The following is a 72,089-nucleotide window of genomic DNA, read 5'->3' on the forward strand; positions in this document are numbered from 1 at the left end:
GAGAAAGCTGGGTCTCCCTCAGAGGTCAGGGGTCTTCCAGCAGGACAATGACCCAAAACACACTTCAGGTCAGCACTAGAAAATGGTGGTGAGAGAAAGCCCTGGAGACTTGTAAAGTGGCAGCAATGAGTCCAGCCCTGAATCCCATAGAACAACTGTGGGGGAGGAGAGATCTCTTGATGGCAGTTTGGAGAAGGCCCCCTTCACATCTCAGGGGGGACCTGGAGCAGTTTGCCAAAGAAGAATGGTCTAAAATTCCAGCAGAGCCTTGTAAGAAACTCATTGCTGGTTACCAGAAGCGGTTGTGCGCAGTTATTGTGTCTAAAGGTTGTGCTACCAAGTATTAGGCTGAGGGCGCCAATACTTCTGTCCGGACCATTTTTGAAGTTTTGTGTAAAATGATCAATGATTTGACTTTTTTAAAAAAAATCTCTTTTGTGTTTTTTCATTGCAAGCAAAATAAATGAAGATATTACCAAAAAGTTTGTGCTTGCAATCATTTTCTGGAAGAAACAGAGTATTATCTGACAGAATTGCAGGGGGGCCAATACTTTTGGCCAACACTCTATCTATCTCCTATCTATCTATCTATCTATCTATCTATCTATCTATCTATCTATCTATCTATCTATCTATCAGTTCCATCTACTCGCTGCGTCCAGCCCGGCCATTGCTCTGTAACCTTCTTGTCAGGGAAAATTATCTGAAAAGAAAATTCCCCTTTTGCACAATGGCCATCAGTATGTGGTAATGTAACTGTAATGGAGGTAAATTACACTACTTTACAAAGTTTTGCAATCGTTCCATTTTTGTATTTTTGACCCAACCCACTGATCCATTTGGTAATGGACGTCACACAGACGTCAATCCGCTAATATTGGATCCTTTGATCCGTTGTTTGGATCTGCCAAGGGACCTCAATATGAACAGAGACTCCACTGCAGATGAGAACCTAGCCGAAAACTGTCTAACTTAGAAGGTACAAAGTTGGACTCAACAGTCTTAAACTGCACCAGATTCTCCAAAGTGTCTGATGCTGTTTGATATATCTGGCGCACATTCCTACTGTCTAGTCTAACTTTACACCATGTATTACTTGGAATAGATATTGCACAAAAATTTGGAGCAATGGATGAAATTCCAACGTTTTGGTGCAATTTCCGTCTCACAATTTAGCATAATAAGACACATCTCTTTTTCAATACAGTGTGCAAGGGCCACTATGGGGCACAATACTATGTGCAGGGGCCACTATGGGGCATGACACTGTGTGCAGGGGCCACTATGGGGCATAATAGTGTGTTCAGGGGCCACTATGGGGCATAATACTGTGTGCAGGGGCCACTATGGGGGATAATACTGTGTGCAGGGGCCACTATGGGGCATAATACTGTGTGCAGGGGCCACTATGGGGCATAATAATGTGTGCAGGGGTCACTATGGGGCATAATAATGTGTGTGCAGGGGCTACTATGGGGCATAATACTGTGTGTGCAGGGGCTACTATGGGGCATGACACTGTGTGCAGGGGCCACTATGGGGCATAATACTGTATGCAGGGGTCACTATGGGGCATAATACTGTGTGCAGGGGCCACTATGAGGCATAATACTGTGTGCAGGGGCCACTATGGGGCATGATACTGTGTGCAGGGGCCACTATGGGGCATAATTCTGTTTGTACAGGGGACACTATGGGGCATAATACTGTGTGCAGGGGCCACTATGAGGCATAATACTGTGTGCAGGGGCCACTATGAGGCATAATACTGTGTGCAGGGGCCACTATGAGGCATAATACTGTGTGCAGGGGCCACTATGGGGCATGATACTGTGTGCAGGGGCCACTATGGGGCATAATTCTGTTTGTACAGGGGACACTATGGGGCATAATACTGTGTGCAGGGGCCACTATGAGGCATAATACTGTGTGCAGGGGCCACTATGAGGCATAATACTGTGTGCAGGGGCCACTATGGGGCATGATACTGTGTGCAGGGGCCACTATGGGGCATAATTCTGTTTGTACAGGGGACACTATGGGGCATAATACTGTGTGCAGGGGCCACTATGAGGCATAATACTGTGTGCAGGGGCCACTATGAGGCATAATACTGTGTGCAGGGGCCACTATGAGGCATAATACTGTGTGCAGGGGCCACTATGGGGCATAATACTGTGTGCAGGGGCCACTATGGGGCATAATTCTGTTTGTACAGGGGACACTATGGGGCATAATACTGTTTGTACAGGGGTCACTATGGGACATTATACTATTTGGAGGGGCTGCTATAGGACAATATAATGTGTTGAGGCCACTTTGGGACATTATAGTGTGTCCAAACGGGGTGTTATACTGTGTGGGGGGCCAGGAAAAGGGGCGCTATGCCGTGGTGGAGGGCAAGTCAAAAGTTTTCTGGGGGGCCCAGTTTTTGCTAGTTACGTCAATGGGCCTTGCAATAAAAACAACCCACAATATAAAACAACACCCGAGGACCAACCAAGGATTTCTTAACAAAGGCGTGGGCAGGTTTTGGATTTTTGGAGGAGCTGAATTATAAATATTTCTGCTCTGCCCTCTTTGGGGTCAGATATGAGAACAAGTTTATTTTGGAATGTTAAGAACTTTTTTTGATAACATTAAGTGCGATTGTCAATCATCTTGAAGGATCATATCAATCCAAAGACAGCATGAGAAGATCCAGAGGAACGTGTGAAACAACAGGCCCATCCCCGAGACAACAATGAGGAGTTTTAGGTCTTGTAGCAGGAGAGAGAATATTTGTGTGACCTCTTGTTTCACCGCCATGTGTACGGTGTATTACACCGCCATCTCTGTAGAGTTATATACCGCACAGTACATTGTATCACCGCCATCTCTGTAGAATTATATACCGCACGGTACATTGTATCACCGCCACCTGTGTAGAGCTATATACCCCACAGTACATTGTATCACCGCCACCTGTGTAGAGCTATATACCGCACAGTACATTGTATCATAAGTCTCCCATAAATTATAGTGTATGTAATATATCTGACACCGGTGAGTCAGGCGACACCTCACCTGATGTGAGACACTACTATAAGGTGTGTCCTGCCGGCTAATACAACTCCTGCCAAGTTTCTAGTCACATTGTCTTAGTAAGTGACCTGTATTGTGTGTTTTAATGTAACATTTGTCATATAAAACTTTCACCTTCATCATTTTCCGCCTTGTAAATATGTGTCTTTATAGCAATATATATGTAAAATACAAACAATATAACATATGATGTGATTTATAGGACGATATGATTGATAGGGCTCCCAGGGGGATTGAATGTCACTTTTTATTTTAGCACTATATCAATGCATTGTTTACAGTATGGTGGTATACATGACATATTACATGCCGGTACTGTATTGTAGTACTGTATTATTTATGCACTGTATAGTGGTATTATTTATATACTATATGGAGGTATTTATGACATTCTACATACTGGTAGTGTATTATAGTACTGTATTATTTATGCACTGTGGAGTGGTATTATTTAAATACTATATGCTGGTATTACATACTGTATACTGGTACTATTAATGTACTATATTGTAGTGCTATATTATTTATGCACTGTATATTGCACGGTATATAGCAGTATTAATTAGAAACTGTATGGTGCTATTAATTTAGACAGTGTTCTGAGGCTCTACGAGACTTTGTGATGTCTAAACCACCTACCATCTACAAATACCATGGCAGGGGGCTGTCCATGCCTCCGAAGGCGTTGGGTCAGGGTTAAGGGGCCAGGTCTCCTTTATAGCAGGGGGTGCTCTCCTGAATAGACTAATAGTTTCTGATCTATGATCTGAAGAGTGTAAAGCTAGTTGGAAGCTAAAACCCTCAGAACCCTCACACGTAGGAATTTGCAGCGCATTTGGGGGAAGATTCTGCCATCGTATCCATGCCAGATTCCGCCCCGAATCTGCCTCCCATTTTCAATGAAAGGAAGAGATTGCAGCAGGACATTGAAAAAAAATTGCCCAAATTTGAAGGGTACTATGGTCTATATACTAGGGGTTGTTGAAGGCACTTCAGTCCTGTATATTGTATAGTATCAGTCAAAGCCTATGAGTGTCGGTATCACCGCCCTGCTGTAAACCATCACACTGCTGAAATCTTGGAGTCCAGAAGTGCCGATTATTAAGAAAAATAAAAAAATATTATTATTAATAATAATAAATAATAATAATAATAAAAACCTGCAAAATACTGTAATTGCTAGTAAGGAAAGAGTGACTTGTTGTTTGTCACTTTTAATGAGTTTGGCAAAAGCTCAGTTAGAAAATGGATCTTTTCCAGGAGCGGGAACAGACACAACGTCTCGGAAACCCCCTGCAAACTTTCCTAATACTTTACAGCACTGACAAGACCCCCGTCCCCCTCTATTATTTCCTACTGCCAGTCTCTAAAAACATAAATGCTAGTTTATTGAAACACTTAAAAGTGATGAAAACTGCAGACAGGCTTAGATATACCGTCACTATAGAATAATTAAATAGTAGCGCCACCTGGGGGTGTAAGTGGTTGTACTGTTTGGATATGTGTTTGTATTATTTTCCTTCTGCCTCTATATATATGCTTTCTACTCTCAGTTATATGGCAGTATGTATACTTGTACTATCCCTAGTCATCAGACTAATTGTATATAGCCTTTATGGCGGAGTATAAATTTATTCTCTAAGATGAGATTTCCACTTCAAGGTCAAGTACCACTGAAGAACGTTCTCCTCAAGAGCAATCTTATGGTTATATACTTTTAGCCTCGATTATAAGAGCCTCACCAGATACTCAAGTCTTCTACTAAGTAGAACATGAGAGGTCAGTCTGTGCAGAGTAAATATAGTAATAGTGAGCCAATAGTAGGCACAGGAATGATGACTCGCTCAAGCCAAACTTGGCACCCTTTGGCCTGCAGATGGTAGAATAATCCCTAGTGGTTTTACACTATGCTATCCATGGCTTACAATAGTTTGACACCTGCTTTGGTGTCCGGTGGTTCTTGGGTACTGGTTTGGTTCCATAGTCACCTGTCCAATAGTCACTGTCCCCAATGATTTTGTGGCCCAGTTCGTAGTGGTTTACCACCCCTACTTTCTAAGGCCTACTGGTCTAGTACTCCATTTACTGGGGTCTTGTGGTCCATAAGACCCAGTTAACTTAGTGTCTCCTATAAGGTACTTTACTCCTTCTACCATACCTAGAGATGGGCGAACCTCCCAAGATTTGTTTCGTTTAAGGTTCGGGTCCTGATCGGAACCGGAAGTGAAATTATTATACACTGCCACCTCTTCAGACCCCAGAGTATTATAGGAGGCATATCTGGCACCATATAAAGATGGAAATAAACAGCAGGTCCAAATTTTAGTCTTGGCGTCAGATATAGTTTCTGTTGTCAGACACAAGCAGATGAATCTTGACCACTGGGGCACTGGGTAATAAGATCATACGCTCAATGACAGTCACGGGTGGCCAAATTGGGCAAGATTTGGCAACGCCACCTCTCTGCCTTAGCAACTGGGTCAACAGTGACAACTATTTAATTTACTAATAGTGACAAATGCTCCCGGCTATTGAGAGGTTGTCGGAGCAACGCCCTGGCTACGGCCATCATGGAATAGTAATGACCCTTAATGGGGTATATACGTATAATTTGCCTCCTTGTATTCCATCAGTCGTAACTTTTTAAAGCAAGACAGCCTTGTTTATTTGCAGGAAGGATTGTAGGTTTTTATAAGTGTTATTTTTAGGAAAATATTTGGTAGAAATTTATAGGATTTCTTTCATGGTGATGGAATGTGGGAATAATTACTAAAACAGTTACCGTACCGTATAGAGAGGCCGTAATTTTTTTTTATTACAGTATTAATTAATAGAGATGAGCGAACAGTGTTCTATCGAACACATGTTCGATCGGATATCAGGGTGTTCGCCATGTTCGAATCGAATCGAACACCGCGTGGTAAAGTGCGCCAAAATTCGATTCCCCTCCCACCTTCCCTGGCGCCTTTTTTGCACCAATAACAGCGCAGGGGAGGTGGGACAGGAACTACGACACCGGGGGCATTGAAAAAAATTGGAAAAAGTCATTGGCTGCCGAAATCAGGTGACCTCCATTTTAGACGAATAGTGGATTTCAAATCCGGGTCATATGAGAATGTGAACTTTGTGACTATGAGACAGGGATAGCTGTACAGGCAGGGATAGCTAGGGATAACCTTTATTTAGGGGGGAATGTTATTAAAAATAACTTTTTGGGGCTCTATCGGGTGTGTAATTGTGATTTTTGTGAGATAAACTTTTTCCCATAGGGATGCATTGGCCAGCGCTGATTGGCCGAATTCCGTACTCTGGCCAATCAGCGCTGGCCAATGCATTCTATTAGCTTGATGAAGCAGAGTGTGCACAAGGGTTCAAGCGCACCCTCGGCTCTGATGTAGCAGAGCTGAGGGTGCACAAGGGTTCAAGTGCACCCTCGGCTCTCCTACATCAGAGCCGAGGGTGCGCTTGAACACTAAGCACACTCATTCAGCACTGCTTCATCACGCCAATACAATGCATTAGCCAGTGCTGATTGGCCAGAGTACGGAATTCGGCCAATCAGCGCTGGCCAATGCATTCTATTAGCCCGATGAAGTAGAGCTGAATGTGTGTGCTAAGCACACACATTCAGCACTGCTTCATCACGCCAATACAATGCATTAGCCAGTGCTGATTGGCCAGAGTACGGAATTCGGCCAATCAGCGCTGGCCAATGCATTCTATTAGTCCGATGAAGTAGAGCTGAATGTGTGTGCTAAGCACACACATTCAGCACTGCTTCATCACGCCAATACAATGCATTAGCCAGTGCTGATTGGCCAGAGTACGGAATTCGGCCAATCAGCGCTGGCTCTGCTGGAGGAGGCGGAGTCTAAGGTCGGACCTGAATGGAGACTGGTGTGGAGCGATCTTAGACTCCGCCTCCTCCAGCAGAGCCAGCGCTGATTGGCCGAATTCCGTACTCTGGCCAATCAGCACTGGCTAATGCATTGTATTGGCGTGATGAAGTAGTGCTGAATGTGTGTGCTTAGCACACACATTCAGCTCTGCTTCATCGGGCTAATAGAATGCATTGGCCAGCGCTGATTGGCCGAATTCCGTACTCTGGCCAATCAGCACTGGCTAATGCATTGTATTGGCGTGATGAAGCAGTGCTGAATGTGTGTGCTTAGCACACACATTCAGCTCTACTTCATCGGGCTAATAGAATGCATTGGCCAGCGCTGATTGGCCAGAGTACGGAATTCGGCCAATCAGCGCTGGCTCTGCTGGAGGAGGCGGAGTCTAAGATCGCTCCACACCAGTCTCCATTCAGGTCCGACCTTAGACTCCGCCTCCTCCAGCAGAGCCAGCGCTGATTGGCCGAATTCCGTACTCTGGCCAATCAGCACTGGCTAATGCATTGTATTGGCGTGATGAAGCAGTGCTGAATGTGTGTGCTTAGCACACACATTCAGTTCTACTTCATCGGGCTAATAGAATGCATTGGCCAGCGCTGATTGGCCGAATTCCGTACTCTGGCCAATCAGCACTGGCTAATGCATTGTATTGGCGTGATGAAGCAGTGCTGAATGAGTGTGCTTAGCACACACATTCAGCTCTACTTCATCGGGCTAATAGAATGCATTGGCCAATCAGCGCTGGCCAATGCATTCTATTAGCGTGAACTGAGTTTGCACAGGGGTTCTAGTGCACCCTCGGCTCTGCTACATCAGATTGCTACATCTGATGTAGCAGTGCCGAGTGTGCATCAGATGTGTAGTTGAGCAAAACTGACTCAGCACTGCTAAGTCTCTGCATTCGCATAGGAATGCATTGGCCAGCCTTCGGCCAATCAGCGCTGGCTCTGCCGGAGGAGGCGGAGTCTAAGGTCGGACCTGAATGGAGACTGGTGTGGAGCTATCTTAGACTCCGCCTCCTCCAGCAGAGCCAGCGCTGATTGGTCGAGTTCCGTACTCTGGCCAATCAGCACTGGCCAATGCATTTCTATGGGGAAAAGTTAGCTTGCGAAAATCGCAAACTGACAGGGATTTCCATGAAATAAAGTGACTTTTATGCCCCCAGACATGCTTCCCCTGCTGTCCCAGTGTCATTCCAGGGTGTTGGTATCATTTCCTGGGGTGTCATAGTGGACTTGGTGACCCTCCAGACACGAATTTGGGTTTCCCCCTTAACGAGTTTATGTTCCCCATAGACTATAATGGGGTTCGAAACCCATTCGAACACTCGAACAGTGAGCGGCTGTTCGAATCGAATTTCGAACCTCGAACATTTTAGTGTTCGCTCATCTCTATTAATTAATACTACTTTTATATTACACTACAATATAATACTATATAATACTATTATATTACACTATGATATAATACTATTTTTATACCAAACTATAATACCACTCTTATATTACACTATAATATAATACTACTCATATATTACACTATTATATAATACTACTCTTATATTACACTATAATATAATACTACTCATATATTACACTTTTATATAATACTACTCTTATATTACACTATTATCTAACACTGCTCTTATATTACACTATAATATAATACTACTCTTATATAACATTATAATATAATACTACTCATATATTACACTATGATATGATACCACTCTTATATTACACTATAATATAATACTACTCATATATTACACTATGATATAATACCACTCATATTACACTATAATATAATACTACTCATATATTACACTATTATCTAACACTACTCTTATATTACACTATGACATAATACTACTCTTATACTAAACTATAATAATACTCTCATACTAAACTATAATACCACTCTTACATTACACTATAATATAATACTACTCATATATTACACTATTATCTAACACTACTCTTATATTAGACTATGATATAATACCACTCTTACATTACACTATAATACTACTTATATATTACACTGTTAAATAACACCACTGTTATATTACACTATGATATAATACTACTCATATATTACACTATGACATAATACTACTTTTATATTACACTGTGATATAATACTACTTATATATTACACTGTGATATAATACTACTCTTATATTACACTAAGATATAATGCTACTCTTATATAGGATAGCACATTATTGCCTGAGCATACTCGATAGTGGTACTTATAAGGTTAAAGGTCCGGGATGTTACTTTTCTACAATTTTCAGATTTGTCAACATAAAGTGAATTACCTCCACTTGATAATCATGCACATGCAGAGGCGAAGCTAGGGGCTCAGCACAGGAGGGGCAAACAAGTCCAACTGTCTCCAAACTCAGGTATACCGATATTATCTTTATATGGTGACCATATGGTATTAGATACCGACTCTATACAGGGCTCTGCAGACCGGGTGAACATATAGTACATATATAAAACAGTCCTCTATTTTAGTGACTTATAGGTGACAGCTCTGACTAATTGTTCACATTTCCTGTCTATTCCCTTTGGACCGCCATGACCACTTCTTCCAGCTGTGACTTGTCTTTGTAAAGTTTGCAACACAGACATCTTTGGCTTCTCACTTCTCCAGACACCTGTCCACATTGTCCTCACCTACATGAAGACTCCATCCTGCTGCTAATGTTAAGAAACCCGCTACATTAGGACTAGTATATATCAAGATGAATCCTCTGATCAATTCACTGCCAGCAAGCAGAGATTTTGAAAACGGGGCAGAATTGAAATACGAAGTAGATTAGAAAGTTGCTGAACGTTTCAGCAAGCTCATCCCGTAAGGCCCCATGCACACAACTGAGGGAACGTCAGAGGCTCCGCTCCGATAATTTTTTCAATCAGATAATTTTTATTAACAAATTTTTCTTTACATAAAATCAAACAATGGATAAAACAACAGCAACACAGCAACAATTCAAAGCAAATATGGAGACACAATCCGACATAGAAAGAGGGGGGGGGGGGGGAGTCCATTAGGACCCCCTGCTAAATCTCCCGAACCTCCTTTGATTTCAAAGCAAAGAATAGCACTCAGGGGATCAAGGAAACAGAGAAAGTTGAAGTGAGAGATCTGTTCCTAATCAGAGACTGAAAAAAAACAAAAAAACTTTTTAAGTCTTCAGTAGTCTTTATCACCTACTGAAGACTTAAAAAGTTTTTTTGTTTTTTTTTCATATTTCATAACCACTGGCTAACACGGTACCAAAACAAACATTTTCCTTTAATCAGAGACTGGGAGGGAAGGCCGGGTGTGTCCAACCATGCTCCCCAAATTTTTTAAAATTTAGTTTGGGCCTTTCTCTGTATATATACTCCCCTCTCCAGCCTAATAGTATTATTAACTCTAGATATCAATTCCACTAGAGAAGGAGGACTCGGGTCCAAGCAATGATAAGCAATCAATTTTCTTGCCTGGTACAATACCCTAGACAACCCTATAAATTCCAGGCTTTCCGTGTCCACACCCTCCCCCAAATAACCTAGGAGGCAAACTAATGGTGATCGCAGAAGTGCAATAGAATACACCCGACCAAGCAAGGACAGTACCTAACTCCAGTAATCGGCTAACTCCCGACACTCCCACATCATATGCAGGAGATGTGCGGGTTCCATACTACAGCGGGGGCATTTGGCATCAGAACGGATATGCATACGGAACAGTCTCTGTGGAGTCCTATAGACTGTATGAGGGCTAGTGTAGGGAGACGAGAACGAGTGGTTGGTAGGGGACCAGCCACCGGAACAGTCCAAGGGGTAACTTGCACACATAGATGGCCCGATCTCACTGAGCCCAGCGGAAGTCCCCATCCCTGAAGCTGCTGCAATTGCGCTGCCAAAAAGTAAATCCAGGCATTCGGAACTGCCAAGCCCCCTTCCGTCTTGTCCTGCTGTTCCCTGACAATACTATGAATTTTCCTAAAGTATTGCATTGGTATCCACACTGGAGAATTATAAAGGAGATATAATAATTGTGGCATAAGGACCATTTGAAGTAAGTTACAGCGCCCTACTATGGAAAGGGGGAGTTTACACCAGGAGTCCACTTTACGTCGCATTTTAGTTATGAAAGGTTCTAAATTTAGAGACAAAAACGACACAGGTCTGGCAGATACCCCCCCCCCCAGATATTTAAAGGAGTCTACCCTCTGCAAACGAAGTCTGTCAGTTAGTAGCGACTGCGGTAGCGGGTCAACTGGTAGCAAGACCGATTTGTCCCAATTTATTCGTAGTCCACACCAAGCCCCAAAATCCTGTATTATAGCCATTACCCGTGGGAGCGAGGAAGTCACATCTCCCAGATATAAAAGCATGTCATCAGCATACAATGATACTTTTTCTTCTAGGTCACCACATTGGAAGCCCACAAAATCCGAAGCATCCCGCAGAATGCAGGCTAGGGGTTCAATAGCTAGGGCAAATAATAAGGGAGACAGTGGGCAACCCTATCTGGTGCCCCTACCTAATTGAATACGCTGCGACAGCGTCCCATTCACCCGCAGTCTGGCCCCCAGGAGATGATATAGCAATTGAACGTAGGTTAAAAACCGAGGTCCAAACCCCATCGCCCTGAGGACAGCCCATAAATAAGTCCACTCGACACTGTCAAAAGCTTTGGCAGCTTCAAGCGACAGCACTGCCCTAGAGCCAGTAGAGGCCGAGGCCAGCTGCAGGTTAAGAAATAACCGTCTGAGGAGTTAGGCATACAACCAGACTGATCAGGAAGGATCAGCTCCCTAACAACCCCTGATAGGCGAGTCGCTAGAATTTTAGCTAGTAACTTGACATCAACCGTCAAAAGAGAAATGGGTCTGTAGGAGTCTGGACTAGATCCCTCCCCGGTTTGGGCAGAAGCATTACTACAACCAGTGGCGTAACTACCGCCATAGCAGCAGAGGCAGCTACTACAGGGCCCGGGACATTAGGGGCCCGGTGACAGCCGCTACCGCTGCTATCATTATACTCGGGGGTCTTTGCAGATCCCCGAGTATAATGATTAGCGGATCGGGAGAGGTAAGAAACATAAAAAAACACTGTTACTTACCTCTCCACGATTCTGCCAGGCCTCCTTCCTGACGTCTCTGATGTCACATGAACCCGTCCTGCGTCCTGGGTCATGTGACGTCCGACGTCATTGAAGAAGGATGGCAGGAGAGGCCGACAGTGTAGGAACCCGGGGACAGGTAAGAAACAGTAGTTTTTTATGTTTTTATTCCCCCGGGTCTCCAATTATTATACTCTGGGGTCTGAAAAGACCCCAGAGTATAATAATTGTTTATGGGTGTCCACACTGGGACATAATACTGTGTGCAGGGGCCAATATGATGCATAATACTGTGTGCAGGGGCCACTATGGGAGATAATACTGTGTGCAGGGGCCACTATGGGTCATGATACTGTGTGCAGGGGCCACTATGGGTCATGATACTGTGTGCAGGGGCCACTATGGGGGATAATACTGTGTGCAGGGGCCACTATGGGTCATGATACTGTGTGCAGGGGCCACTATGGGGTATAATACTGTGTGCAGGGGCCACTATGGGGCATAATACTGTGTGCAGGGGCCACTATGGGGGATAAAACTGTGTGCAGGGGCCACTATGGGGGATAATACTGTGTGCAGGGGCCACTATGGGGGATAATACTGTGTGTAGGGGCCACTATCGGGGATAATACTGTGTGAAGGGGCCACTATGGCTTATAATACTGTGTGCAGGGGACACTATGGGGGATAATACTGTGTGCAGGGGCCACTATGGGGATAATACTGTGTGTAGGGGCCACTATGGGGGATAATACTGTGTGCAGGGGCCACTATGGGACATAATACTGTGTGTAGGGGCCACTATCGGGGATAATACTGTGTGCAGGGGCCACTAAGGGACCGGGAGAGGTAAGAAACATAAAAAACATGTTACTTACCTCTCCACGATTCTGCCAGGCCTCCTTCCTGACGTCCTTTCTGACGTCTCTGACGTCACATGAACCCGGCCTGCATCCCGGGTCATGTGACATCCGACGTCATTGAACAAGGACAGCAGCGGAGAAGACAGCGTAGGAGCCGGGGACAGGTAAGTAACAGCAGTTTTTTATGTTTTTATTCCCCCGGGTCTCCGATTATTATATTCTGGGGTCTGAAAAACCCCCAGAGTATAATAAGAGTATAATAATTGTTTATGGGTGTCCACAGTGGGGCATAATACTGTGTGCAGGGGCCACTATGGGACATAATACTGTGTGTAGGGGCCACTATCGGGGATAATACTGTGTGCAGGGGCCACTATGGGGATAATACTGTGTGTAGGGGCCACTATGGGGCATAATACTGTGTGCAGGGGCCACTATGGGACATAATACTGTGTGTAGGGGCCACTATCGGGGATAATACTGTGTGCAGGGGCCACTAAGGGACATAATACTGTGTACAGGGGCCACTATGGGGCATTATACTGTATGGGCCACTGTGGCTTATAATACTGTGTGCAGGGGACACTATGGGGGATAATACTGTGTGCAGGGGCCACTATGAGGATAATACTGTGTGTAGGGGCCACTATGGGGCATAATACTGTGTGCAGGGGCCACTATCGGGGATAATACTGTGTGCAGGGGCCACTAAGGGACATAATACTGTGTACAGGGGCCACTATGGGGCATTATACTGTGTGCAGGGGTCACTATGGGGGATAATACTGTGTGTAGGGGCCACTAAGGGACATAATACTGTGTGCAGGGGCCACTATGGGGCATAATACTGTGTGCAGGGACCACTAAGGGACATAATAGTGTGTGCAGGGGCCACTATGGGGGATAATACTGTGTGCAGGGGCCACTGTGGGACATAATACTGTGTGCAGGGGCCACTATGGGGGATAATACTGTGTGAAGGGGACACTATGGGGATAATACTGTGTGCAGGGGCCACTATGGGGGATAATACTGTGTGCAGGGGCCACTATGGGGGATAATACTGTGTGTAAGGGCCACTATGGGGCATAATAGAACACGCAGGAGTGCGTAGGAGGGGGTCGGTCGAGGTCTTCGGTGTCGGGGGGGGAAAACATGTCAAAAGTTCGCCATGGGGGACGTCCGCACGGCCCTTTTTTCGGCTCGTAAAAAACTGCGCGAGCGCCTGGATGTTAGGACTCGGTGCCTCTTGGCTAGGGGTCGCCGTCATTTCTATGAGTATGGGAACAAGTGTAGTAGGACTCTGGCTTGCTCTCTCCGGGAGCAGCATTCCCGTAATTTTGTCCCTCTTATTGCCGGGCCCTCGGGTACGCGTATTACGGATCCAAATCGTATCGCGGAGGAATTTGCCAATTTTTATCGCTGTCTGTATAATCTATCCCCCCCTCCTGCGGCTCCGTCGGGTCCTTCGCTCCTTCCGGCAATTAAGCAATACCTTAGGGACTCGGGCTTGCCCCATCTGTTGGCGGCTGCCTTGTTCTCTTTGGAAGTCCCCATTACTGGTGAGGAAGTTGCGCAGGCTCTCGGATCTATGCAGCCTAGTAAGGCCCCTGGACCTGACGGCTTCCCCGCTTCTTATTATAAGAAATTCGCGCCCCTGCTCCTAGGCCCCCTGACGGGTGCCATTAACTCTGTCTCTGAGGGTGCGCCACTCCCTCCCGACTTGACCAGAGCCCATATTGCTGTCATACATAAAGAGGGGAAGGACCCGCCCTTTGCTCTAGTTATAGACCTATTTCTCTTCTCAATGTAGACTTGAAGATTTTTTCCAAGGTTCTGGCCTCGCGTCTGGCCCCTCTTCTTCTTGATCTTGTGGATTCCGACCAGGTTGGCTTTATCCCTTCGAGGGAAGCTAGGGACAATACCGTTAAGGTTATTAACGCTGTTCACTTTGCTCGCTCTCGAAATCTCCCGCTCTGCCTTTTCTCCACTGATGCGGAGAAGGCATTTGACTGGGTGGGATGGCCCTTCCTTTTTGAGGTCTTAGACCATATTGGCCTTGGCCCCTCTATGAAGGCTTGGATCTCTTCCCTGTACTCCAGCCCTTCGGCATCCACTAGAGTCAATAGGATTCTGTCTTCCCCTTTCCCGATAGGTAATGGCACTCGTCAGGGTTGCCCCCTCTCCCCCTTGATTTTCGTTCTCACTTTGGAGCCCCTTCTCAGAAAGCTTAGGGCCAACGCTGACTTGTTGGGCATTGAGATGGGGAGACGGCATCTGAAGATAGCGGCTTACGCGGATGTCCTTTTTACGTGACCTGTCTACCTCTCTCCCTGTCTTGATGTCCGAGTTGGAAGTGTTCTCCCACCTGGCTAACCTTAAGATTAATTACCAGAAATCTGAGGCGTTAGACGTCTCTCTCCCGGCGGGTCTTCGGTCCTCTCTCGCCCTTGCCTTTCCTTTTTGATGGTCCCGGTCGGCCATTAAGTATTTAGGCGTGTGGATTCCTAGCGCTCTTGACAATCTCTTTACTCTCAACTACCTGCCATTGCTCAAGACAGTTCGCCTCGATCTTAAGAAATGGTCTAGGGGCACTTATACCTGGTTTGGCCGTTGTGCTATCTATAAAATGAACGTAATGCCTCAATTTCTTTATCTTATTCAAACTCTCACAATCCACATTCCCCCTTTTTTAAATTACTCTACTCTGATCTGGTCAGATTTGTTTGGCAAGGTAAGCGCGCGAGATTGGCACGCTCTATCTTGACCCTTCCAAAACAGTGGGGGGGCTTGGGTCTCCCCGACCCTCGCCGCTACTATGAAGCTGCCCTCTTGCATCGAGTCTTGGATTGGTGCCGCCACTCCCCCTTCAAACAATGGATCTCTTTGGAGAACTCTTTTTCGTGCCTCCCGCTACATCTACTTCCCTGGTTGGACTCAGTCTCCTCCCCTCTCCTTAACTCCCATCCCACGATTGGGCCTACCCTTCGGGTGTTCCGGTCACTCTTCCGTAAGGATTGTCTCTCCCCTTCTCCATCCCCTCTCCTCCCGATTCTGGGGAACCCGGCCTTTCCTGCAGGGACCTCCCGGGGGCCCGTTCCGTGTGTGGTCGGAGGCTGGTTTGCAGAGGGTTCTCCACTTTCGTGCCGATGGAGCCTGGCGCTCCTTTGGAGCACTTCAATCGGACATGGCCCTCCCCCCTCTCGGCCCCTGGAGAGGTTTACAGCTTTCCCATTTCCTCTCCTCCTTCCCGGATCCCAGTATCTTTGACAGGCCCCTTACGGGCTTTGAGAAGGGCTGTGTTGGCTCTGGTCTTCTGCGCCACTCCCTTTCGGAGTTCTACACGATGTTGGTTTCCCCTTCTCCGGACCACAGACCTTCTTTCTTGTCCAAATGGGAGAGGGATCTTGACCTTTCTTTCTCGGATGCGGACTGCTCTAGGATCTTGGAGCTTGCTCATAAGAGTTCTATGGCTTGCAAATACCAAGAGGCAGGTTATAAGATCCTTACTAGATGGTACCATGTCCCTTCCCTGTTACACAAGTTTTTTCCATCCTCCTCTCCCTCTTGTTGGCGCTGTGGTTCGGAGGAGGGGACACTCCTTCACATCTTCTGGAGCTGCTCGGCTTTGCGGGATTTTTGGAACGGTGTCCACCGCCTGACGACCCAGATTTATCAAACTTCTCTTCCTAATACACCGGAATGTTTTCTCCTGCACTTGTCTGGGATACCCCGCAAGGCTTATCGTAAATCTGCGATCAGGCATCTGATAAATGCTGCTAGAGCCTGCATCCCGGCCCTGTGGAAGTCCCCCAACCCCCCGTCTCTTCGCCACTGGATCCGTAAGGTAGAGGACATTCAATCCATGGAGGACCTCACGGCATCCCTCCGTGACGCTCACGAGGCTTTCCTGAAGGCCTGGACTCCCTGGATCCTCTTCCAGGGTTCTGGGCCATACAGAGATGTGATGGGTTAGATAGGGTCCTGTGTGGCTGGTGTGTTCCCGGGGGTCCCCCCCCCCCCTCGCTGGCAGTTGCTTGTTTTTTTTCCCTCTCTTCCCTCTTGGTCTTTTTCTCTTCCTCCCCCCCCAGCCCCCCCCCCCCCCTCTGATATTAAGTTGTCGGCATCTCTCCCGGTTTGTTGGTTCTGGAGAGAGCCGGCCCATGCGTTGTATTTTTTCTTTTGGTTTTTGTCTGTAGGGCCCTTGTTGTAACCTGGCCCCTTTTGTCATGTTCTACACTTGATCATTGTTTTGATCTGCCTTTTGTTTTCCCTTCTGTTCAACTTGGTTTCCATAAATAAAGAATTAATAAAAAAAAAAAAGTTTGCCACGGGACCCCCGCCATTTCTAGTTACGCCACTGACTACAACTTCACTCGTGGAACCCGGGAGTCTCCCAGACTCCAGCGCATCCTGAAATGTTTTGAGTAAATGGGGTAACATAATTTCTCCATATTGCTTATAAATCTCTCCTGGTAGGCCATCCATCCCAGGGGCCTTGTCATTTGGAAGGGACTGGACCGCCTCCTCAAGTTCAGTAATGGACAGCACTTCCTCCAGCTGATTTCTGGCGGAGTCGGACAAACGAGGCAAAGCAATACCACGTAGGTATTCATCCACAGCCTCTGGAGTGGCTGTCAATCTAGAGCAGGGGTAGGGAACGTACAGCTCTCCAGCTGTTGCAAAACTACAACTCCCAGCATGCATACTTGCTCTGCTGTTCTTGGAACTCCCATGGAAGTGAATGGAGCATGTTGGAAGTTGTAGTTTCACAGCAGCTGGAGAGCCGAAGGTTCCCTACCCCTGATCTAGAGGCATAGACATCTGCAAAGTGGGAGTACATGGCTGTTACTATATCAGCATTCGAGGTCATCACTGTCCCATCACTACTTTCCAGTCTTGCAATATGCGAGGAACTCCCCTGAGCCCTAATGACTACTGACGGCAAATGTCCTGCACTCTCCCCTTCCGCAAAGAAACGTTGTTGAGTAAAAAAGCGTTTATTCGTGGCCATGTCCATTAAATGATCCCTATACTCAGTCGCCACAGACTCCCAAGCCTGCCTAAGTCTCTATGTGGGTGCATTAAGGTATACCTGCTCAGCTTGCTTTACCTGGGCCGTTCCTGTCAGCTGTCTGCTACTGGTCTTTTTGGATCTAATCTTACGTATATAAAGCCCCCGTATATAAGCTTTAAATGTATCCCAGACTACAGCTGACGAGGGCGACCCTGCATTAAATGCAAAAACTTCATTCAACGAAGCTCCCACCAATTGGACCCAAAAAAGGTGAACCTTCCACAGAGCTCTAGAGCCCGACATGGGTTCCCCTTCGGCCTGAACCCTCAGTTGTGTACATGAGGCCTAAGTTCTATAAATGTCATATTCTATCCAAGACCCAAAGAGTTAATTCCTACATCCAAGCCAATTCTAACACAAATCCCCGGCCCTTTGAAGTTGCCCTTATACAAGTGAGCACTCAGAAATCACAGGGAAACAATGGGGCTCTATTTGCCAAGCGGCCGGAGACTGTGAAGTTGGACAAATATTTTCATCCTTTTTTATTAAACTAATTAATCTCCTTGTAACGTCTATGATTATTCTGGCCCCCCCAAGTTGAGTCTCCAAGGGTCTGGATGCCGTTCAATAAGTGTTGTGGCCTTTGTGATATAAAGCCTGTGCAGTCTCTGTCCCGGCTACTAGGTAACCTCCTATACACAATACATCTGGACGCCGGCCAGGCTATGTCGCTGCCACATACCGAAATTACCCAATAATCTTCTCTGCAGAGATCCCATTACAGACATGACCTGATCCTGGCAATGGCTGCAAATGTACTAAAGGGAATCTGGGCCCTGAAACAGGAGTCTGTCAACTGACAAGGACGGAGGGCTTCAGCTTCAACTTTTTAGTTTTTGGATTCCCAGAAACTTAGACTTGACTACATGTATACTCTACATCAGGACACATGAGGGCCGCTGTAGCAACTTAAATCTGGTCGGCCAGGGCATTAATAATAACGTTGTGGCAGTGAAGGGGTAAATTCGTAATAACCCTAGTGACATAGAACAATAAGTATCACTCAAGTGTATTGCGTGATGCATTCATGTCTATAGAGCCTTCCAATCCATTCTGATAACATGGAGCAGGATAAGATCGGCTCCGTGTCCTCAGAACGGAACAGATCAGAAGCCTCCGTAGACATGAATGCATCACAGAATGGATGCAGTGGGGTAACTAAAGTCTTGTGGGCCCCGGTGCTATCTTTTGTCTGGGGCCCCTACCTCATCCATCCAGCAAATTCTTAATAGTGATGGTTACGGGTGCTAAGGAGTTACATCAGCCTTAGGGTAAGTTCACACGGGTTTTTTTGGATCAGAACCTGAGGCGGAGGCTGCCTCAGGTTCCGATCCAAAAACCGGGTAGCCGCGACTGAAAGCCGGTGCACTGCACCAGCATCCAGCCGCGCACTCTGCTCCGTAAGTCGAGGAAACCCTCCATAAGGGGATTACTTGGCATCTCCCCACATTGTGCTGCTGGTATGACGACAGGGAATGGTGGTTTGTGTAGATAATCTGTTTTCCCTTAGTCATAACAGCAGCACAAGGCTTCCCTCCCTATTGAACGGTATTGTTTTATTGCTTGATGCTTAAAGGGATCCTATCATTGAGAATGAATTTTTTGTCCCTAAAACGTCGGAATAGCCTTAAGAAAGGATATTCGTCTCCTATCTTTAGATGTCTTCTCCGCACCGTCGTTCCGTAGAAATACTGTTATTTGCCGGTATGCAAATGAGTTCTCTCGCAGCACTGGGGGCGTCCCCAATGCTGCCAGAGAACTCTCCAGCACCACCTCCATCTTCTTCAGGAACATCATCTTCCTCTGTCTTCTTCCAAATGGCCTTACTTACTGTGTAAGCAGCCATTTTTCTTGTGGCTGCGGGCATACGCAGTAGGCTCTGCCCGAGGGCTAGCTACAAGTTTCAAAGCCTGTGCCGGAAGAAGGCAGAAGAAGATGACGTTCCTGAAGAAGATGGAGGCGGTGCTGGAGAGTTCTCTGGCAGCATTGGGGACACCCCCAGGGCTGTTTGAGCCCTGGGGCCCGCCCCCAGTGCTGCGAGAGAACTCATTTGCATACTGGCAAAAATCGGTATTTCTATGGAACGGCGGCATGGAGAAGACTTTTGCACAGCACTGTATTAACCGCAACATTTCAGATGTCATATATCAAGTGGCCAGCGATATGTAGAACATAACTTGCGCCCACTGCAGACAACAATACGGCACCACCTAACTGATGCTGCAAATGGCGCAGCAAATGGTCAGAGGCTCTTCATAAAGCTCTCATTCCCTGCACCAGTCCAGGCCATAATAAATGTGCAGGCAAAAATAAAATGCACAAATAAAAATCAAAAAAATCTTAAATCCAAAAAAAGACACAAAAATTATTTGAATAACCTGAACAAAAAAAAAAATTCTAGCTCTTAAAAACTCATGAACTCATGAACTAAATAACCTGAAAATATTTCTAATCATGATGAATTAGGGAAAGAAGCTCGGTCATGAAACGGTTAATTTATGACAAGATCTCATTTACCAATATTGATTTTTGCGTGTTGCGATGTTTCAGCTATATCGATGCATTGACTTTGCTACATCTTGGATATTATGTAACCCTTTCCATACATGATGAGAGGATCTCCTATGAATACAGTGTGTATTGATTGTTATCAGCAATTTGCATAATATATTACTGCAATGTTCTATACACAATAATTAGTGGCCGCGTGGAATCGATCACGTGATCATGTCGGTGCAATGTAGATCTTGTTTATGTAACACCACTTTATTCATGAATACACATGCGTGTATCTGAAACGTTTAAACGTGCTGTGAGGATGGCTGTGGATGGCTCCAAATGCTTACAAAAGAACAATGTCATACCTCCCAACCGTCCTGGATTCCGCGGGACATTCGTGGATTCGGTGTCCTGTCCCGCGGTCCCGGTCGGCGGGAGGTATGTCCCGGTTTTGAACTCATCGGCGTCCGGAGGTGAATACGTAGGCAATTAAAGCAGAAGCTTTCACAGCTCAGCTCCTGCTTTAACGCTGCGCTCCGGCTTCTGCATGTGTAGGCGCGATGTGATGACGTCACATCGCGTCTACAACTATGTGAGTGAGTGAGACTGCGGAGAGAGCGGCGGGGGAGCGTTGGAAGGTGAGTATAAGTGTTTTTTTGTGTTAAACATTAAGATGGAACATAATGAAGGGGGGCCCATGAAACTGGGGGCAGGTGAATGAGGGAGAACAGCATGAAACTGGGGCAGAGATGGGGGGGGGGGATATGAAACTGGGCAGTTGAAGGGGGAGAGGTAGAACAGCATGAAACTGGGCAGAGGTGGGGGGACATGAAACTGTGGGCAGAGATGGGGGGACATGATAGTGGGGGCAGATGGAAGGGTGACATGAAACTGGGGGCAGATGAAGGGGTTATATGAAACTGGGGGAGAGATGAGGGGGACATATAATTTACGGCTGACTGTAGGAGGATTATATTGTGTGAGAGCATGTGAAAAATGAATGAGAATCGGCGGAGTGAACATAAATGGGTGGAGCTAAATTTACCACAGCGCGCCGCAGGTTTTATCCCTCTTTCTACTCTTCAAAAGTTGGGAGGTGTGTACACTACTGTATCTGGAGATAGATCATGTCCAAGTCTAGGGCACTGAAATCTGTTGGGGGCCCCAATGACTTCTTGGGGTTATAATAATAATAATAATAATAATAATAAATTTTATTTATATAGCGCCAACATATTCTGCAACGCAGTACAATTAGTAGGGTTCAATACAGACAGAAAGATACATAACAAAGAACGTCATTTCACATAATGGGACTGAGGGCCCTGCTCGCAAGAGCTTATAATCTATGAGGTAGAGGGGGTGACACAAGAGGTAGCAGGGGCGGCATTGCTTATACAGAGGTCAGACAATTTTGTAATAGAGGTGACTGTCATTACACAAACAAAACTTTATGAGCCATCACTAGTGGTGTCCTGTAACATGTGGATGGGCATAGACAGATAAAGTTAGCCTGAAAAGACATCATATCATATGGGGTAATGTGGGAGCGGGGACAGAGGAGGGTTACATTTTGGGGATTCTAATTATAGTACGGAAGGGTTTACATTAGGAATTGTGATAGGCCTGTCTGAAAAGATGTGTCTTTAATTTGCGTTTGAAGCTGTAGAAATTGGGAGTTAATCTGATTGTCCACAGCAGGGTACAGCATTCCAGAGAAGTGGTGCAGCTCAGGAGAAGTCTTGTATACGAGCGTGGGAGGTTCTGATAATAGAGGATGTAAGTGTTAGGTCATTGAGTGAACAGAGAACATGGGTTGGGCGGTAGACAGAGATGAGGGAGGAAATGTAGGGAGGTGCGGCATTAAGGAGAGACTTGTGGATGAGAGTGATAACTTTATATTTTATTCTATAATGAATAGGCAGCCAATGTAGTGACTGGCACAGACCAGAGGCATCGCTGTAGCGTCTAGCCTGATAGATGAGCCTGGCCGCTGCATTCAGAATAGATTGTAGAGGGGAGAGTTTAGTAAGGGGAAGACCGATTAGTAAGGAATTACAGTAGTCAAGGCGAGAATGAATCAGAGAGACAATAAGTGTCTTTAGTGTATCTCTGGTAAGGAAAGGGCGTATTCTGGAGATGTTTTTGAGGTGGAGGTGACATGAGCGTGCGAGTGATTCAGTATGAGGGGTGAAGGAAAGGTCTGCGTCAAACATGACCCCGAGGCAGCGGGCCTGCTGCCTAGGAGTTATAGTAAGGCCTGAGACTGCAATGGATATATCAGGGACAGATCTGTTAGATGGTGGAAACAGTAGTAGTTCAGTCTTAGAGAGATTTAGTTTCAGATAGAGCGAGGACATGATATTAGAGACAGCAGAGAGACAGTCACTGGTGTTCTGTATGAGTGCAGGGGTGATGTCACAGGAAGATTTGTATAATTGGGTGTCATCAGCATAAAGATGGTACCTGAAGCCAAATCTGGCGATGGTTTGTCCAATGGGGGCTGTGTAGAGAGAAAAGAGCAGGGGGCCGAGGACCGAGCCCTGAGGAACCCCAACAGCAAGGGAAAGAGGGGAGGAAACAGAGCCCGCGAATGATACACTGAAGGTACAGTCTGAGAGATAAGAGGAGAACCAGGAGAGCACAGTGTCCTTGAGGCCGACTGAGCGGAGCATAGTGAGGAGGAGATGATGGTCAACAGTGTCAAAAGCTGCAGAGAGGTCCAGAAGAATAAGAGAAGTCACCATTGGGTTGCCGTAAAAACCAGCAGCACTTTCAACTACATTGTGACACTAACACGGTAGAAATACATGGAAGCAGAGGACGCCATTGGCTTTATGATCTACAATCCTGTAACTTCTAGGCTTTCGGCCTACAAGGAGCCCTGACCACAGTTAAGATGTCTGATCACCACGGGTACCATGATAATGTCACTGCAGTACGCCTCCTAGACACAGAGGTCTTGTCTGTGGTCATGACTAGAGATGAGCGAGTACTATTTGAAACTCCAGTTTCGAATAGCACGCACACATAGGAATGAATGGACGTAGCCGGCGCGCAGGAGGTTAAGCGGCCGGCCGCCGGCAAAGTCTGCTTGCTGGCCGCTTCCATTCATTCCTATGGGTGCATGCTATTCGAAACGGCTGTTTCGAATAGTACTTGCTCATCTTGCTGTGGATTCCACAGCTGAATCAGCCGCGAACGTCCGCGGCGCAACAGTCCCTCCCAACTAGGACCAGTCATTTGGGCCTAATCCGGAGTGGAATGCTGTGACAGTCGCGCCAGATCTGCCTTGATTTCTAGGTACAGAGTTTGCTTGTTATCTGTCACCATGGATATGCATAAGTCTACTATTGAACTGTATACGGGAAAAATTGCAAGGTTTTAATATGAACTATTTGCAAACGTGCACAATTGTTCCCACAAAGGGGGCAGGGTATTTATTTGGGAACGGCAAAATGTTGAAGGTTATGCTTGAAATTCCAGCAGCACTAGTGAGCAGTAATGTTTGATAACACGTTATATAACATGATGGCTCCACGTGTGCCGAGACATCTGGTAACGGATAATAGTGAGGCATTCTACCCTGTAACTAGGCTCATCCTATAAACCCAGAGATAAAGAGAAATCTATTAAAACCATTCCAACATAAAAGCGGCGGCCATCATTAAAGGCAGGGATCGCCGGCGTACAGCTGGGAGACATTTGTGGAGACCTTGCCACATAAACCTGTTTCCCGTCTTGCTATCTGCCGCAGCTGCTTCTGTGTATAAGAATTTGCAAACATTGTTAAGATGATAAAAACATGAAGAAGAGCAAAGATGAAGCCGAAGCCTGAGGCAGTGATAAGAAAAGAGATCAACTCTTTAGCGCCGCACTAGTGGCGAATGATTGGACATAATCGTTTCCACTCTTGACTATTTGGATATTGGGCTGATGTACAGACCCAATTTTCCAATCCGGATTGGCCCTATGCATGGGGCCTCAGCCATGACAAGAACAGGGGTTCTGAAAGGAATGCAGTTAAAGGGGTGGTGCAGTTAGCAACATTGTGCATGCTTAAAGAGGTCTATACACAGGACAAGGGACTAGGTGTCCAATCGCTGGGTCCTCCAGTGTTCAGGGAACCAGGGAGACTGAAATTCTCCTTAAAACCTCCTTTGTGTATTAGGAAAGACTTTTAGTCCCTGGCCTCCAGATCCTGGGGAACCCAGAATTCAGTCACAATCCCTTTAAGTATGCACAATGTTCTTCCATTTTATTATACGGGACTAGTCTACCACCACAAGAGCCACATAATTGCATAGAGCAGCAGGGTACCTCGGGACCCCGTTTTCATAGTTACTGGGGGTCCCAGCTTTCAGACTGCAACTGATCTAACAGTGTATAGGAGATAACTTCTTGTTACTAGAATACCCCTTTAAGCTTTAGTTACATCACCCCTATAAAGTGCACTTCAGCGGAGCAGCATTATGTACCCCCCCTGCACAATTTGCATATATTAGGATAGATTTTTTTTACCAACTGCAATTTTTTTGGACGCATTTGATGAAGTCATAGTGCAATGGCTGAGGAGGTGGACATGGCCTTCAAAGTTTATCCAAATTCTTGGTAGGATTACGCTCCTGAATCATCTCATATGCAGCCAGTTACTCAGCAAAACCACTGGGTAATGTTAAGCAGAAGATGATGTCACTACATGATGATGTCACTAGGCAAGGAACCGCGTGTTACTCGAAAACTGTGAACATTCCATGTGGCGTGATATAAAGCGCACCGGATTGGTCCATTCCTGACCATAGTAAATTAGAGAAGTCTTATCTGCTTCCTCCTACAGACAGAAGGTACATGTCATCCCCCACGAATAAGCCGATGGTATTAACCTCTGTATTGCCTGCAGCTAAAACCTGACCTAGTCCTGCTCGCACAGCTGAAGGTCTTTTACAATGTACAATGCTACATTCATACGATGTGCTAAGAGCCCTCTCTGTTTTTCACAAAAGTGCCCACAGTCAATAATTGCCATTACCCAGCTCGCCAAGACTTCTGAATGGCAAGACTGCCAATATACCTTGGGACTGTCCGGCAAGAAAGAGGAGGAGCGTAGGTGAGAGCATTGCCAATCGTAATAAGTAATAAATATTGCCATTCTGACAAGTCACTCAGCTTTTCCTGGAGCAGATAAACAAATAAAGCTGTATAAAGGGGCAGTGTGAATAGACAATAGGAAATATTGCTGCGAGGGAAAATCAATCTGAATATGCATTCAATGTAATAGCAGGAGACGCTCAGCCAAGACAAATTCTCAAGTTTCCATGTCCTGAGCTGTGGCCTGACTCCCCGGCATCCAATCTGCTTCTTGGAGGACAAACCTCAGCCATGCCAAGAGACTCCTTCTGGAGGAGTGTGAATGTGATAACAGGATAAAGACGTCAGAGCCAGATGGGAGCGAAAACATAGCAAGTAATATGACCCTGAGAACTGATTCATTATAACATATACCGTAATAATAACATATCGGTATCTGCACCAGACAACTCTCATCTCTACTGCAGGAGAATAGGCTGTAAGTGATGGAAGAAGCAGAAGCATCACCATCATGGCCAAGAACCTGCTCCAATATCCATCTGCTAAACATCTGCACAACTACATCATTACAGCAATGTGGAAATGACTGAGAAATTTCCATCTGACTTTCTTAGAAAGACAAAAAAATATATAATTCACCTTCAGCTCACATTCTTGTACACAGGAGCAGTATTATAGTAGTTATATTCTTGTACATAGGAGGTAGTATTATAGTAGTTATATTCTTGTACACAGGAGCAGTATTATAGTAGTTATATTCTTGTACATAGGAGGTAGTATTATAGTAGTTATATTCTTGTACACAGGAGCAGTATTATAATAGTTATATTCTTGTACATAGGGGGCAGTATTATAGTAGTTATATTCTTGTACATAGGAGTAGTATTATAGTAGTTATATTCTTGTACATAGCAGCAGTATTATAGTAGTTATATTCTTGTACATAGGAGTAGTATTATAGTAGTTATATTCTTGTACACAGGAGCAGTATTATAGTAGTTATATTCTTGTACATAGGAGGTAGTATTATAGTAGTTATATTCTTGTACATAGGAGCAGTATTATAGTAGTTATATTCTTGTACATAGCAGCAGTATTATAGTAGTTATATTCTTGTACATAGGAGTAGTATTATAGTAGTTATATTCTTGTACACAGGAGCAGTATTATAGTAGTTATATTCTTGTACACAGGAGCAGTATTATAGTAGTTATATTCTTGTACATAGGAGGTAGTATTATAGTAGTTATATTCTTGTACACAGGAGCAGTATTATAGTAGTTATATTCTTGTACATAGGGGGCAGTATTATAGTAGTTATATTCTTGTACATAGGAGTAGTATTATAGTAGTTATATTCTTGTACATAGGAGCAGTATTATAGTAGTTATATTCTTGTAAATAGGAGGTAATATTATAGTAGTTATATTCTTGTACATAGGGGGCAGTATTATAGTAGTTATATTCTTGTACATAGGAGTAGTATTATAGTAGTTATATTCTTGTACATAGGAGCAGTATTATAGTAGTTATATTCTTGTACATAGGTGCAGTATTATAGTAGTTATATTCTTGTACATAGGAGGTAGTATTATAGTAGTTATATTCTTGTACATAGGAGTAGTATTATAGTAGTTATATTCTTGTACATTTGAGTAGTATTATAGTAGTTATATTCTTGTACATAGGAGTAGTATTATAGTAGTTATATTCTTGTACATAGGAGCAGTATTATAGTAGTTATATTCTTGTACATAGGAGTAGTATTATAGTAGTTATATTCTTGTACATAGGAGCAGTATTATAGTAGTTATATTCTTGTACATAGGTGCAGTATTATAGTAGTTATATTCTTGTACATAGGAGGTAGTATTATAGTAGTTATATTCTTGTACATAGGAGCAGTATTATAGTAGTTATATTCTTGTACATAGGAGGTAGTATTATAGTAGTTATATTCTTGTACATAGGAGCAGTATTATAGTAGTTATATTCTTGTACATAGGGGGCAGTATTATAGTAGTTATATTCTTGTACATAGGAGTAGTATTATAGTAGTTATATTCTTGTACATAGGAGCAGTATTATAGTAGTTATATTCTTGTACATAGGTGCAGTATTATAGTAGTTATATTCTTGTACATAGGAGGTAGTATTATAGTAGTTATATTCTTGTACATAGGAGCAGTATTATAGTAGTTATATTCTTGTAAATAGGAGGTAATATTATAGTAGTTATATTCTTGTACATAGGGGGCAGTATTATAGTAGTTATATTCTTGTACATAGGAGTAGTATTATAGTAGTTATATTCTTGTACATAGGAGCAGTATTATAGTAGTTATATTCTTGTACATAGGTGCAGTATTATAGTAGTTATATTCTTGTACATAGGAGTAGTATTATAGTAGTTATATTCTTGTACATAGGAGTAGTATTATAGTAGTTATATTCTTGTACATTTGAGTAGTATTATAGTAGTTATATTCTTGTACATAGGAGTAGTATTATAGTAGTTATATTCTTGTACATAGGAGCAGTATTATAGTAGTTATATTCTTGTACATAGGAGTAGTATTATAGTAGTTATATTCTTGTACATAGGAGCAGTATTATAGTAGTTATATTCTTGTACATAGGTGCAGTATTATAGTAGTTATATTCTTGTACATAGGAGGTAGTATTATAGTAGTTATATTCTTGTACATAGGAGCAGTATTATAGTAGTTATATTCTTGTACATAGGAGGTAGTATTATAGTAGTTATATTCTTGTACATAGGAGCAGTATTATAGTAGTTATATTCTTGTACATAGGAGCAGCATTATAGTAGTTATATTCTTGTACATAGGAGCAGTATTATAGCAGTTATATTCTTGTACATAGGAGCAGTATTATAGTAGTTATATTCTTGTACATAGGAGTAGTATTATAGCAGTTATATTCTTGTACATAGGAGGTAGTATTATAGTAGTTATATTCTTGTACATAGGAGCAGTATTATAGTAGTTATATTCTTGTACATAGGAGCAGTATTATAGTAGTTATATTCTTGTACATAGGAGCAGTATTATAGTAGTTATATTCTTGTACATTTGAGTAGTATTATAGTAGTTCTATTCTTGTACATAGAAGCAGTATTATAGTAGTTATATTCTTGTATATAGGATCAGTATTATAGTAGTCATATTCTTCTACATAGAAAACAGTATTACTGTAGTTCCATGTAGGGAGGTAGTATTATTGCAATAGGTGCTAATATGCAACATACTTAGCTTGTCAGCCACTACACCCAAAAGCAGAAAAGCGTCGGGAAGGGGGTTGTGGCGCCTGGGGAACAAAACCAAACAAAACATCCCCCCCCAAAAAATAAAATAAATAAATTTGAAAGTATAGCACCATACCACAATGTTTATACCGTCACGTACCCACCATTGACCAGATCTTTTCTATATGTGCAACACAGAGAATCTTTCCTTATTACATAAATGTTTGAACTACAAACAGTAAGATTGGGATTGAAAATTCTCAGACTAAAGGCAACAAGTTCTGGAAGATTAACTCTGTACACATCGCAACGGCAACCATTGAATGAATGGACCATGTGGAGGAAGCCGTGCGTCATTCGCTTCATGTCCGGATTAACGCTCCAGCCCTACAAGGAGCGTGCAGTGGTGCAGAAAAATGACGTGAGCAGATGGCGGTAGGGGGAGTTAAGTCCATTATACTATATGAATAATTAATAAGGACGCCACCTGGTGTATAGATTATGACGTATGAGTCGGCGGCAAATTCATATCTGATACATGCTGGGAAAAAAAAACCTCCCGATTTATTGTATTGCATCTTCAGGTTAATTCACACTTATCAGATTTGCTGCAGAAATCCATGTGCTTGCCACCTAAACGATCCCATTCAGCTGAATGGAAGTGATTTTCGGTTGCAGATAATTTGCAATAAAGATGTTTATACATTATACATTACGCGGGCCTTACCCTAAAGGGGTTATACGTCATGAGGAGAGAACAGGACGTGCAAAAACTCTGCAGGTTATCTACTGACAATTCAGCAGCGGACAATGCATGGCGATTTACAGTTGCGTAGTGAAAGAGTTAAATAAATCCCATCTAGACGCTGCATAGAAAACAGCAGTACAAAGTGACCTGCAGCATGGCAACTATTACCAATGCAAAGGTTGACACCAGGGGTGACAGCAGAGAAATGTGCAGAGGACTGCAGGCAAAAACCTCCCAATTTCGGCCTTAGGCAAGTGAACTCTTTAGCAGTGATCTGGCACAAGTCCATTGGCACATACAGTTCCAGGATGCTCATCGTATGTCGGGATTTGCAGGATTTAACCTCTCGGTCACGGCCATGATGTAGAAATACCTGAACACCAGCCAACGCTGCCACCTAGTGGGAACTTCTATTATAGACGTTACATTTTGTAATGTAAATTAAAGGGGGATTCTAGGCGACAGCTGAGGTTTCTCCTGCACTTATCACTTTAGTGTCAAGCAGCTTCTATTTTTCGGTTCTTTTTGGTCACACTCCTCATAAATACGTTATACACCATAAATGATGGTACATATTTGCCCCACCGTGAAGGAAGCATCTCACCAACGAGCACCAGAACGTACCGCCGCTCCTCACACGGTCCCTTAGCAAAGGCTTTGCCATTACTGGGCCCGATCCTTTGGAAAAAAAAATATATATATTCTACAAGAGCCTAAAACACAACCGAATGAAATGGAGAAAATTGGGCTTACTGTAGGTTTTGCTTTAAGTCTAAAGGCATCATACACGAGTCTATGCTACATAAGGACAAAGAGGAAGCCATGACACGTCTATGTTCTATACAACATGGTGGAAACTAGTCCAAAACAGCCTCCCCACTTTGCAAAAATTCTAGCACCAAGCCCTTAAAGAGATCCTATCATTGGATACCCTTTTTTTCTGACTAACACGTAGGCATAGCCTTAAGAAAGGATATTCTTTTTCTACCTTTAGATGTCTTTTCCGCGCCGCCGTTCAGTAGAGATCCCGTTTTTTTTCGGTATGCCAATGAGTTCTCTCGCAGCACTGAGGGCGTCCCCAATGCTGCGAGAGAAATCTCCAGCGCCGCCTCCATCTTCTTCTTGAACGGCTTCTCCCTGTGTCTTCTTCCGTCCTGAGTTTCAATCTTTTAGGCCTCGGGTAGAGCCAACTGCGCATGCCCGGGCCACAAGAAAATGGCCGCTTACACAGCTTCTTCCGTCCTGGGTTTCAATCTTCTAGGCATGCGCAGTTGGCTCTGCCATCGGGCCTTGGGCAGAGCTGACGGCACATGCCCACGGCCAAAAGAAAATGGCCACTTTCTTTTGGCCATGGGCATGTGCCGTCAGCTCTGCCCGAGGCCTAGAAGATTGAAACCCAGGACTAGAGATGAACGGATATTACTATTTGATTGAATACTCGTATCGGTCGAATACCACGCAGGAAAATTCCATTGAATTCAAAAACCTCCTCGTCCTGCTACTTCCTGAACTTGGAGGATCCAATGTGTCGAACTTTGGTTTACATGTAAACTGGAACAACATTCCTGTTTTTTTCCCCATAGACTATAATGGTATTCAATATTCGATCGAATACTACTCGCTCATCTCTACCCAGGACAGAAGAAGACACAAGGAGACGGCGTTCCAGAAGAAGATAGAAGCGTTGCTGGAGAGTTCTCTTGCAGCATTGGGGACGCCCAGAGTGCTGTTTGAGTGCTGAGGCCCGCCCCCAGTGCTGTGAGAGAACTCATTTGCATACCGATGAAAACCTGGATTTCCACCGAACGGCGGCGCGGAGAAGACATCTAAAGGTAGGAGAAGAATAGTCTTTAAGGCTATTCCTACGTGTTAGTCAGAAATAGGATCCCTTTAAGGATATATTCACATGTGGCAGAACATTGCACTATTGTCTTGCAGAAATCCATGCGCGTGCTGCACAAACAAGCCCATTCAGGTAAATCAGATTCCAATTTTTCAGTCACAATTTTCTGCAACAAATCTGCCATGTGTGAATACACCCTAAGCCCCACGTTGCTGAATAGCAGCTTTTTTTTTTTTTTTGTTTAAGATTTTGCAGCTTTTTTTTTTTTTTTACCCAAACATAGCTACAGGAATGGGAAATACTGTATATAGGAAATTCTTATACTTTTACCTTCTGCTCAATCCACTCCTGACTTTCGCTAAATAAAATGAAGCAAAATCCGCAACGAAAAAAAAAGCTGCGTTTCCCCAACATTCTCATTCTCATCCTCATGGTCCAATTGTAAGGGTAAGGAGACACGTTCGAGTTTTTTGATGGCAGTTCTTGAACTGTGAATGATAATGAATGAGAACCTATAAAGGACAGAACATCCTTCTCCGAATTTGGCTTCTCGTCTTCCCATAAAACCAACAAAGGCCATTGGTGGACGAGAAGACGGGAGGAGTCAACATGGCTGACAGGAAGGAACTTCTGTCAGTCCAACACGGACTCCTTGATACCCCAAGTTTGGCATTTTGGTACTAAACCCGTTATAGTATAAGTCCAAAATAAGTGAAAACACAACCAGCAATGAATTCAATCCAAGTAGAGTTCCCCTTTAAATCCTATTTTATTCTCCTTAAGAAGGCACTGTCAGCAGTGAAGCCCTTATGTACTGTGGACATCAATGAATCTATACATTCCTGATATTATATAACCATCTACAGCAACAGTTTCACCATCACTTGGTTCTCCAAAACCTCACCACCAGCTGCCAGGACATACTGGGGGTTGCAGGAGCTGGAGAGCCACAAGATGGAGTCCAAAGATCTACAAAATCTTAAGTCAACCAAGTAACAAAATCAGCCATGGTAGGAAGCAGGATGCGAACTCGGCTAGAACATATGGTCTGAGAGTCATTGTAGGAGTAGGACGGCCTTGTCATATTGTGGGGTTCACTTCCAGGATGTTGTGGGGCGTTCAGAAGATCGTTGTAGCAATGGACCCTCAAGAACTTGTGGCCATTTATTGGCACTGGATGTGATGAGACCAGCGGCGTACATCCTCTTGAAGCCATGTTGGGAGTAGTAGTTGTATCACAAGAACAGTAGATCCACAGGTCCCAAAATGAGGACAAGCCATCTTTAGAAGGATGTCAATACTTTTGCCAATGCAGAGACCATAGACTCATAGCTACACGCAGTCCCCTATAAAAACTCTGGCAGAAAAAAAGGAAATGTTGCAACTAATGTAGCCCTAAATAATGCAAACCATACGTCCAGTGACTCCATGGATGATGAGTTGCAGTATTGGCCTGCATGTCTCTTTACAAACAGCGCCACCTACAGTTACAGAATGAGAACAGACAAGGTGATACTCCCAGTGCAGTGCACCCCCGCAGGCTCCTGGAAGCATTACATTGATAAATGGACTGGATTCATGAGGAGGAGACGTCTAGGTTCTTGTATTTAGGATGGAAGGGGCTGTGTTCTTGTTCGATAGGACTTTAGCTCAGATCTACGGCTCGATCCCCAGGTCAGGCACATCAGGGTTTGCGTTACTTTAGCAGTTCTCATAGTAGTTGGCAACTTCACATTGTTCGTTGAGGTTGGTTGAGCAGATAGGAGACTACACAACATTCTCCAGGATGATGGCGATACCCTGACCTCCACCGATACAAGCCGACCCCACGGCGTATTTACCACCGCGACGTCTGATGGGATACAGGGGAAAAAATAAGTTTTTAAAGCAATAGGTTTAACATAAATGTACTTTCACAGGTTCCCTTAATGTGACGCACCTCAGTTCATGAGTCAGATGAGCGATGATTCGGGATCCGGATGCAGCCAGCGGGTGTCCCAGGGCGATGGCTCCACCATTGACATTGGTCTTCTCCCGGTCCAGGCCTAAGGCCTTCTCCACTGACAAGTACTGGGCAGCAAAAGCCTCATTGACCTAGAAATGGAATATTCAATGGATTTTAAGTTACCTGGATACCTCTGTCTATAACAGGACAGCTCCTTAGTCACCACACCTGCAGCGTTAGTGGGAACTGACTCGTGAGAAGGCCGCCATTAGTGTGCTAGACCTGTGCGGGTCTCAAATGTGGCTCTTAATTTCAGAAACGGATCACATATTGCCAGGTAAAGGGGGTAAGCACACAAGTCTGATATTAGCGGACCGTCTGAGGGACCCCATACACCTTAACCACTTCAGGACCGGGCAGATTTTCCAGAATCCAGCCTCCGAAGCTACTCTGCAGAGCCGATCTGGGTCTCTAGGATCCAGCAGCTACCACCGTTTATGCATAATGGCGGCTCCCACCGCTGTACACACAGCCCTCATTAAGCGCTGTATACACAGTAGGTACAGTAATAAACCCTCCTGCCTCCCTATGGGAGGTTTGGCTACAGGAACCTTTTTGTGCAGCGGCTTAACCCTGCAAGGACTTCTATATCCCCTTGCAGGGCTAAGCGAGGACCTCCAGGAAACAGCTGGCGGTTCCGGATTACTTAACCTTGTCACTTTGGGACCCCGCTCTTACCTCCACCAGGTCCATGTCCTTCAGGGTCAGGCCAGCTTTCTTCAGCGCTTCAGTAATGGCAGGGACAGGACCTAGAAACAGGACACGTTAGATGAAGATGATATACACGGGTTGTACACGTATACATACATCTGTCTTACAGCTTTACATTCACAGCATTGCTAACATAGCAATGTATGGCCTTTGCAGACTATCTGCACTGAAAGACCCCAATGTTCATCCCACCAGCATGCTGGGATATAATACAATATCTTGCTTGTATAGAAGACTTGTTATGTGGGTGACGGCCGACATCCCACTGCAATAGCTGGGATTATAGGATTTAAAAAAAAAAAAAAAAAAATAGTATCTGGACTCTGACCGTTTAACCTCTTACAGGTTACCGAAGCAAACCTATACAAAGCGAATGGGTCTACCCTTTGATATCCCATCACATCATTGTAGGTTACAGGATCCTACAGCAGGATACAACGGAATATCAGGCACAGCTCTACACTGTGGTTGTACTTGGTATTGCAGCTCAGCCACATCCTCTTGAATGGGACAGAGTTACAAACAGGCCATGTGACCAATGAATGCAATGCTACATAGCCTGTGAGGAGAAAGCAGCGCCATGGTCTCTGGTGCGGGTGCAGGACCCCGGCCAACCTGATAAAGATGACGATTCTACAGAAAGGTCATCAATATTAACATGTTAGACCACAACACTATGAAAAGCGGCATATTTAAGGGGTGTGGCTTAAAGTCACTATTAATCGTAATTAAGTTAATATGTCAGATTAATTACGACTTTAATTTAGGTCATAATGCAAAGTTAGCAGCATGGGGAGGAAGATCCAGGATAGCAACTGGTACAGGTAAGTTACAGACTCAGCCCTTGAAAATCACAATGAAGTTCTCAGGGGTAAATCTGCATGGTCTTCCCTTATATTTCTATAGCGATGAGATCGCAGGGTCTGACTACAGCCAGAGCGCTCTCTGGTGGCCAGGACTGAGTATTGCATTTTTGCACTATACCAGAGCAGCAGTAACAGCACCAATAGTCTTCTGGCATTTCCTTACCGATGCCCATGATTTTGGGTTCACATCCTGACACATGGTAGGCTACAATCCTGGCCAGTGGAGTCAGCTTGTGTTTGGTGGTGGCTTCCTCGCTGGCGACAATGACGGCTCCAGCTCCATCACAGATGCCCTGCAGGAAAGAGGAAAAGTCACTACTAAGCCAGACTACCACTGTCCTTATACAATACCTGGACCAAAGGCAGGCACTGCTGCTGCGGCGCACACTCCAGTGTACACGACCCCAGGGTCATTGCACCTTATATTCATCTGGGTTACTTAAAGGGATTTTCCACGTAAAAATTATTATTATTTTTATTTTTTTTTAAAAAAGGGTCTGTTAGTGCTGTTAGTGGGTTAATAAATGCACCCAAATGCCTTTAGCAATGTTTTGAGTGATTTCTGGTTATCTCTAGGTGCTCCTGGCCTTCCCTGTTTACATGGTGTAGCATCCTGCCTACATCTACCATGATGCATTGCTCTTCATTCAGATCCCCTCCCTGTCTCCCTAGCTAGCCCTTCCCAAATTCCGTAAGAGACGTCATGGCTCAGCTCAGGACCAGAAGGAAGAGAAGGGGGAAAGTATTGTGTGGCAGCTTCTCAGGCAATATTGTGCATGCATGGGGGCCTGCACACAGAAAGAAGAGAAGGCGGCCTTCCCTGGATGACAAGTCGAACCCAGATCCAGAGGGGATGGAAAGTACAATAGGGCTGGGAGGGGCAGGCCTTTACACTGACATAACAGGTCAGGATATGGATTATACCCAAGACCCATTACATCAGCGGAAAGGTAAAAAAAAATGCATGGGTCACAAATTGTTGATTTATCCCAGACAACCCCTTTAAGTAGGCCCTGACATGTCTGTTTCAGTAATTCTAGCACCCTCCATGTCTTCAGCCTGCACGGCTACATTGCGTCCTCCTCACCGATGCATTCCCTGCAGTCACCACACCATCTTTCTTAAACACGGTGGGCAGCTTCGCCATCTGTTCCAGGGTGGTCTGGGGTCTTGGGTGTTCATCCTGATCCATTTTAATAGGTCCTTTCTTTGACTTTAATTCAATAGGAGCCATCTCTGCGGCTAAGTATCCAGCGTCCTGGGCTGAAGATAGAAATGACATATAAGCATGTTAAAATCTGTCATATATATATATATATATATATATATATATATATATATATGTTATATGTGTAGATGGATAGATAGATATAGATATTTTGTATTTTATGAAGAACTATGCTCAAAATTCTCCAAAAAGTCAATAATAAATTTCTATGTAGTGAAGGTCCCCCTGGTGGTAACTGCACTCATTACATCCATGTACAGCTCCATTCTCAAAAACAGCAAAAACTCCAATAATCTGCTGCCCTAAAAACCAAAGGGCTAGAGTAATGAACATGCCAGACTATTGGAATTTAGGTCCATTAATAAATTGATCCCTGCAAAATTGGATTAACTCTTCACTCACCATGCAGGATCTTACATGACTACACACCATCTATAGGGCCTGGAAATTTTTGCATCCCAACGTAGATGTTCCAGCTCCCCATAGAGGACCTAGTTAATGTAGGCTCCAGTATGGCGACTGACTAGATACATTCATTTTGTGTATTTTAGGACCCGTCAGCTGCGTAATAATTCCATGCTGCCGGGTGTCCGTCTCGCACAGATCTATGAGGCCTACAAACCTTACTTTTTCGGCCTGCAATTTAAGCAATAGACACTCGCCAGAGCCCATTATAGTGAATATAATATTATGAACCCTTAGGTTCATGTGATAGATCGGTGGGGGTCTGACACTGATTGATGACCTATCCCAAGGAAAGACCACCAATACCAACACATGGACAACCCATTAATGGAATATTACTGTATTATTGTTAACGGTTTATGGGAACGTTGCGTAGACTGAAGCGCCATCTCACCAGCTTTCCACCTCTGCTGGGTCTGGAAGGAATATTTATCACAATCCTCTCTGGTGATGCCGTATTTTTCTGCCAGGTTCTCGGCTGTGATGGCCATGGGGGTCTTGATGAGAGAGTCGGTGAGGCCGGCCCACAGGGTATCCTCCATCTGCAACCAGGATGTAATGGAGACAATGAGTAGATTGTACAAAGAACCTTCTATATACTGAAATGTCTTATTCTTCTTATCACTCGCCACTAACTCATCTACAAGTAGGTACTTACACTCCTTGTCACAGTGTGATAAACCAGTTGTAGGAGGTGACGGCACTAATACCTGGCATCATATGGCGGTCACATAGCTACAGCATGTATGTATACCTATACCAACAGGACCATTAGGAGCTGCAACCGGTGGTCCAGGTGGTATAGGTATAAATACAAGCGCAGTACAGTGGGAGGGGGGATATTGTTAGTCAGCATTTGCGCAGTTAGTGATGATGCTGGCGGGAGCGGCGTTTCAGTGGCGAGTCCACAGGAAGATGGCGCTCCCGACAGGTCCGACCAGCAGCAGATGAAGGCGGAGAGCAAAGAGCAGCTGCACCTGAACCATCATCGGACCGAGCTCACCGGCTTGGAGCTGGACAGTGAGGGCATCCCGCTGCACTCTCCATGAAGATTTCTCCTGTGTCTGCGGCTGGTACATTAGCCCCAGGCTACAGGAGGGAACGCCGCCTTCTGAATTACACGGAACAACTGATCCGGGTCCATTAGGACATAGAAGCTCATATAGTTCCTGGATCCCTGCAGTCATGTGAATGGCGGCTCCAATACTTGTGACTGAGAAGGTAGGGACAATATAAAAACAAAACAAAAAAAAAAGGTCCTTGCCTTCTCTATGGGAGGTTCAGTAACAACGCAAGGGTTAAGAGTGGACCGCTTGGACCTATGTAATATACAGGTGGTCAGGAATAGGTTAATAAAATTAGTAGGCCTTCAGTCTTAGATTGGCAGGGATGTGACCGCCCACATCGGTTGATTTTTACAGAACCCTAGCCGATCTAAAATTGATGGCCTAACTTGGGGTCAGTGCACATAGAGGGGTCAGTTTTTTGGTGCCGATTTTGCCTCTAAATCAACCTCCAAAAAAAGGCTCCCAAAAGACTTTTGGAGGGCGATTTTGAGGCAGTTCCAGCGTCAAAAAACTCAGTGTGCACTGACCCTTAAGTGCTAAGGCTGCACTGTGCAGAAAAGCAGTGCAAAAGCGCTGCGGGAGGAAGCACAGCGTGAACACATCGCGGTTCTTCCCTCAGCGCTTTCAACAGAAAGCGCACAGAGTTTTACCTTCGCGGACTTTCTGATAGAATTCTATCTATAGGAAAGCTGCCTGCGTTTCCGTAAATATAATTGACATGCTGCGATTTTTTCCGCAAAGTGGGCATGAGATTCGCATGAATCCCATCCACTTTGCAAGTACGGTAAAACGTCGCAATTTTTGCCATGGTGTTTCCGCCGCAGCCAAATCACAGTGTTTCCGGCCAGTGGGGCCTCGGCCTAAAGGGGTTTTCCGGGATGGGCCAAAAATATCTGGTGTGTGTGTGTGTGTGTGTGTGTGTGTGTGTGTGTGTGTGTGTGTGTGTGTGTGTGTGTGTGTGTGTGTGTGTGTGTGTGTGTGTGTGTGTGTGTGTGTGTGTGTGTGTGTGTGTGTGTGTGTGTGTGTGTGTGTGTGTGTGTGTCAGCCGGCCCCACACAGATCAGCTATTTGGAGCGGCATCCCATCTCGGCCTAAAGGGGTTTTCCGGGATGGGCCAAAAATATCTGGTGTGTGTGTGTGTGTGTGTGTGTGTGTGTGTGTGTGTCAGCCGGCCCCACACAGATCAGCTATTTGGAGCGGCATCCCATCACCATGCAGCGTACAAACCTAGAAGCAGATAGACCACACATTGTATATGTTACAGCTTTACCTTTATATCAGCTCCTAACTTGGTACCAAAGCGAATGTTTCGCACGGCGTACGGGGCTTGGCTCATGCTCTCAGATCCTCCGCACAAAACTATTTCTGACTCTCTAAGGGCGATTTCCTGCAGTAAAGAAAAACACAGCAATGTAATAAAGATTTATGTCTTCAGAATTGTACTCCATTGGAGTCTAAGGTAGTCTAAAATCAGTGACTCAAGTGGTCTCTCTTCCCCATGCTTTCCACTGCGGCTCTACTCTTTCATAGAAACACATAGGCCAGTTTCTTACCTGACACCCATTGACAATGGACTGGAAACCGGAGCCGCAAAGTCTGTTGACAGTCAAAGCTGGGACAGGTATAGGGATTCCTGATTTGAGAGCGACATGGCGGGTCAGGTATATGGCATCGGTTGCCGTCTGCAAAGTGACATACAAATCAATCATATATGCTGAATGAGAAAAAAAAAAAATACAGAACAAAAGGAAAAAGAAAACTGGGTCCCATTGGTCAGCTTCGGTATTGGGCGTTTATAGCCACACACGTCATACCTGAGCAACATTACCGAATATCACGCTATCCACGGCGTCCGGGGCGACATTCCCAGCAGCGAGGGCGGCTTTTGCGGCTATTTCACCCAAATCTGTCGCAGAGTGGTCTTTCAGCACGCCGCCATATGTGCCAAACGGAGTTCTTTTGGCCGCAACGACAAAAATACCTGCAAAAGGTTAAATGAAAGGCTCCAGTGTCAAAATGTATCAAGTTAAAAAGCTCACAGCAGCACAGTGTATGTCAGGAGAGGACTCTGCTAGTTATAAGCTAGGATGGGGTCTGTTCACTTATCAGATTTTGCATATGATGGGACGGACTGGGTTGTCAGACACACATTGCAGCCATTATCCAGTGGGAAGAGTTATCTCTGCATCAGCACAGAGTATTTCAGGAGAGAGGATGCTCTTGCACAAGGCAGTGATCTCTTCACTTATGTGACGATGCAGTGTCAGGGTTGGAGATTGGTGGTATAACAGACTGGTAGATATATAGTGAAAGGACCTCAGCAGTACAGAGTATTTCAGGAGTATTACATATAGGATGACATCATGACGTGACGCAAAGTTGTTCAAGGGGCTTATACTATAAGACAGTCCTATTATGGGGCTGCTCAAAGTGTTTCTCTCATGCCCGGTGCATGGTCCAAGGGGGCGCTACATGACCCAAGGCATGTCACCCTTCATCCCCTGTGTCCTGCACTAGGTGTATACATTGTATATACTGTTATCTCATGTCTGTAATAGCTCCTGCCTGTGGCCTTACACGCTGTGTAACCTTTGGAATAGCCTGATCTGTATCTGCCCTTTGTACATATCGGCCCTCCTCCGGTGTACGTGGCGCGTACCCGTCCATGACATCCATTAACGGATTATCCCGATTGTGCCCACAGACCAAAAAAGCAGAGTTAACCAGTATAACACAATTCTATCCAATCCTATGCCAGATACGTAACTAAGGCCCTGTTCACACACTGAGGCACATTCAGCAATACAGTTAACACTTTGCATTCCGTCTGTAATCTTAGTCACATGATCTAGGCAGCGCCTAGAATCAGGGACATCTCAGATGTCGTGGTCAGATGTGACAGCAGCACCCAAGGGGTTCCAGTTACTTATAATCTGTAGGACAGAACGACTCCCGTTTGGAGTCTATGACAGCTGGAAGGTTCCCAGGCCTGCTGCAGGAATATTACTCTGGAGACCTGTGGCAGAGCTCTATCGTAATACAGGGATTTTACCACGGACTGCAATACAATTGTACTGCAGTCTATGGTATAAGTGACCTAGGGCTGCAGATTCTGCCTAAAAGCAGCTGAAAGAAGTCCTGCATGGTCTGAAATCAGGAGAAACCTGATGGACATGGGGAGAATTAAAAAAATCCAAATTGCAGCTTTTTATTATTATTATTTTTTTATGAATTTTTATTTAGATTTTTAAAGACACTACAAAAATCGAGGCTACAACTCGCTGTCGTTTTCACCTCCCTTGTGACCTCCAGCTTGGACTGTAAGGTCATCAGAAAATGTGAAGGGAATTTTTTAGATAAAGGATTTCTGCAGTAGATTGGTCATGTGACCATAACGTGGAGACCCCGCTGTAATCCAAGGGTGAACGTTCGGAGATTCCGTTCAGAGAGAATCCACATCCAAATATAATGGAGCACGCGGTATAGTCAGTCTTAAGACGCAATCTTGTGTGGAATTAAATCAATTCAGCTTTGAAGACTTTTGAATGCTGCTTTGGAAGGGACTAGAGCAGGGATAGGGAACCTTCGGCTCTCCAGCTGCTGTGAAACTACAACTCCCAGCATGCTCCATTCACTTCCATGGGAGTTCCCAGAACAGCAGATCGAGTATGCATGCTGGGAATTGCAGTTTTGCAACAGCTGGAGAGCCGTACGTTCCCTACCCCCTGGACTAGAGGATAAGACACGACGTTACTCAGTGCAACATCATAGGGGTCAATGGGGTCCGCCGGGCTCTGTGTGTATTCACTGTTTTAGCAGTCCGCCTCGCCGTTGTTTGGGTCCCCGAACAGACCTGAAGAACAGAGAGCCGGCGCTAATGTTACTCAGCATCATAGAGACATACGTGGGGGTTGGTGAGCTGGGAGCGGCCATGACACCCCTCACCCAAAAAATTAAATAAAAAAGGATTGGAGTCAATCACAGCACTAAAGAGAAAGACAAAACAATAAAGCAGTTTTCCAAAATGTATTAGTTGATTCATTGTAGATCACCAAGAGGGGAGCTTACGCTGTTTGCGATCATAGTGATTTTTCCTTTAGCGTCGCTTCTGTTTCACAGGCCATGTGTCGTCACATTCATCGGTCACTTAGCCTGACTGCAGCACAGTCCCATTCACGTGAGACAAAATATCAAGCACAGCCACTATACAATGTATGGCATTGTGCTTAGTAAGTATTGAAGAGGCTGTGTGAACATACCCTTACACCAGGACATCCAACCCTCCTGGATTCAGTGGGACAGTCCTGGATTCCGGGTGCTTTCCCAGTCGGCAGGAGGTTTGTCCCAGCTTCAACTCTGGAGGATGCAGAAGAGCTGCATACAATGGTAAAGCAGGGAACCGTCTTCTCTCTGCTTCACCATTTGGCCCGTCTCTGCTTATATTGCTCCCGGTATACATACCGTGGGGGCGGCGGGAAAGGGACAGCATACACGCCGTGGGGGCGACGGCAGAGGGACAGCATACACGCCGTGGGGGCGACGGCAGAGGGACAGCATACACGCCGTGGGGGCGACGGCAGAGGGACAGCATACACGCCGTGGGGGCGACGGCAGAGGGACAGCATACACGCCGTGGGGGCGACGGCAGAGGGACAGCATACACGCCGTGGGGGCGACGGCAGAGGGACAGCATACACGCCGTGGGGGCGACGGCAGAGGGACAGCATACACGCCGTGGGGGCGACGGCAGAGGGACAGCATACACGCCGTGGGGGCGACGGCAGAGGGACAGCATACACGCCGTGGGGGCGACGGCAGAGGGACAGCATACACGCCGTGGGGGCGACGGCAGAGGGACAGCATACACGCCGTGGGGGCGACGGCAGAGGGACAGCATACACGCCGTGGGGGCGACAGCATACACGCCGTGGGGGCGACGGGAGAAGGACAGTATACACGCCGTGGGGGCGACGGGAGAAGGACAGCATACACACCGTGGGGGCGACGGGAGAAGGACAGCATACACACCGTGGGGGCGACGGGAGAAGGACAGCATACATACCGTGGGGGCGACGGGAGAAGGACAGCATACATACCGTGGGGGCGACGGGAGAGGGACAGCATACATACCGTGGGGGCGACGGGAGAAGGACAGCATACATACCGTGGGGGCGACGGGAGAGGGACAGCATACATACCGTGGGGGCGACGGGAGAGGGACAGCATACATACCGTGGGGGCGACGGGAGAAGGACAGTATACATACCGTGGGGGCACTGGGAGCATATTCAGAGGGTACAATGTCAGGCCCTCTATAGGGGGGTTATACTGTGTATGGGGCACAAAGAAACATGGGTGGAGCCAAGCAAAAGTGGGCAGGGCCAGTGGGTCTTACTCACCCAGTCCTTTGAAGGTTCGGGGGTACGTTACACCTCCTATAACATCACCTTATTACTTATAGCAGTTACATGAGATTTTTGCCGTACAGGAGGAGTGTGACTTATGCGGCACCATTTCTACACATGAATACGTTACCATACGCCATATTTAGGGGGTGAAAGATGCAGCAAAGCCATAAATCTGTGTTCACACTGTGCATTTTTCTTGCAATTTTGCAACACACAAAAAAGTCTCTGAAAACTGCTGATGTTCTTTTGTTTGTCTGGTTTGTAACGGTGAGACATTTGAGATCACAAAAACATGGATGGAGTTTATTGGGTTTCTCAAGATGCAACAAAACCACAAGCAAGTGTGAACACAGGCTAGAAAAGAGAAGGAACAGCTGCAGCAAGTGTGCCCTGAGAGGTCATGGTGCAGCCACAGGCTCTATAATGAAATGTATGACAGGCTGAGGAGGTGTCAAAGTGGAATCCCCCTCTAAGAGAACTTCTAAGTGAAACAATGCAACGGACCGAGGCCGCTAGGGACAGCACAGGGCGCACAAGGGTGTCTGAGACAGGACAGAGCCCCCCACACCCAGCCTGGCCGCGGGCACTTACCTCTGAGCAGGGCCATGGTGCAGGCTGTGACGGGGTAAGGTCAGTGGGAGCGCGGCCTGTTCTCCTTCACAGCCCTGCACTGGTCACACCTATCACCGAGCCACGCCCCTCTCTGGTCACAAGCTCCGCCCCGACTACGCTACAACACGTTAGTCAAGCATCGAACCACGCCTCCTTGAAATAGCGCCGGGCTACAGACCACGCCCCATCCGATACAAGTTACCGCTGAACAAAGCCACGCCCAGTCCAGAACACACCCTCCAGCCCCGCCTCCTTCACGACTCCTCCTGGTTACCTTTCCCCTAGTTACACCCCTGTCCTTCTGTCACGTGTTCTGTGTATGGCGGAGCCTGACCTCACTGGTGCACCACAAGTCCCAGCATGCCCTCACAATGTGAACACCTCCCTACTTACTAGGGACTGTTAGTGATGTGCGGTTTGCAGATCCGTTTTTACTACTATTCTTGCTCTACAGACAGCTAACCCCGCCCCTAAACTGTTAGCCCTGCCCTCTTTAACCATATGGTTGCTGGTGCAGAGTACAGCAGGGTATATCAAATAGGGAGTGCTTTGGGAGCCAAAAGAGTGACCCCCCCCCCCCCCATTTTAATACCCCCTCCAGTTACCCCTACAATATAAAGCCCTGATCCTGGTGCACCCACTGTATAATATCCCCCACCAGCTGCCTCCACACTATAATGTCCATCTCCTGGTGCCCCCACATTATAATGTCCTCCTGCAGGTGTCCCCACAGTTTAATGCCCCCCTCCAACTGCCCCCTGCAGTATACAGATCTTCTCCTGGAGCACCCCCTGTATAATATCCCCTCCATAGTTTAATGCCCCCCCTCCAGCTGCCCCCTGCAGTATACAGATCTTCTCCTGGAGCACCCCCTGTATAATATCCCCTCCATAGTTTAATGCCCCCCCTCCAGCTGCCCCCTGCAGTATACAGATCTTCTCCCGGAGCATCCCCTGTATAATATCCCCTCCATATTTTAATGCCCCCCCCCTCCAGCTGCCCCCTGCAGTATACAGATCTTCTCCTGGACCACCCCCTGTGTAATATCCCCTCCATAGTTTATTGCCCCCCTCCAGCTGCACCCTGCAGTATATGGTCCTTCTGCTGGAGCACCCGTGTATAATATCCCCTCCATAGTTTAATGTCCCCCTCCAGTTGCCCCCTCCAGTATAAGGTCCTCTCCTAAAGCCCCACAATGTAGTATTTTAAGGAAATAGACAAAAAACTCTAATACGCCCCGTTCCTCCTCTGTCCTTTCCTGTCTTTGTTTCTGGAGCCTTCAGGGATCAGCAGGTGCGCTATAAGTGACATCACCACATTGCACCTATTGCTCCAAGACACCCGGAACAGAGACAACAGCCGAATGGTGAAGCAGGGAGCGGATGGCTTACTGCTTCACCATTCATATGAGTTGAAGTCATAACTTACCCCCCCACCGACCAGGACATCCGAGACTGACCTGCTGATTCTTGGTTGGAAGATATGCAGTGTGTGTCACCTGGTGATGATACAACCTGGGCTGTTTAATGCTCCGTTCACACTTATTCGTTATTTTGACATTCTTTCTATCAGCGGTGTTAACTAGAAGCTCTTGGGGCCTTCTCCATGTCACTAAGCTGTACCACAGTGGAGCATTTTTCACACAATATGGGTTAGGTCAACAACTGATAACCAGGACCCCAACAATCAGATCTGCACGGTATATGGGATCGAAAGCTCTGTACACTATGTAGTGGGCATGTTATAGTATTGTAGCTCAGCTCCTATTCACTTGGAACTGTGCAGCACTACACAGTATACAGAGCCACAGATAGGTGATCCCCACTGATCTGATATCTATGGCCTGTGCTAAAGATTGACCATTACTATTGTGAGGCGCAAGTATAGTCATGTATCTCTATATCCGCCATTTTGTTCTATAAACTTAATTTTCTTATATGTCATCCATTTTGTATCCTCACACATATATACTATGAGGTGAGGTCATTCAGAGTACAAACATAGACTTTCAGTAGGCCATTGTTCAGTTAGCTGCAAGGCCGGAGTAGTCTGGCACCAAGCATGTCATCTTATCTCTTTTGCTATGATATATACATCTAAGATGTCAGCTCACACATAAGTGTTTTGTATCTTTCTTTGTTTCCTGAGAAAGTCCATCCCAGTTGGGAAAGTTATAATGAGATGCAGATTACATTAGGCCTCAGCCAATAGTCATGTGCCAGACTTATCTTATAACTCTACAACCAATCATGTTATACTAATTAGAATAGCCAAGCCCTTGTCTGAATTGTACTTAAACGATGTTTTTCCCACAATTAAATGAGATCACTTGAATACAGCATCTGAGTGTATGTCTGTGTCTGTGTTCTCCCGAGCGCTCGTACCCAACTTCGGATACCGATGGCATCTACCCCGGGTGTTCCCCCAACACTATCTCCTCTTGGACATCACCTTTCACTGGAGGAGAATGTGGAGAAGGACCTCAGCCCTTTACTTTGTGGCTCCCTTCACAACCATTAGAGCCAGACTAATCAATAGACAACCCTGGCTCTCCTCCCAAATCCCACCTCACCTCCTGCGCACTTCAGCCAATCCAGTCACGTCTCCTTCCCAAACTCACTGAAGTCATCATCCCAGCCCTAACCCATGTCTTCAACCTATCCCTAGCCAATGGATCCTTCCCTTCCGCCTTCAAACAAGCCACCGTCACACCTATACTCAAAAAACCGTCCCTCGACCCGTCCTCTCCAGCCAACTATCGTCCCATCTCACTGCTCCCGTATGCCTCAACATGTCCACTGCGAACTCTCCTCCTATCTCTCGTCCAACCTGCTCTTTGACAGACTTCAGTCAGGCTTCAGACCCCGTCGCTCCACTGAAACTGCCCTAACAAAAGTCACCAATGACCTGCTAACCGCCAAAGCCAAGCGCCATTAGTGGCTGAATAATACAATTCATTGCTATGGCTCGCTGTGTCCTGTCCATATTTACCCTATGTACTTGCTTTGTAGATAATCAATAATTGATCGGGGTATTGGACTAACCCCCTATGAACTCTAGTGCCACCTGTTGGAAGTCAATGTTTAACCCATTAAATATAACTGTACAATACGTGATGCGGACATTCCTATAGATGGGGGTATCCATTTCAACTCATTTCATGGAAACACCGCTGTGTTCAAATCTTTGGACGATCTCCCTAAATTCCTTGGGACTTTGGAACTTCCTATAACTGCTCTTCCTAACTCGCCCACAGTCAGCGCCCTGCCCATTCCTCCACCCTGGTAACAATAGCAGGAATGCCAATGGATTTCCCAGTCCCACATGAATTTTCTATACCTCTTGGTTTAGACTCCACCTCTCCAACTACTCCGACATCCCTTTCCTCCATTGGTGCACGTTCCATGCGCAGCGACCCTACTATATATTTCATAGGGTGGCTCCAACCATGATCCATACCTTTATCTTTATGCAATTGGTAGACCTGATTGATTATGACGTCTCAAACAAAATTAAGCCAAAAACAAAAAGAATGCATAAAGGGATTGTCTCAGGTACAGTTAGGTCCAGAGATATTTGGACAGTGATACAAGTTTTCACATTTTAGCTGTTTATTAAAACAAATTCAAGATACAGTTCTATAGTCAATATGGGCTTGAAGTGCAGACTTTCAGCTTTAACCTGGGGGTCCTCACATCCTTATTGGAGGAAGGGTTTAGGAATTACAGCTCTGTAATATCTAGCTGCCTCGTTATCAAGGGATAAAAAGTAGAGATGAGCGAACAGTAAAATGTTCGATATTCGTTTTGAATAGCCGCTCAATATTCAACTGAATATCGAACCCCATTATAGTCTATGGGGAAAATGCTTCGTTTCAGGGGAACCCACCATTCAGGATGGTCACCCAGTGCACTATGACACCTCAGCAAATGATGCCAATACTAAAATCCAACTGGGACAGCAGAGGAAGCATGTCTGGGGGCATCTAACAAGCCCAAGTCACAGTTTTACCGCACTATCACAGCCTATCAACTACACACTTTCCACACTCAAAAAAAAAACACTATGAAAGTGGAAAAAATACCTGGAAACTTTCTTTCCTCCCCAATTCGATGGACAGAAACCCAAATTTAAAGCTAAAGAAACATTAACAAGCACCCCTTTAAATCACATTGCCCATGACAACCACAGATGGAATAGGCAATGGGAAATCCAAAAGCCTTCACCCTTAACTGTCCTTGTTCATGTGTGTGTGTGATGTGGTAAGACCTTCCAAAATTCACTTTTCTAGCCCTTAACGTGAGCCCTTCCAAATTAAGTTACAGGTCCTTAAGCTGAGCTACCAGCAGAGATTGAGGCCCTTCAGGTGACTTCAGCCTCTATCTGCAGAGTTTTAGGCCCTTTAACTTAGTTCAGCCTTGCACCAGCAGAGATTTGTTGGTCCTTTGGGTGAGTTGAGCCTTTAAACAGCAGAGATTTAGTTTTCGGCCCTTGGAGTCAGTAGACTCTTGCACCGGCAGTGTGTTTGGCCCTTGGAGTGAGTAGAGCCTCATAGCAGATTCCTGCTATGTTTTTTGGGGGGGATCTCAGAGAAAAGCTGGTTGTCACGTATATGGCAACAAGTAACTGTTCTGTATCCCTGTTTTCCACCGTCCGTGGAAAGCTCCGCTCCACTCCTGTCCCTGCAGTATATAGCTCTGAATAAAGCTGTTGTTGTTCTTCGGTTTTATCCCTGCCTACTAGAAGGTAAACGATGAATCCAGCAAACAAACTTTAATTTAAAACGTAGCCTTTATTTTCATCAGAATCCAGAATAAAATATATATCAATGTTGGTATTCAAAAAAAGTCCATGATGGCAAGTGGAAAAAGACGGCGTCTGGCTGACGCGTTTCGGAGCGCTATAGAGGCTCCTTACTCATAGCCTGACGAAACAAATGCAAGTGCTCATCTATATACTGTGAAATCCTGATTGAGCAGCTGCAAAGCACCGGAAATACAAAGACTAGTAATGCAACATACAAAACCAACAAAAAACATAAAAATTAAAATCAAACACATACAAAACACATATGTAATAAAAAATCAACATAATATAGGATATTTACAGAAAACGCAACCTATTTTTGGATTGTTCCATACGAGATTTTTTGTATAGCCCTTGATATGTTGGACTGGCAACTAACGATCACATACATAGATCTAAAAAGGATGTTTGCCCTTACTAAAGATGGCCAAATTAGTATTCATTGCTCATGTGCAAGTTTAGGTCCCGATCATGTGACTATTGATGTTAACATCTTTATCCATGCTGATCAATGGTTTCTTTTTCTCTTTGCGAACATATGAGTCACATGATCGAGACCTAAACTTGCACATGAGCAATGAATACTAATTCGGCCATCTTTAGTAAGGGCAAACATCCTTTTTAGATCTATGTATGTGATCGTTAGTTGCCAGTCCAACATATCAAGGGCTATACAAAAAATCTTGTATGGAACAATCCAAAAATAGGTTGCGTTTTCTGTAAATATCCTATATTATGTTGATTTTTTATTACATATGTGTTTTGTATGTGTTTGATTTTAATTTTTATGTTTTTTGTTGGTTTGGTATGTTGCATTACTAGTCTTTGTATTTCCGGTGCTTTGTAGCTGCTCAATCAGGATTTCACAGTATATAGATGAGCACTTGCATTTGTTTCGTCAGGCTATGAGTAAGGAGCCTCTATAGCGCTCCGAAACGCGTCAGCCAGACGCCGTCTTTTTCCACTTGCCATCATGGACTTTTTTTGAATACCAACATTGATATATATTTTATTCTGGATTCTGATGAAAATAAAGGCTACGTTTTAAATTAACGTTTGTTTGCTGGATTCATCGTTTGGCTATTCAAGTTTACCTCGAGCTGGGAGGCTGGTTTCCGTGCATGCACACCTATTGAGGAGGACTACAACACGGCATGATCAGAGTGGATTTCATAATCAGTCATTGATTGAAGACACGTGAGTGAGCTGACACGTCTTTGTTCTAGTTTGTTTCTTACTAGAAGGTAATGCCTATCTAGCCCTCAGCAGCTATGTCTCTTTCCCTATCTCTGACCGCAAAAATGGCGAATACAGCGGCGGCCGTTCTTATAAATGGGAGGTCACCTGATTTTGGCAACCAATGGGTTTTTACATTTTTTTTTACCTACCTCCGTTGTCGTAGTTCCTGTCCCACCTCCCCTGCGCAGTTATTGGTGCAAAAAAAACGTGGCAGGGAAGGTGGGAGGGGATACGAATTTTTACTGCGTTTGCCTCGTGGTATTCGATCGGAATCGAATACCTCGAACAGCCTGATATTCGATCGAATATGTATTATGTATTTGATTGAATGGTGTTCGCTCATCTCTATACCTCACCTATTATAGCAGACTCAATAGTAAATTGCAACAACCAGGAGCACTCCAACAATGTGACCTTCCTGCTGGCTCTCCAGCCAAGCTCTGTCCCAAGTCTTGCTGCTGGAGCTGACCTTTTAAACCTCACTGATGAGGACAATTCTCAGCAGCTGACACGCTGCAGAAACATCCACAATGTGTGGACTGGAGGGGGGTGGAGTGACAGGTCCTACTGCCTACCTACCTGTCATTCCTAAAAATCTAGCACAATACTGAGCATTTACCAAAATTGTCTGCTGAGAACAAACATCATTCCTGGACTTTTCTCATCTCGCCCACCTAAGTAGCCTGGACGAGATGTACACCCCCTCCATTATTTTGCCGGTCATCGGCTTACAATGGCTTGATGGTGCTATCTGGACATGTTAAATTGAATGAGCAAATGTTACTGTGGGCACTAGTAAAACTATGTTAGAATAGTAAAATGCTATTTGACCTTGCTCTACAATTGGCCAATGTGCATTGATTGACTCTGCATTGTATGACTTTAAATGGACATAGTGGGTCACCCTGGACAATGCTTGGCTCTGTGTAGGAACTAATGCAAAATATGAGCAAAGTATGGCACGGTGTAGCTGCTGTTTGGCATCATGTAAACGCCATATGATTAAATCTGGGCAATGTAGTATGTACTGCGTGTTTGGAAATACGGACGACATATAGCATTAGGAATACAAATATTGCTGTCTGTCTGTATGGCATGTTGTGCGGTTTGCTGTATAAAACTGTGTGGAAATTTCCTGGAACTCTTCAGACATATTATACTGGTAAATATATTCTTTAACTTGTAGGAAGACAAAAAATGGCCGTATGACGCAAGTCGGCCATTGGAAAGGATTTATGATACTTGTAAATAGGACGTAGGATGGTCGGCTTACCTTCAGTTGCAGGCCGCAGGTCGGCTTACCTGTACAGTTGCAGGTCGGCTTACCTTCACTTTTTGGTCCCAGTTGACAGCTCTCATGGTCAGGGATTTCTGGTTTGGGAATTTGCCCCTCTTTGGTGTCGCCTTCTGTTTTGTCCTAAAAGTTATAAGACATATAATGAATTTATTTCACACACACTAAATCCCTATATTGAAGGTAGGAAGGACTAAACCTGGATTTACATGATTTATTTCATTATAGGGTGGAATTACTTTACACTGCAGCTCCTCTCTAGCACATCCACATTAATATATAAGTAACTTATAATCACAACACTTCTATAATAACATCTATTATCAGAACTGCAGCATTTACAAGAAGGACAAATCTGATAACTAAGCTAATAAATAATAACTCACCACCATTGTCCTGTGCAGGGCCGCCGATAGGGCAGTACTACTGGTACTGGCGTCAGGGGCCCGGCCAAATTGAAAAATGGGGGGGCCCGGTTTTGGCCCGCTACCGTGTGCCGGCCCCCTGGCGCCCGTAGCAGTCATTGTGTATGTCCTATTTCAACTCAGATCTGCATCCAGAGGACGCAGATCTGAGTTGAAGACATACACGGCTGAAGCAAGGAGCTGACACAGGTCAGCTCCTCGCTTCGCCGCTGCGTGCCTCTCTCGCTGACACATATGCGGCTGAAGCGAGGAGCTGACATGTGTCAGCTCCTCGCTTCGCCGCCTCCGCTACTGGCTTGTAGACGGGATGTGATCACATCGCTTCTACAGTAGCCGGCGGCAGCAGCGAAGCAAGGAGCTGACACATGTCAGCTCCTCGCTTCAGCCATCGCGTGTACAAGCCAGTAGCCGGCGGCGAAGCGAGGAGCTGACACAGGTCAGCTCCTTGCTTCGCCACTGTGCGCCTCTCTCGCTGTCACATATGCGGCTGAAGCGAGGAGCTGACCTGCGTCAGCTCCTCGCTTCGCCGCCTCCGCTACTGGCTTGTAGACGCGATGTGATGACGTCACATCGCGTCTATAACTGTGCGCCAGTGAGAGAGGCGCGCAGAGAGCTGCGAGGGAACGAAGGAGAAGGTAAGTCAGTCAGTGTAATGTGGAATGCGAAACTGGGGGCAGAGAGAGGACGGCATGACACTGGGGGCAGAGATGGAGAGGACGGCATGACAATGGGGGCAGAGATGGAGAGGACGGCATGACAATGGGGGCAGAGATGGAGGGACATGAATATGGGGGCAGAGATGGAGGGACATGAATATGGGGGCAGAGATGGAGGGACATGAATATGGGAGCAGAGATGGAGGGGACATGAATATGGGGGCAGAGATGGAGAGGACGGCATGACAATGGGGGCAGAGATGGAGGGACATGAATATGGGAGCAGAGATGGGGGGACATGAATATGGGGGCAGAGATGGAGGGGACATGAATCTGGGGGTAGAGATGGGGGACATGAAACAGGACAGAGATGGAGGGGACATGAAACTGGGGGCAGAGATGGAGGGGGGACATGAAACTGGGGGCAGAAATGGATGGGCGGACATGAATCTGGGGGCAGAGATTGGGTGGGAGACATGAAACTGGGGGCAGATGAAGGGTGTATATGAAGCTGGGGGAGAGATAGAGGGGGACATATAATGTACGGGTGACTGTAGGAGGATTATACTGTGTGCGAGCACATGAAAGATGAATGAGAATGGGTGGAGTCAACATAACAGTGGGTGGGGCTAAATTTGCCGCGGCGCGCAAAGCACATTTTGTCCCTCTTGTGGTTCTTCAAAAGTTGGGAGGTATGGGTACAGGGAGCAATGGAAAGATGTTAGAAGGTGGACGTGGGGGAAGGGGGATTGTTGGGGCATCGGGTGTGCAGCACTGCGGAGAGGGAACTGGAGCAATAATATATAAGTTTTTAGCTGGAGAACTACAAAGCACACAATAGCTCCAAAGCTATGTGTGCTTTGTATTAATAATGATGTAGGCTGCTATGCTACTAGTATAGCAGCCTGTTTGGGGGTGGGACTTTTACTTTAAAGGCGTGTTCACATTGCGTTTTTCACCTCCCTTGCCGGGATACGTTGGTAACCAGTCACAATCAGCTCCCCACTTATCCCTGCACGGAGAACTGCAGGCCCCCCTTTTTTGCAGGGATAAGTTGACAGCTGATTCTGACTGGTTACCAACGTATCCCAGCAAGGGAGGCCAAAAACGCAATGTGAAAAAGCCCTGAGGATTTACTAGGAGGGCTCTTATAGATGGTGTTGGCTCTCTATAGGCGCCTTCACACGTAGCAGATTTTACCTGAAAATAGAGTCTGATTAAGCCTTGTAAAGCTGCTAAATAAAGGGAAATGTAATACAAAATTGGTATGTCGCAAATTAAAGTAGTTTTAAAATGGCGGCGGGGGGGGGGGGGGGGGAATTAGACACTTAGGCTGTATGGGGCCCCAAAATTCCTTATGGCGGTCCTGGTCCTGTGAATACAACAGCAAAATACAGGCTGTCATAAAATATCCCGTGTCTGCCTGGAGCTGACAAGCCAAACACTGACAAATTATGATGAAAATAGAGCAAAGGTAATCAGAAGTATCAAAATCTTTATTAAAGGGGTATTCCCACGTCGCATACTCACCTGTCTTCGCTGCTGGAAAATCTTCTTTCTTCCTGCTTTGTTGCGTCATTGGTGGGCGGGGTTACATATGCAAAGCCAGCGGCTTTCTATGCCGCTGGCTCTGCGTGTGCGCTCCCGATGCAGCATTGTGAAGACCAGTCAGTTCCCCAGCCTTCACAATGCCAATACAGACCCGGCATCCGCTGTAATAGAAAGGCGGATGCCGGTGAGGGTTAGACGCCGGCACATCGCTACGCTCCTACCCTGCATGAAGCCAGCAGCGACAGGAGCGATGCTGCTATTCCGCTCCTTCACCCCCCCTTCCCCTGGAATATCAGCATCGCTCCTGCCGCTGCTGGCTTCATGCAGCGCAGGAGCGTAGCGATGTGTCGGAGTCTAACCCTCCCCAGCATCCGCCTTTCTATTACAGCGGATGCTGGGTCTGTATTGGCGGCCCCTTCCCCCCAAGGTGTATAATACCCCCCCCAGGGCCAGTCCCCACCGACCCCATACCTGTACAGTTGCAGGTCGGCTCCTGCGCGGTGATATCGCAGGAGCCGACCTGTACCGGTGACAGCCGGGAGCCTACTGAAGGCTCCCAGGCCTGTCACAGCTATATTAGTATTGCGGCTGGGTCTATGACCAGCCGTAATAGTAATATACAGAAAGTCCCATAGACTGCAATACAGTTGTATTGACGTCTATGGGAACTGCAATCAAATGACTGCAGGTTCAAGCCCCCTAGGGGGGGACTAATAAAATAGAGAGACACAGGCTCGCTCCCATGCACTTAGCCCCTCAGCCCTCCCCCCTCACAGCAGGCAGCTACGTCACTGGACTTTTGATCAGATAAGTCAAGGGATGTGTAAACAATAGAGATGAGCGAACACTAAAATGTTCGAGCTTCGAAATTCGATTCGAACAGCCGCTCACTGTTCGAGTGTTCGAATGGGTTTCGAACCCCATTATAGTCTATGGGGAACATATACTCGTTAAGAGGGAAACCCAAATCCGTGTCTGGAGGGTCACCAAGTCCACTATGACACCCCAGGAAATGATACCAACACCCTGGAATGACACTGGGACAGCAGGGGAAGCATGTCTGGGGGCATAAAAGTCACTTTATTTCATGGAAATCCCTGTCAGCTTGCGTTTTTCGCGAGCTAACTTTTCCCCATAGAAATGCATTGGCCAGCACTGATTGGCCAGAGTACGGAATTCGACCAATCAGCGCTGGCTCTGCCGGAGGAGGCGGAGTCTAAGGTCGGACCTGAATGGAGACTGGTGTGGAGCGATCTTAGACTCCGCCTCCTCCAGCAGAGCCAGCGCTGATTGGTCGAGTTCCGTACTCTGGCCAATCAGCGCTGTCCAATGCATTCCTATTGGAAACAGTTTATGTCACAAAAATCACAATTACACACCCGATAGAGCCCCAAAAAGTTATTTTTAATAACATTCCCCCCTAAATAAAGGTTATCCCTAGCTATCCCTGCCTGTACAGCTATCCCTGTCTCATAGTCACAAAGTTCACATTCTCATATGACCCGGATTTGAAATCCACTATTCGTCTAAAATGGAGGTCACCTGATTTCGGCAGCCAATGACTTTTTCCGATTTTTTTCGATGCCTCCGGTGTCGTAGTTCCTGTCCCACCTCCCCTGCGCTGTTATTGGTGCAAAAAAAAGCGCCAGGGAAGGTGGGAGGGGAATCGAATTTTTTTGGAGTTTGCCATGTGATGTTCGATTCGAATCGAACACATCGAACAGCCTGATATCCGATCGAACATGTGCTCGATAGAACACTGTTCGCTCATCTCTAGTAAACAATAATTGAATAAAGTAAGATAGTGGACAAACAAAGCAGTTTTGCTGAAGCAATGTATTTAGGAAAAGTCTTACATTCACATTAACAAGCAGTATAGATAGGATCCTTGTGATGGGACAACCCCTTTAAATAACAATAATTAAAAATTGCAGGTGAGGAGTCATACTACCAGACAAGGAGAACCCAGCAAGGGCAGAACTGTAACGTTACACATATGGGTAAGTATGGCTGCTCGGCCAGACACTGTTCAGGCACTCTGCCATTATGGGTATGTTATTTGTACTCTTCTAAATATATGTCATCTCACTATTTAATATCTGTACCTAACGGTACACATACCACATACCGGTGCCCGGTTACACATACCACTTGATATTGGTCTCAGTTTATGCATGCTTGTTTGTTGATTCCCTATGCAAACTCTGGATATTACTCTTTTTTTTTTTCATGATCTCTGTTTGTGGAGATTCTCCATTTACTTTGTAGTGTATAGGTGGATTGCTACATGGTTACTTACAAATATACTCCCTTGTAATGTGTATGTACTTTTAACCTCTGGGTTTATATTAATGCCCTTTTCCACCATTTGTGTTCATGGAGATTCTCTATCCATTTTGGATTATATAGGTGATATGTACAGTTAGGGCCAGAAATATTTGGACAGTGACACAAGTTTTGTTATTTTAGCTGTTTACTAAAACATGTTTAGAAATACAATTATATATATAATATGGGCTGAAAGTGCACACTCCCAGCTGCAATATGAGAGTTTCCACATCCAAATCGGAGAAAGGGTTTAGGAATCATAGCTCTGTAATGCATAGCCTCCTCTTTTTCAAGGGACCAAAAGTAATTGGACAATGGACTCTAAGGGCTGCAATTAACTCTGAAGGCGTCTCCCTCATAAACCTGTAATCAATTAAGTAGTTAAAAGGTCTGGGGTTGATTCCAGGTGTGTGGTTTTGCATTTGGAAGCTGTTGCTGTGACCAGACAACATGCAGTCAAAGGAACTCTCAATTGAGGTGAAGCAGAACATCCTGAGGCTGAAAAAAAAGAAAAAAATCCATCAGAGAGATAGCAGACATGCTTGGAGTAGCAAAATCAACAGTCGGGTACATTCTAAGAAAAAAGGAATTGACTGGTGAGCTTGGGAACTCAAAAAGGCCTGGGCGTCCACGGATGACAACAGTGGTGGATGATCGCCGCATACTTTCTTTGGTCAAGAAGAACCCGTTCACAACATCAACTGAAGTCCAGAACACTCTCAGTGAAGTAGGTGTATCTGTCTCTAAGTCAACAGTAAAGAGAAGACTCCATGAAAGTAAATACAAAGGGTTCACATCTAGATGCAAACCATTCATCAATTCCAAAAATAGACAGGCCAGAGTTAAATTTGCTGAAAAACACCTCAAGAAGCCAGCTCAGTTCTGGAAAAGTATTCTATGGACAGATGAGACAAAGATCAACCTGTACCAGAATGATGGGAAGAAAAAAGTTTGGAGAAGAAAGGGAACGGCACATGATCCAAGGCACACCACATCCTCTGTAAAACATGGTGGAGGCAACGTGATGGCATGGGCATGCATGGCTTTCAATGGCACTGGGTCACTTGTGTTTATTGATGACATAACAGCAGACAAGAGTAGCCGGATGAATTCTGAAGTGTACCGGGATATACTTTCAGCCCAGATTCAGCCAAATGCTGCCAAGTTGATCGGACGGTGCTTCATAGTACAGATGGACAATGACCCCAAGCATACAGCCAAAGCTACCCAGGAGTTCATGAGTGCAAAAAAGTGGAACATTCTGCAATGGCCAAGTCAATCACCAGATCTTAACCCAATTGAGCATGCATTTCACTTGCTCAAATCCAGACTTAAGGCGGAAAGACCCACAAACAAGCAAGACCTGAAGGCTGCGGCTGTAAAGGCCTGGCAAAGCATTAAGAAGGAGGAAACCCAGCGTTTGGTGATGTCCATGGGTTCCAGACTTAAGGCAGTGATTGCCTCCAAAGGATTCGCAACAAAATATTGAAAAATTTTTTTTTTTGTTTGGGTTATGTTTATTTGTCCAATTACTTTTGAGCTCCTAAAATGTGGAGTGTTTGTAAAGAAATGTGTACAATTCCTACATTTTCTATCAGATATTTTTGTTCAACCCTTCAAATTAAACGTTACAATCTGCACTTGAATTCTGTTGTAGAGGTTTCATTTCAAAACCAATGTGGTGGCATGCAGAGCCCAACTCGCGAAAATTGTGTCACTGTCCAAATATTTCTGGCCCTAACTGTATGTACTATATGCGGGTATAAACTGCTGCTTGGGCACACAGCAGGGTTCAGAAGGGAAGGAGCACTGCGCTTTTTAGCTTTTGGGGTACAGATTTAGAGGGACTTTCTGGGTGCCATATTGTTTTTGCAGAGCCCTGGAGGTGCCAGTAAACTGGAATTCCCTAAGAAGTGACCTCATTTTGTAAGGGCAATTTTAGGGTCTCTATAAAAGGGTCATGGCATCCAAAAACCAAACCGTCTAAGTCTGTGCTCCAAAAAGCAAACAAGCCTTCTTTCCTTCTGTATCCAGCTGTGCCCCAATATCAGTTTATACCCACATATGACATTACATATGTTATCCGGGGTACACCAGTGTCATACATGTGCCCTAATATCAGTTTATACCCACATATGACATTATATATGTTATCCGGGGTACACCAGTATCATACATGTGGCATACACTGCAGTTTGGGCGCATAACAGGGCACAGAAGGGAAGGAGCGCTATGCAGCTTTTGGAGTACAGATTCAGATGTTTGGTATCTGGACGCCATGTCATGTTTGTAGAGCCTGTAAGGTACCAGAAAAGTGGATTCCCCAAAGGAGTGACCCCAGTTTGAAAACTGCACCCCTCAAAGAATTTATCAGGGGGTGTAGTGAGTATTAGTATCCCAGACGTGACTGCACAGCGGATGGTGAAGAGGGAATATATAAGCGGTGCAGAGGACATTGGGAACACCAAATTCCCTACTATGTCCCAGTAGCTCCTATGATTGGGAGAGTCACTCTGGGGGTCACTTTGGGGGTCACTTTTGGTGTCTTTTCGCTCATAAGCTGTAAATTTGGGGTGTCCCCTGATATCCACTCGCACAGCTTATACATTCCCCTCCTGCTGCAGCCAGTTGAGTTCTAATAATTTGGCGATTTTTGCGGGGATTTGTCCTCGCATTGCTAGATGCTATATTTTCTTTATTTTTCTGGTGACGTGGCCATATAAGGGCTTGTTGTTTGCGGGATGAGATGCATTTTGTAATGACACCATTTTTGGGTGCCTACAACTTATTGAATACATTTTATTAACTCTTTTTTGTTGGATTAAAAAAATTAACAAAAAACAATTCTGGTATTGTGTTTTACCTTTTAAATTTTTCACCATACAGCGTACAGTATAAGTAACATGTGGCCTTTATTCTGCGGGTCGGTATGATTACGGCGATACTTCATTTATATTATTTTTTATGTGTTACTAGTTCTGCAGAACAAAAACACATTTGGGGACATAAATCAATGTTTTTTGCATTGCCATTTTCTGAGAGGTGTAACATTTTTATTTTTCGGTTGACAGTGTTGGTTGGGGGCTTATTTTTTGCGAGACAACTTTTGCTTTTTATTGGTACTGTTGTGGGGTGCACATGACTTTTTGATTACTTTTTATACCAGACCCCAGGCTAAATAGCAGAGATACTGGCACCACCCGATCTTGCCAGGGGGGGAAGGGGACAGACAGAACCGGAACGGAATCGCTTGTTTGCCGTGATCATGTTTGATCATGGCAAACAAGGGGTAAAAAACCTCCGATCGGTAAAAGCACCGACCGGAGGTTATGGAAAAGGGTGAGAGCTGTCGGTATAAGCTCTCACCCGCTTCCGATTCCGCCCGCTCAGCTAGTGAGCAGGCGAGCGCACCATGACGTAGTACAGTATTACTTCATGGTGTGCTAAGTACCTAGTGCCCATGACGTAATACTACGTCAAGGGTCGCTAAGGGGTGAAACCTGGTGCGGGAGGCCTAGCTGTGAAGGTTTTAGCTTATATGGACGTTGTGTTCATATCTACCACACAAACTTACTTGGACTGAGTCAAGCCGTATTTAAGAATTTTTTGCTCAATCTCGGAGTTGGTGGTTAACTGGTCCAAGTCTACTTATTCAGTTTTTGCGGGTAGGGAGGAGGTTCGGGACTTTCAGCTCACTTACTGTGCTGGTGGCCTGGACATTTTTGGTGTCTGTTTTGAACCAGCTTTAAAAGGTGATTTTTCCTTCCAACAGCTAGGTCTCCGCATTGCCAAGAAGCTTAATTTTTATAAGATGAGGCAACTTTCATTGTATGGGAAGGTGTTGATGATAAAGGCAGTAATTTTGCCGATGATGTTATACCTTACATGTGTTTTTCGACCTTCAGCACGTTGGCTGCAACAAATGACTAGAATGCTTTATGTCTTTTTATGGGGTTCGTCCATGGAAAGGGTAACCAGGAGTAAATGTGGTAAAACTCCTCAACATGGCCGAAACCCTTCCGGTTCTGTCTAAACAGAAGCAGGTGGCGTGGCTCTCATTTCACGACACCCTGCCTAACAGGACTTTTATGTCTCGTAGACGATTGGCCTGTACGGAGAGGTGTCCCATAGAAGGATGTGGTCAGGAAGAGTCCATATATCACCTCTTGTGGGATTATTTCACAAAGAGTGTGTTGAAACGTTTAACTCATCTGTTTAGGGAGTTATCAGGACTGTCTCAAATGTCCTTTTTCACATTTATTATAGACTCGGCCAGGGCCGGCTCCAGGTTTTTATGATCCCTTGGGCGACAGAGCCTCAGTGGGCCCCCTTGTAAAGGAGGCTGGGGAGTCAAGACACTGTTCGTCGCAGATGAAGCGAGTGACGTCACGCAGGAGTGTGGCGTCACCAACGCCATACCTCCCAACTTTTGAAGAGTAGAAAGAGGGGAAAATGTGCGTGCCGCGGCAAATTTAGCTCCACCCACTTTTATGTTGACTCCGCCCATTCTCATTCATTTTTCATATGCTCCCACACAGTATAATCCTCCTACAGTCACCCGTAAATTATATGCCCCCCCTCCATCTCTCCCCCAGTTTCATATACACCCTTCCAATGACCCCAGTTTCATGTTCCCCTCCATCTCTGTCCCCAGTTTCATGCTGTTCTCCCCCTTCATCTGCCCACAGTTTCATGTCTCCCATCTCTGCCCCATGTCTGTGGGCCCCAGCACTTGCTCGACTATGCTGTGTGCTGACGCCGGCCCTGGACTCGGTCTCACCACATTGTTTCGGCATCAGTCGTATAGTTGTTCTCTTTTCTGTTTAGAGATATCTTGTGGGATATCCGTAACCTGCTCTTGTTTCAACATGACTATCGGAAGAGGAGTGTGTACATTTATTTTTGAGCAAGCTATACCGTCTGTATAAGTTGGAACGCAAGCGATCAGGGTCGGATGCGGAGGGAGTCTGGAAGACGAAGAAGTGGAAAGACTGGATCTGCGTAAAACTGCCTCAATCAGTTGTTATTCCATGTTTGGTTTTGATGCCTGTAATATGACTGTTGTGTACTTTTATTGTTAAAGGGGTTGTCCCATCACAAGGATCCTATCTATACTGCTTGTTAATGTGGATTTAAGACTTTTCCTAAATACACTGCTTCAGCAAAACTGCTTTGTTTGGCCGCTATCTTAATTTATTCACTTCATTGTTGACACTGCGTTTCTATGGCGCTTGGGATTATCAGCTCAAATGTCAAGTGATGTAGTTGCCTGCTCTCGGAGCCTGTGTCTGTAGCTGTTCCTGTGTCTACACCACACATGTGACCTAGATTCCTGCACTCAGATAAAGGAGGGGGGAAATGAGTGCTGCTTTCTTATATAAAACAGTCAGTGGCGTAACTACCGCCATAGCAGCGGAGGCAGCTGCCACAGGGCCCGGGACATTAGGGGCCCGGTGACAGCTGCTACTGCTGCTATCATTATACTCGGGGGTCTTTTCGGACCCCTGAGTATAATGATCAGCGGCCCGGGAGAGGTAAGAAACATAAAAAACACTGTTACTTACCTCTCCACAATCCTGCCAGGCCTCCTTCCTGACGTCCTTTCTGACGTCTCTGACGTCACATGACCCCGGCCTGCGTCCGGGGTCATGTGATGTCCGACGTCATTGTACAAGGACAGCAGCGCAGAAGGCAGCGGAGAAGACAGTGTAGGAGCTGGGGGACAGGTAAGTAACAGTAGTTTTTTATGTTTTTATTCCCCCGGGTCTCCGATTATTATACTCTGGGGACTGAAAAGACCCCAGAGTATAATTGTTTATGGGTGTCCACAGTGGGACATAATACTGTGTGCAGGAGCCACTATGGGGGATAATACTGTGTGCAGGGGACACTATGGGGGATAAAACTGTGTGCAGGGGCCCCTATGGGGGATAATACTGTGTACAGGGGCCACTATGGGACATAATACTGTGTGCAGGGGCCACTATGGGGGATAATACTGTGTGCAGGAGCCACTATGGGGGATAATACTGTGTGCAGGGGCCACTATGGGGCATAATACTGTGTGTGCAGGGGCCACTATGGGGGATAATACTGTGTGCAGGGGCCACTATGGGGGATAATACTGTGTGCAGGGGCCACTATGGGGGATGATACTGTGTGCAGGGGCCACTATGGGGGATAATACTGTGTGCAGGGGCCACTATGGGGGATAATACTGTGTGCAGGGGCCACTATGGGGGATAATACTGTGTGCAGGGGCCACTATGGGGTATAATACTGTGTGCAGGAGCCACTATGGGGCATAATACTGTGTGTGCAGGGGCCACTATGGGGGATAATACTGTGTGCAGGGGCCACTATGGGGGATAAAACTGTGTGCAGGGGTCACTATGGGGGTAATACTGTGTGCAGGAGCCACTATGGGGGATAATACTGTGTGCAGGGGCCACTATGGGGGATAATACTGTGTGCAGGGGACACTATGGGGGATAAAACTGTGCAGGGGCCCCTATGGGGGATAATACTGTGTACAGGGGCCACTATGGGGCATAATTCAACGCGCAGAAATGCGTAGGAGGGGGTCGGTTGAGTTCTTCGGCGTCGGTTGGGGGAGGGAGGCCATGTCAAAAAGTTCGCCACGGGGCCCCGCCATTCCTAGTTACGCCACTGAATACAGTCTAAATCCTAGTAGGCTAAAGGACCTGATCCCTTTGCTCACTAGGATTGAGCTTTCTTATACAGAGCAGGCTAAAAGCTAGTGGATAGAATGACCTGGTCCCTTAGCCCTCCAGGATTGAGCCGACTCTATATAGAACAAGCTGAATCCAAGTGTTATAGGACATTTGATGACATCACAGGCCCTTCAGTCCTCCCATAGGATCACGCAATGTGGTGGGCGGAGTTACACACTAATTTGGGGGCGGAGCTAAACTGGAGATAGTCGGACAGTGTGGCTTTGCATATGAAACCCCGCCCACCAATTGACATCGAAAACCAGGAAGAGAGAAGTCTGCAGCAGCAGCGAGGACTGGTGAGCAGGGAATAGCCCTTTAAGTAGGAGTTTCATGTGTACCACTGTTTGTCACTGTGTGTGTGAGGCTGCAGGGGTGTGTATAGCCCTTTTGGGTCACCTCCCTACATCTAGGGGATGGAGGTGCGGCCATTAGGTTCCCCTCTGCTTCTGTATGGGCAGACATAGTTGCAGGCTCTGGGACTACTCTTGGGGTGAGAGCCCTTGAGGACAGCAGAGCACGTAGCTCCAGCAGGGGGCAGTGTATAAGCCCCAGGCTTCTAGGTACCTTATGTCCCAGTAGCCCGCAGCCTATACTCTGATGGACTTGCCATGTACACACGTTGTTAGTCTCACTCAGTCTTTGTGCACTGGGTGTAATGCAGGCACAATAGAATTACAGACAATGGCTCCAGCACAGCTGCTCTCTCTGCCTGCAGACAATGTTAATCTGATTGTTTACACAGCGTTACCAGGGACCTGTGGCCGATCTTATCTCTCAGTGAAGTGGCAGCAGCTCTCAGGAAGTGATGGGGGAGGGGAGCTCCTGGGCGGGAGAGCTTGTGCTCCTCTCCTCTTCTCCCCATTATCAGTCTGTTAATTTTATTTTGCTGATTGGGGCAGAGACAGGGAGGCTGTTACCTCTGTCTGCAAACACAGACCTAAGAGAGTTCATTGCAAGCTGAGCCTTGTCCTGCAGCAGGTAAGTTTGTCTCTCCTCTCCCCTGTGTAGTATGATAGCTATTTACTGTGTATATGGGTTGTCCCATCACAAGGATCCTATCTATACTGCTTGTTAATGTGGATGTAAGACTTTTCCTAAATACACTGCTTCAGCAGAACTGCTTTGTTTGTCCACTATCTCACTTTATTCAATTCTTTGTGGCCACAGCCCTGACCTAGCTGCTCCTGAGTCAAGTGATGTATCTGCTGCTCTCAGGGGGGGAGGGAGGAGGGGCTAAGTGCAGGGAGTGAGCCTGTGTATCTAGCTATTCCTGTGTCTACACCACGTGACCTAGGTCCTGCACTCAGATAGAGGAGAGGAGCTGCTTTCATTTCTTCTGTTCTCCCAGTTATCAGGCTAGCTAATGCAATTGTGTTCATTATGGCAGAGACAGGCAGTCGCTGTATGTAACACAGAATGGAGTTGCTACTGCCTGTACTTCATAGTCCAATATGGGTGGGCGGAGCTACACGTGATTTGGGGGCAGAGCTAAACGGCAGGTTGCGTGTAAAACCCCGCCCACCAAATGATGCAAGAAACAAGGAAGAAAGAAGATTTTACAGCAGCAAAGACTGATGAGTATGTGAGGTGGGAATACCCCTTTAAGGGCTCGTTCACATCTGCGCCCGGGAGTCCGTTCTGCAGGTTTCCGTTTCCTGCACAAAACTGAGCAGGAGACGGAAACCTGCTGGACTCTTTAATACCCATTGGGTTTGAAAGATGTCCGGCCGTGAGCGGTGGTGTGTTTTATGCTCTCCGCCGCGAAACCGTTTTTTAAAAATTGGACACAGAGTCGGACATGCAGTACTCTGTGTCCGATTTTAAAAAACCGGTTTCGCTGCGGAGAGCCGCGCGGCTTCCGCCCAGCTGCAGCACCCTCCTATGTCGGCTCATTCATTTGAGCCGACAGCGGAGGGGAAAGCCGCGATGGTCGCAGCAAGCGGGTTTTGACCAGTGTCAAAACCCGCGCGGGCAGTTCACGTGTGAACTAGCCCTTAGAGAAAATGTAACAAAATATTTATTTGAATCTGATTTTTGTTTTGACACTCACTTTTTAAAAAAATTATCCTTTTGTATTATACTCACAGCAGATTCAGTCGAGGTTCACACTTGCGCCGTGTTCTGTCGTTCGAATCCATAGTGGGACCCAAACGACAGAGTGCACGCCTGCTAAAACCGTGGATACCCCTGGACCCCATAGAATATAATGGGGTCTGCCAGGTGTCCATCAAGTTTTCCAGGGATTTTACACTCAGGAAAGTTTTCCTGCACTTTCCACTGATTTTTGATGGAATCTGCAATGGACACCAATGCAGATGTGAACGTAGCCTGAGGCTGCATGCATACAACTGTAGTTTCTGTCAGTGAATTTCCTTTTATTAAGAGGATAACACAATCAACCATTCGTTTCTATGGTCCCATACACTGCTGGAGCCATAGCTTTGAATACAAAAAAAAGATAACCCCATGTTTGTCTTTGTTTAATCTGATTTCCTTCCTCACTCCAAAGACACAATGAGACGAAATTTAGAGTGTGAGCCCTATATGGGAAAGTGACTGACAATATGTGTAAGGCCTGGTTCACATCGGCCTTCGGTATTCCGTTTGGGGAGTCCTCTTAGGGACCTCTCGAACGTAATACCAAATGCATTAAAAAGCGGTGAGCAATGAAACCATATAACTCATGCAGAAAACACACGTTCCCCATTATAGTTTAGGGCAGACCTGGGCAAAGCCCGGCCCTCGGGCCATATCCGGCCCTCTGACTGATTCAGTCCGGCCCGCACAGCTTGTCTAGGGGGGGGGGGTGGGCGCGTGTCTTGGGGGCGTGTCTTAGTGCCGGCAGGACAGTGCAGGAAGATGGAGACATGTGAGTGTGTGTCATAAGGTACTGGGGAATGTAAGATGCAGGGGGGAGTGTATGTGTGTCTATATGTGTCTGTCTGTCTATATGTGTCTGTCTGTCTATATGTGTCTGTCTGTCTATATGTGTCTGTCTGTCTATATGTGTCTGTCTATATGTGTCTGTCTATATGTGTTTGTCTGTCTATATGTGTCTGTGTGTCTCAGTAACCTAGGGGCATAGATGGAAGGGGAATGTTATACTAGGGCAGAGATGGCAGATGGAGGGGGGACATGAAACTGGGGGAGTGATGGAGGGGGGGGACATGAAATGGGGAAAATGAAGGGAGATATGAAACTGAGGGGGACATGAATCTGGGGGTAGATGAAGGGGGCACTTAAACTGGGGGGGACATTAAAATGGGGACAACTGGAGGGGGCATTAAACCATGGAGGTAGGTGGAGGGGACCTGTCTGACTCTAGTTGCCCCCAGTTTAATGTCACCCTCCAGCTAACCCTATGGTTTTAATGTCTGCTTCCTGATTTTAATGTCCCCCTTTAGTTGCCCCCAGTTTCATGTCCCGCTCCAGCTGTCAATTTATTGCCCCCCTCCAACTACCCCCACTGTTTAATGTCCCCCTCCAGCTGTCCCAGCTTCATGTCTCCTCTAGTTTCCACCAGTTTAAACTGGGGCACCAGGAGAGGGGCTTAATACTGTGGGGCAGTTGGAAGGGAACATTATAATGTGGGGGCATATAATGTATGGGTGACTGTAGGAGGATTCTACTTTGTGGGGGCACATGGAAAGATGATTAGGAATGGGCGGAGTCAATGTAGAAGTGGGTGGAGCTAAATTTGCCATGGCGCGGCCCTCTAACATAGTTTCAATTTCTTATGCGGCCCCATGGGAAAATTAATTGCCCACCCCTGGTTTAGGGGGTCCATGTGCTTTCATAAGCTCACCGCTTGTCAATGCGTTCGGTATGTCCGCAAGCTGACTCCTCGAACGGCTTACCGAGCGCAGATGTGAACCAGGCCTGATTCTCTGCAAAATACGTTGGTACTAAATAAGATAATATCACAGGTCAGTGTGGGTGACCATGATGCCAGATTTCAAACTCATGATAGGTCCTATTTGGCTGTTTAGCAAACTCATGGAGGACGTGTGGCACATGGAAGACAGTTGTGTAACGGACCCATATACGCATAATATCGTGTGCATATAGCTACACAATACCATCTTTGATTGTTTTGCTTTGCTGGTGTTGGACTTGCAAAGCGCTTTTGGAGTATAATGCAAAAAAAAAAAAAGTAAACTCTTGTAATGATGTACCGTGTCTGTCTGGTTTACAGATTTGGAATTTTTCTACTAAAGACGCCTTTTTTCAGAAATTTGTGAATTTACTGTGGATTGGTAAGTGTCTTATGTTCTAACTATTATAATAAGTTTATGAAATATAGGTGTCCCCCAAGGCTCCGTCCTAGGACCCCTCCTGTTCTCCATCTACACCCTTGGCCTGGGCCAACTCATAGAATCTCATGGTTTCCAGTACCATTGCTATGCCGATGACACCCAAATCTACATCTCTGGACCAGACATTACCTCCCTGCTGGCCAGAGTTCCAGATTGTTTAGTGGCTGTAGCCTCCTTCCTCTTCTTTCGCTTTCTCAAACTGAACATGGAGAAAATGGAGTTCATCATTTTCACCCCACCCCGTATGGCCCTTCCACCTGACCCATCTATCAAAGTTAACAGAACCACAATTACCCCTTTCTCACAGGCCCGATGTCTTGGGGTAACCCTGGACTGGGACCTATCCTTCAAGTCCAACGTTCAAACCCTCAACACCTCCAGCTCAAGAACATCCATCGAATTCGCTCCTTCCTCACCCCTGAAACTACCAAGATGCTCGTCCAGGCCCTCATAATCTCCCGCTTAGACTACTGCAACACCCTTCTCCATGGACTCCCAGCAAACACCCTCGCCCCCCTCCAGTCCACCTTAAATTGTGCTGCTCGCTTAATCCACCTCACCCCCCGATCTTCATCAGCTGCTCCCCTCTGCTAGTCCCTCCACTGACTACCTATAGCCCAGCGAATTGAGTTCAAGCTACTAATGCTAACATACAAAGCCATCCACAACCTGTCCCCTCCATATATCTCTGACCTCATCTCCTGCTACCTGCCCACACGTAACCTCAGATCCTACAATGACCTCCTACTCCGCTCTCCTCTCATCCGCTCCTCACACAACCGTCTCCAAGATTTCTCCTGTGCATCCCCCATACTCTGGAACTCCTTACCAAGACACATAAGACTGACCCCCACAATCACAGGCTTCAAGAAGGCCCTGAAGACTCCCCTATTCAGGAAGGCCTACAACCTCCAATAACACTATCACCGCACCGCCATCTGTACAGTCTCCCCCTCTCCTTCTGTCTCTACCCCCTTCCCTCATAGATTGTAAGCCCTCACGGGCAGGGCCCTCTACCCCACTGTGCCAGTCGGTCACTGTTAGCATTATATCAGCCTGTATATTCTGTGTATTGTATGTAACCCCCAAATGTAAAGCACCATGGAATTAATATAATAATGTACAGCACCATGGAATTAATATAATGTACAGCAGCATGGAATTAATATAATAATGTACAGCACCATGGAATTAATATAATAATGTACAGCAGCATGGAATTAATATAATAATGTACAGCACCATGGAATTAATATAATAATGTAAAGCACCATGGAATTAATGGTGCTATATAAATAAACAATAATAATAATATTATGTGATTGGTCTAATCTGTATCACTTTTGGTAGGATTTTTCATATCCCGGAATTTTCGTCCATGAAACCAGGATTTGACCACATTGCAAGTCCAACAAATCCAATTGTAACATCACATCCAACGGTAATTATATTAATCATTTTTTCTCATCGAAAATTGTTACTGTCAGTTTGATATTGAGACAGTGGGTCACAAACTCAGATCATGTCTGCTATAAACAATGCCAATGCATGCTTAGAACTCTGAAAACAAATGTATTATACTGTGTGGCAGAGCTCTAGGGAGTATTTTATTACGTGTTTGGCATTGTGCATCATTCTTTGCCAATATTGGGCCCCAAAATTCCCGATGGCAGCTATGTTTGCAAAGCCAACATCACAGCTCCCTTACTAAAATCTTGCACATACGTGGTGGCTCTTGCACATATGTAGTGGGTGGGCACTCAGAACAGGTTCCTGCCCCTAGGTCCTTCAGTCCAACAGTGAATACAGTACTGACATAATGCCAGCATTAGAGAAATGCAAATAACCTCATTTTTCATCATTTATGCAGGACAAATACCTAGGCATAGCATGTGGTCCATTTTCTGAATTGAAATATGACGCAATGCACTTGTCAAATTTGTTGCCAGAACCTCATTTCTAAATTTTTCTGTTTTTTTATGCTTAGGCCTTTGAACTGTACAAAAATGCCGTCCTGTATCATCAAAGGATGTGTAAATCCTATGAACCGTAAGGATCCCAACATTAGAATGCATTCCTTTCCGAAACAATTGGATCGTATAAGGCAATGGCTTCAGCAAGCACCTGATCATTTTCCAAATCTCGAGGAATGGGTTCAAAAAGTATTCGATAAGAAAAAAAACAACGGGTATCGCTTGTGCTCACAGCACTTCAGTTATGATTGCTATGAATATCTATATGGCAGAAAAAATCTGCGGGCTGATGCCTTGCCGACAATATTTCCAAGTGTTCCAAAACCTGAAGATGATTACATCACAGTGACTATTGGTGAAGACAACCAAACAGTTGCGCGCAAACGTAAGCGTGTTAAAAAGCCTTGTACATCTGAATTTACTCCGAATGCCATTGATTCCAGTAACATTAGTTTATTAGCGGAGAGGACACAAGTTGGAAATACACTTATGGTTCAGTTACCAGTTGTACCAATGATATTACTACCTGAACAACAGCCATGCTCACCACATAAGCCAGTAATAATGGTGGACAAAGCGACCAACACTGATTTCTACTGGAACAAGGAGAAGAGTACATTTGTGTTGGATACACGTTTTATCCCAAAGAAAAATGTTGGTTCTCAAACTTTTAAGCCCAAAAGGAAGCAGAGAGGCGTCTCATGCAAAATATTGACCGATTCTACCAAGATTGGCTTCTTCAACCCTGAAGAAAACAAAGCGAAAAGCACCACTGCTGAGTGTCATCAGGTGGGTGGTGAGGCATTGCCAAATTCAGAAGAACTTCTCAATGTTTCACAGATTAAGCAGGAGGTGGAGGATGTAATGGATACGTCTGATCTTGAAGGAGTACAAGACCACACTATGGATAATAGTTTTATACCTGTGGGCCTCGAAGTATGTGACTTAAAGATGGAAGAGGACCCAGAAGAATGTGACATAAAGACGGAAGAGGACCCAGAAGAATGCCACATGCCCGTAACACCAATTCAATTTCCTTGTGAAAAAACACTTTGGACTGAAAATATTTCACTAAGTCATGATATAAAAAAGGAAGAGGACCCAGAAGAATGTTACTTGCCTGTGGCACCAATTCAATTTCCTAAAACTCCTCTTTTGGATTCGCCAATTGCCACAGAAACATGTCGTGCTACCGGCTCACATTCTGATCAAACGTCCAACCCACAAAGCGGCGTGCATTCAACAAACTACATTCAAATGCCAAACCCGTCTCCTTTGATTCAACAGCCTTCGCCATCTCGTCCAAAACTCAACTTATCTCATGAAAAAACACTTAGTCCTGAGACTATTTCACCAAGTCCTGATGACACAGAGGAGGAAGAGGACCCAGAGGATGAAAGTTTCCTACCTGTGGATGTTGAGGTTGAGGAAGAAGATGACCATGATGAAGATATAGAACCCCTCCCGGATGATCTTGTAGAAGGTTCAGACGATGACGATTTTGAAAAAATTAACCCTGACACCACGGATCCAGTGAATGAACCAAAATTTATAGTTTTTCGGAGCTGCTTAGAAGAGATCATTTCTCTAGTACCATGTCAGTATAGGACAACGTGCGCAGCAAAACTGACTGAGCTTCGTATCCGACCACTTGGGTCGGCCATCAATGTCGATGTCAAATGTGTCAAGGGACATGTTCAAGAACTGTGGACTAGTCAGCCTAGATTAAAGCGGATTCCTATTGGAAATCTTATGCTGTCGAGTGCTATAGAATTAAGCGACGTTCACTTTAAGAAACTAAAAGCTTTGTTTGACTTCCTCAATATATTCATGATTTCAAAATCGACTTATTATCGTCAACCTAAATATGGTTTTGCCGAGATTCAGGATCAATGGGATTTGGAACGAGGACAAATATCATCTTTGGGTCAACGTCCTGAATGCTTGGCGGGGGATGGGCAATCGGACAGCCTTTGATTCTCCGCCAAGTAATGCATTTCTAACCAATCAAAAAAGACTCCTCCATAAATAGACCATAAACCCCACAATGAAGCAAATGGCAAACCCAAAAAAGACTGTGTGTGTAAGACACTGTATAAAAATGTAGAAAATTTTATTGATGAATAGTTCAAATATATGTTTATGTTTAATAGTCAATAAATGCTGGGTTTTTTTTTTCATTGTTGGTAGGTAGTGGCTGTGCTCATGCATCTCACACGACGTACCTGGCTCTTTATATGTATCTTTGATAGGTTTATATACATGTTTCCCTTATACTCACTTCTTAGCTGTATCTGCTTTTTGCATACCTTTACATTTGGTGTTTATTTGCTTTATGGGACATATCTCCTCGATGTATTTACATGATTTTTATGCCAGTGCCATTTCTCTAATTGCCGCCCTATCCCCATTGCTGTCTTGGTATTTCTGTTATATAGATTTTTCTTGTCTCCCCCTGTACTTATTACAGGCTCGGACTGGTCCACCAGGGAATCGGTGAATTCCCAGGGGGCTCTGAGCCTGACTCTTAGTCCTTATTTTGCCAATACAAATGCATTGGTTAGGGGCCCAATCGGGATGTTCAAAAACTGTTATGGTAAAGGATGTGCTGCAGCAACATGGGGGGGGGGGGGGGAGACACACTCATAAAAGTTTTGCACTGAGCCCACTAAAGAGTTAAAACTGCTCTGAGTGGAACATAAGAGAGAAGCTCTATTTTCTTGTAACTAAAGGGGAGGTGTATCCAAGTCATCCAGTCCTGCGGTAATGGCTAATACGTGACTGGGATAGACCTGGGGAGAAAAAAAAAAAGCAGATCTGGGATTTAGAATTAACCCCTTCCCGACATCCACCGTAATAGTACAGCGCTGCCGGGTAGGATTTCCCACAAACCGCCGTAGTAC

The 72,089-nt window shown here is 45.5% G+C and overlaps 2 protein-coding genes across 2 annotated transcripts; one reads left to right on the plus strand and one right to left on the minus strand.

Annotated features, from left to right (window-relative positions):
- Positions 1–32,230: 32,230 nt before the first annotated feature.
- On the minus strand, positions 32,231–43,979 carry ACAA2 (acetyl-CoA acyltransferase 2). The gene is made up of 10 exons (XM_075268842.1): positions 43,841–43,979; positions 39,656–39,822; positions 39,395–39,523; positions 39,112–39,228; positions 37,169–37,316; positions 36,169–36,344; positions 35,245–35,374; positions 34,183–34,253; positions 33,439–33,593; positions 32,231–33,351 (listed from the first exon to the last, which is right to left on the minus strand). The coding sequence occupies exons 1-10, from the start codon at positions 43,854–43,856 to the stop codon at positions 33,267–33,269; spliced, it is 1,194 nt and encodes a 397-aa protein (XP_075124943.1). The 5' UTR covers positions 43,857–43,979; the 3' UTR covers positions 32,231–33,266.
- A 24,619-nt stretch (positions 43,980–68,598) lies between these two features.
- LOC142191978 (uncharacterized) lies at positions 68,599–71,242 on the plus strand. The gene is made up of 2 exons (XM_075262384.1): positions 68,599–68,654; positions 69,201–71,242. The coding sequence occupies exon 2, from the start codon at positions 69,220–69,222 to the stop codon at positions 71,161–71,163; it is 1,944 nt and encodes a 647-aa protein (XP_075118485.1). The 5' UTR covers positions 68,599–68,654; positions 69,201–69,219; the 3' UTR covers positions 71,164–71,242.
- The last annotated feature ends 847 nt before the right edge of the window (positions 71,243–72,089 follow it).

The sequence above is a fragment of the Leptodactylus fuscus genome, chromosome 1, assembly GCF_031893055.1.
Source record: "Leptodactylus fuscus isolate aLepFus1 chromosome 1, aLepFus1.hap2, whole genome shotgun sequence".
In the NCBI taxonomy this organism is placed as follows: Eukaryota; Metazoa; Chordata; class Amphibia; order Anura; family Leptodactylidae; genus Leptodactylus; species Leptodactylus fuscus.

What these genes read in the sequence shown, in the direction of transcription:
- ACAA2 (XM_075268842.1), bottom strand. An exon ending in TGACTGCAGGGAATGCATCG is followed by an intron (nt 35,375 to 36,168) that starts GTGAGGAGGACG and finishes TCTTTCCTGCAG; the next exon opens with GGCATCTGTGATGGAGCTGG. An exon ending in ACCCAAAATCATGGGCATCG is followed by an intron (nt 34,254 to 35,244) that starts GTAAGGAAATGC and finishes TCCTGTTTCTAG; the next exon opens with GTCCTGTCCCTGCCATTACT.
- LOC142191978 (XM_075262384.1), top strand. Translation starts at nt 69,220, where the DNA reads ATGCCGTCCTGTATCATCAAAGGATGTGTAAATCCTATGAACCGTAAG.